Source organism: Bubalus bubalis, chromosome 2, assembly GCF_019923935.1.
Source record: "Bubalus bubalis isolate 160015118507 breed Murrah chromosome 2, NDDB_SH_1, whole genome shotgun sequence".
NCBI lineage: Eukaryota > Metazoa > Chordata > Mammalia > Artiodactyla > Bovidae > Bubalus > Bubalus bubalis.
Genome location: NC_059158.1, coordinates 17,653,415 through 17,725,503, shown reverse-complemented (window position 1 = coordinate 17,725,503; position 72,089 = coordinate 17,653,415). Strand labels below are relative to the sequence as shown.

The 72,089-nt window shown below is 39.2% G+C and overlaps 2 protein-coding genes, 1 non-coding gene and 1 pseudogene across 4 annotated transcripts; 2 read left to right on the top strand and 2 right to left on the bottom strand.

Moving 5' to 3' along the window:
- Nucleotides 1-10,604: 10,604 nt before the first annotated feature.
- LOC102415969 (placental prolactin-related protein 3-like) lies at nt 10,605-20,144 on the bottom strand. The gene is made up of 5 exons (XM_006071106.4): nt 20,022-20,144; nt 15,798-15,979; nt 13,514-13,618; nt 11,580-11,759; nt 10,605-10,945 (listed from the first exon to the last, which is right to left on the bottom strand). Exons 1-5 carry the CDS (start codon nt 20,074-20,076, stop codon nt 10,757-10,759), a joined length of 711 nt encoding a protein of 236 aa, XP_006071168.3. The 5' UTR covers nt 20,077-20,144; the 3' UTR covers nt 10,605-10,756.
- On the top strand, nt 18,250-18,358 carry LOC112583021. The gene has a single exon (XR_003107387.1). It is a non-coding gene; the product is annotated as a U6 spliceosomal RNA (small nuclear RNA).
- A 12,699-nt stretch (nt 20,145-32,843) lies between the features above and the next one.
- LOC102389179 (placental prolactin-related protein 3-like) lies at nt 32,844-69,063 on the bottom strand. 2 transcript variants are annotated; one of them, XM_044927828.2, is made up of 5 exons: nt 68,925-69,063; nt 62,164-62,345; nt 59,226-59,333; nt 57,304-57,483; nt 32,844-33,131 (listed from the first exon to the last, which is right to left on the bottom strand). In XM_044927828.2, the coding sequence occupies exons 1-5, from the start codon at nt 69,022-69,024 to the stop codon at nt 33,000-33,002; spliced, it is 702 nt and encodes a 233-aa protein (XP_044783763.1). In that variant the 5' UTR covers nt 69,025-69,063; the 3' UTR covers nt 32,844-32,999. The 2 variants fall into 2 exon arrangements, with proteins under 2 accessions (XP_044783763.1, XP_025122060.3); XM_025266275.3 differs by lacking the exon at nt 32,844-33,131 and adding an exon at nt 56,346-56,679.
- LOC112583068 lies at nt 64,326-64,421 on the top strand (annotated as a pseudogene).
- Nucleotides 69,064-72,089: the final 3,026 nt, after the last annotated feature.

The following is a 72,089-nucleotide window of genomic DNA, read 5'->3' as shown; positions in this document are numbered from 1 at the left end:
TCTTTAATTTTTTTAAAGAGGTTATGTCAAACTGATCTTAATTTTTAAAATATAGGTGGGATGATTTGGGAGAATGGCATTGAAACATGTATAATATCATATATGAAATGAATCGCCAGTCCACGTTTGATGCACGATACTGGATGCTTGGGGCTGGTGCACTGGGAAGACCCAGAGGGATGGTACGGGGAGGGAGGAGGGAGGAGGGTTCAGGATGGGGAACACGTGTGTACCTGTGGCAGATTTATGTTGATATATGGCAAAACCAATACAATATTGTAAAGTTAAAAATAAAATAAAATAAAATAAATTAAAAAAATGAAAAAATTTCTCTGGTCAAACTATCTTGGATTGATGATTTCTTTTACAAAAGTTTTATGTCACAGTTTCAATCTCATTAAAGTTTATGGGAGTATTCAGATGATGTATTTATCTTTGCTTCAAGTATATTGAGATTATGTTGTTTGGTATATACATATTTAGTATTATTATGTATCCTGCTGAATTGACTCTTTTTTCCTTATATAATGTCTTTGTATTCCTTTGTCCTTAGATATTTTCTTTGCTCTAAAGTCTACTTTATCTAATATTAACACCTGTTTTTATCCTTTTATTTTCCAAATATCCATGTGATTTTTGAGTTTCTTGGTCTTTCCTGGTGGCTCAGACAATAAGGAATCCACTTGCCTTGTGAAGATCTGGATTCAATCCCTGGGTTGGGAAGATCCCCTGGAGAAGGACATGGGAATCCGTATTCTTACCTGGAGAATTCCATGGACAGAGGAACCTGGTGAGCTACATTCCATGGGGTCACAAAGAGCCAGGCACAGCTTAGCAACTAAACCACCACCTGGTGTTCCTTCACATGTATTCCTTGGGAGGAACAGCCCTACTCAGGATGCCTTCTGATGCTAGGTTGGAGGTCAGGAATGCTGGGCCTGGGTTGTCCTCTCTTAGGTGCTGCTGTGTTGCTCTTCCATTCTTCCGGCCCTAAACTAGTTCACCTTCTTCTTGACAAATATACAAGGTCTCCTTTAGTGGTCTCTTCTTATTTCCAGAAAAAACAGAGGAGTGGGCACAAAGAGATCAAGGTCATCTTCTCTGAACCAGAAGCCTAAGATGTGTTTTATAACTTAGGAAAGAGATTTTATGGAGGGAAGTTGAGGAGGAAAGTGGAAAGGCATCCACAACAGACTGGAGATGAAAGTCATGGAGTCCCCTTTTTTAGAAGTCATCAGAAGCTGAGAAAGTATTTTTTCTAGGTTATATATATATTCAGCTCTGAGGGAGTACACTTTCTGTTTCAGCAAACTGTAAGTCTTCTATATTTTTTCATTAATTTTCTTTACAAATGCATATATATATATATATATATATATATATATATATATATCTCCATACAACATTTTATTTATTCTTCTAGGCCATTTCAGTTCAGTTCTGATCAGTCACTTAGTCTAGTCTGACTCTTTGTGACCCCATGAACTGCAGCACGCCAGGCCTCCCTGTCCATCACCAACTCTCGGAGTTCACCCAAACCCATGTCCATTGAGTTGGTGACGCCATTCAACCATCTCATCCTCTGTCATCCCCTTCTCCTCCTGCCCTCAATCTTTCCCAGCATCAGGGTCTTTTCAAATGAGTCAGCTCTTCGCATCAGGTGGCCAAAGTATTGAAGTTTCAGCTTCAACATCAGTGCTTCCAATGAGCACCCAGGACTGATCTCCTTTAGGATGGACTGGTTGGATCTCCTTGCAGTCCAAGGGACTCAAGAGTCTTTTCCAAAACCACAGTTCAAGAGCATCAATTCTTCAGTGCTCAGCTTTCTTTGTAGTCCAACTCTCACATCCATACATGACCACTGGAAAAAGCATAGTCTTGACTAGACCGACCTTTTTGACAAAGTAATGTCTCTGCTTTTTACTAGGTTGGTCATAACTTTCTTTTCAAGGAGTAAGCGTCTTTTAATTTCATGGCTGCAATCACCATCTGCAGTGATTTTGGAGCCCAGAAAAATAAAGTCAGCCACTGTTTCCACTGTTTCCCCATCTATTTGCCATGAAGTGATAGGACTGGCTGCCATGATCTTACTTTTCTGGATGTTGAGCTTAAGCCAACTTTTTTCACCAGGCCATTTTTTTCAAGGTCATTGCTCTGCTTTTATTACGATTTGAGATTTAAACCCTGAAATAAGGAAATCTATTGTAGAGTTTGGATTATTTACCAGTAGATGAATTGATGGAATAACAAAACAATTAAAGATGATTCCTTAATTGAGCTCACAATATTTTATGTGTGCATATGAAGAGAGTTATTGACATATAATTTTATTCTTGTCCCCTTGTGGTATTCTGAGAACTTTGATTGAAGGTATATATAAAAGAAATTACTTTATTATGATAGTTAAACTACTGGTATAATTATGTGTGTACATTCAGAATCCATTAGTCCAATGGCCATAAAGATGAGTGTCCTCATCCCCCGGGGAAGAAAATGTTAGCATTTCCATTTATTTTTATCTCACTGTCATTTAATTTATATTTTGTGTATATTTTTAAATGTCATAATATATTAGAATAGCAGCACATATATAAATATTTTTACATATTATAATTAGGTCACTGACAGTGTGTTGAAAAATGGAAAATAATTTGGGGATTAGTTCTTCAGGAAACAGAAAATTATCGAAATTCGCTGCATAAAATGTTACTTAATTTGGGGGAGTTTACCAACAATTTTTTATGAAACCAGTTCAACTGAACAGAGGCAGAAGGTTTAGAACATCCATGTTTACATGAGTTTGCATAGAGCCTCAGAGACGGAAATATTTTTGCAATTGGGTAGAAGACCAAGAGACCTGCCTGGACAGGGGAAAACGTGAATCTTGAATGCAAGAGAGCATGTTTGCTCCCCTCAGTGTGGTCTAAGTTGTATTTCTTTAAATCACCTCCCTTTCTTCACCTTTATTCCCTAAACCCCATCCTCTGCTTTACTATTTCTTTTCCCAGGGTACAGATCACCTGTTAAGATACCATATAATGTACTTGGATTCATGTTTAGTGCAGATTATCTGTTTTCCACCAGCTGTAATATCAGTTCCATGAGGACAAGTGTCTGCCTGCTTTTTTTTATTGATGTAAACTAAGCACCTATATGGAGAAGGCAATGGCATTCCACTCCAGTACTTTTGCCTGGAAAATCCCATGGACGGAGGAGCCTGGTAGGCTGCAGTCCATGAGGTCGCTAGAGTCAGACACGACTGAGCGACTTCACTTTCACTTTTCACTTTCTTTTTTATTTATTTTTTTTTATTTTTTTTAATTTTATTTTATTTTTAAACTTTACATAATTGTATTAGTTTTGCCAAATATCAAAATGAATCCACCACAGGTATACATTGGAGAAGGAAATGGCAACCGACTCCAGTGTTCTTGCCTGGAGAATACCAGGGATGGGGAAGTCTGGTGGGCTGCTGCCTATGGGGTCGCACAGAATTGGACATGACTGAAGCAACTTAGCAACAGCAGCAGCAAGCATCTATAAGAGTTTCTGAGTCAAGGAGAAATTAAGTCATTGATCAATTTGTTAAATGACCAATAGCAGAGTACTGGGCAGGCCTATAGATTTCAAAATTTTGTGGTTTCCATTAGCTATTATAAATAAGCTGTTCTGCAGTTAATGTTATAGGTTAAGACACATTTCTGTTTCTTTTATCAACATAAACACAAACTATATTTGAAGATAAGGTTTTAGATCCAACATGATAACTAAAATGCAGGTTTTAAAAAAAAATATATACTAGTTTTGTTTTCTTTATCCAAATTAATTTATTTCTTTTCAAAAATGTTTCCTTACCTAGGTGTGTCTATATACATGTTTATACATATAAATAAAATTCCATCTCATCAAAGCTCTGGTTTTTGAGTAGTCAGTATGGATGTGAGAGCTGGACCATAAGGAAACTGAGCACCGAGGAACTGATATTTTTGAACTGTGGTGTTGGAGAAGACTCTTGAGAGTCCCTTGGACTGCAAGGAGGTCAATCCGGTCAATGCTAAAGGATATCAGCCCTAAATATCCATTGAAAGGACTGATACTGAAGCTGAAGCTCCACAATGCTTTTTCCACCTGATGCAAAAAACTGATTCATTGGAAAAGACCCTGATGCTAGGAAAGATTGATGGCAGGAGAAGGAGATGGCAGAGGATGAGATGGTTGGATGGCATCACCAAGTCAATGGACATGAGTTTGAGCAAGCTCCAGGAGATGGTGGAGGACAAGGGGAGCCTGATGTTCTGCAGTCCATGGGGTCTCAAAGAGTTGGATATGACTGAGTGACTGAACTTAACTGAAGGTATACATTTGTGTTATGTATATAACATAATGATTATATGATCATTATACATAGGTCACATTGACAAATAATGTTATTTTAGTTTCAGGTATCAAGCTGGTTTTAGAAATGGCAGAGGAACCAGAAATCAAATTGCCAACATCTGCTGGATCATGGAAAAAGCAAGAGAGTTCCAGAAAAACATCTATTTCTGCTTTATTGACTATGCCAAAGCCTTTGACTGTGTGGATCACAATAAACTGTGGAAAATTCTGAAAGAGATGGGAATACCAGACCACCTCACCTGCCTCTTGAGAAATTTGTATGCAGGTCAAGAAGCAACAGTTAGAACTGGACATGGAACAACAGACTGGTTCCAAATAGGAAAAGGAGTACGTCAAGGCTGTATATTGTCACACTGCTTATTTAACTTATATGCAGAGTACATCATGAGAAATGCTGGACTGGAAGAGCACAAGCTGGAATCAAGATTGCCAGGAGAAATATCAATAACCTCAGATATGCAGATGACACCACCCTTATGGAAGAAAGTGAAGAGGAACTCAAAAGCCTCTTGATGAAAGTGAAAGTGGAGAGTGAAAAAGTTGGCTTAAAGCTCAACATTCAGAAAACTAAGATCATGGCATCCGGTCCCATCACTTCATGGGAAATAGAAAGGGAAACAGTGGAAACAGTGTCAGACTTTTTTTTTTTGGGGGGGGGGGTCCAAACTCACTGCAGATGGTGCTTGCAGCCATGAAATTAAAAGACGCTTACTCCTTGGAAGGAAAGTTATGACCAACCTAGATAGCATATTCAAAAGCAGAGACATTACTTTGCCAACAAAGGTTCGTCTAGTCAAGGCTATGGTTTTTCCTGTGGTCATGTATGGATGTGAGAGTTGGACTGTGAAGAAGGCTGAGCGCCAAAGAATTGATGCTTTTGAACTGTGGTGTTGGAGAAGACTCTTGAGAGTCCCTTGGACTGCAAGGAGGTCCAACCAGTCGATTCTGAAGGAGATCAGCCCTGGGATTTCTTTGGAAGGAATGATACTAAAGCTGAAACTCCAGTACTTTGGCCACCTCTTGCGAAGAGTTGACTCACTGGAAAAGACTGATGCTGGGAGGGATTGGGGGCAAGAGGAGAATGGGACGACAGAGGATGAGATGTCTGGATGGCATTACTGACTCGATGGACGTGAGTCTCAGTGAACTCCGGGATTTGGTGATGGACAGGGAGGCCTGGCATGCTGCGATTCATGGGGTTGCGAAGAGTCAGACACAACTGAGCGACTGATCTGATCTGATCTGATCATTATACATAGATAATATTGACATATAATGTTATTTTCGGTTCAGGTATAGAACATAATTATTTGATATATATATTGCAAAAGGATCACCTCAGTAAGTCTGGTGAACATCCACTAGAAATAGTTACAATTTTCTTCTTGCAATGAGAACTTTTAAGAGCTCTTAACAGTGTTCAAATAGCCAATAAGCATATTCCCTTTTTGACTTAGTGCAGTTAAATGTGAAATTGGCTAGAGTCTTAGAATCAAAGAATTATGTTGAAACTATTGAGTTGAATCAAACTTCTCAATGCCAACTCATATAGAGCTTTCTTGAAAAATCCATCCCTGATTAGGCCCACCTGGCTCACATCACACATGCTATGGTGTGCAGGCATATATTTGTGTTTAAGGCTTATGCTATTCTTTCCACTTGTCCATGCATTTCTTTCTCAACATCTTTCAGTGCTTCATCCATCTCCTGTCTTCACTATCCAAACAGGTTGTAATTATGGCAGAAGACATCTAAGTAGCTAGACTCTCAATTGCTGCCCACTGGGCATTTTGGAAAGAGGCTGGGAAGGAGTCCTTCCAGTTTTAGAGTTTTACTTTCAGGGGATTAGAAAACTTTTCAGTTTGAAGTGTCCATCAATACAAATATATCTCAGGAGTGAACACTGTTTGATTATTTGATTAGTGATTAGCTGACCATCTGCTGAGAGTAAGGTAATGAAGGGTTAGTAAACAAGGGAGGATTCAGGCAAAAGGATGAGAACCTCTTGGAGAAAGTGGGCATATGATTAAGGAGACCATTATCTCTATTTGGTTTAGGTTTTAGGTTCTGTTTAGGCTGGCTCTGTAAAGGTGTGGGTTGTTTCCATTTGATTTCCATTCATCCTCTATGCTTTACAATGTATGTCTTGTTAAAGTGTTGAAAGTGACTAGTGACTTACTGCTTGTTATCACTGGGTGGTCCTGCTTTGGTTCTGGTATTCCAGAGTGTCTAGCAAAGCTTCGTAGTGTGTTTATTTCTATCATTTGCTCAGAACCTTAACATTTTTTTTTTTTTTTTTGGTGATTTCTGGTACTAAGATAATGAAATACAGGAAAATAGAGCTCAGATGATTTTGGATAAAACCTTAATTTATCTCCTCCCTTCTCTCTGACTTTTCAGTCATTTATTGACTCAACTAGTCCCATATTGCTGGATGCCTTTTTTGGCTCTTACGTCTGCCTCATTCCTTGCATGTGGTCAAGGTCTATTTCATTTCCTGTATCTCTCACATCCATTGTGTCTTTTCACTTGGCAGAGCCCTCTTTGATTTTTAGTGTCATAATATTCCCAGCTCTTTCTGGTCTCTTTCTTTTTCTCTACCAGCCCCAACAGCCACAACTCCTCAATCCACATTAAAGTTTCTCTTTTCTAATTCTGAACATTTTGCTCTCTTGGACTGAATGTTCTTGGTTTCCTGTTGCTTTGTAGAATAAAGACAAACTCTCCAAATTGGCATATATGATTCTCCCTAATGCATAAAAATGCATAAAAGTATTTCTCCATTTAACCCTACAATAATATATACAGTATATCATGGGAGCATGATCATGAGAGATACAACATGTATGGTAAAAAATGATCATTTCTTGTGTTTTTGTCAGACTTGATTATTCACTGATACCTTTTAAGGCTGTATGTATTAATATATCAGTTGCCTTGATCTAGGATGTCAGAGATCCTTACTTCATAGGATGATCCTAAATGAATTGACAGATATACTGTTTTCCTATTTTTCCACTCAATATCCCATCAACCTTTCAAAACTCCATCATAAAACCATCCCATTTGCGTCACTCCTATGACACACTCAGATGGCTCCTAGCTTTATTCAATCTACTGTAGCACCATGTTGGCATCACATCTTATTCTTCACTCTACCATGCAATAAAGCAATTTGTGTGTTTATATCACCCTTTCCATCTCCACAAGTTGTGGGCCTGCTTCTGGAAAATAGAGACTTTTTTAAACCTCAGTTAAGTCTCACTGTATCCATGACATGTGACTTACTAATCTATAAGTTCAGTGAACTTCAGTTCTTCCTTTGTTTGTTTCCATTTGGTAACCACTGCTACTATTCTTGATATAGCAGGGCCATTTCTTCAAATGTAATCTTATATGGAAATCTGTAAAACAGGGAAAAATTGATGCTTTCTGGATGGCAAGGGACTGATTGTTAATCCTGTCCAAATATCCCCTCTTTGGCTATTCCTGACTGACTCTATAGAATATCTATGGCTCTGTTCAATATTGTCTGAAATCTACATTATTCACTTTATATGTCACATTCAGCAAGTAGAGCACTCTCAATGTCACCACCTCTGTGCTTGATGTAAAGTCCTAAATTTATGCTTGAAATAAATTTTATAACAGACAAATACATGAAGATGTGTGTGGTCTATTGGTGAGTATATGTTTCCTCAAATTGCATTGTCCCCTTTATTGCCAATTTTTCCCTCTAATAAATACCATGCTCTCTGGTGGAAAGGTCTAGACATTGAAGGAAAGAAAGTTAAGCAAGTAACAAAATAGAATTAGGTGTTTTGGGCAGTAAATGACTTAGAAAGTGCTTACAGGGTTTTTTCATGGTCTTTTACTTTTGAAAAAAGAAAGCAAAAGTACAAGAAAGCTGACACTTTACATTCATGAAGGAGCCAAAGGAGGGATTGATAGTTCGCTTTGGGAGAGGGTATTCTGTCATATTCTAATGGTTTGGGTCATCCGAGGTAGAGGCAGGGGCAGGACTCAGGCAAGAATAACCCTGCCTATGAGGGAAGAGGTTGGTTTTGCTGGACAGTGTTCCTGTATGTGGGTGAAAGGTGTCTTTGCCTAAAAGAAGATGATTTGGCTGGATTCTGCCCTGAAGAGTTGCCAAGCTTTGTTCCTCTCTAGAAGTATGACCTTTAGTAACAACAAACGGATACTTATAATATAAAGGACAATTTCAGAAAAAAGAGAAGAGAAGGGAAAACGGAAATAAAAGAGATTATGAGATATTTGCTCTTAGGATATTAAAAAAGCATATACATTTGGGTCCTTAAAAATAAAGTGTTCTCACAGCACTTCATCCTTCACTACCCAAGTCCTTGACTCACTTTCCCTTTGCTGCTTTTCCTTCCTTCTGTCTTTCTCTTCCTTCTCTCTTATTCATCCCCCTTTCCCTTCTACCTTTTGATTTCCCATTTTCTTTATCAGGAATTACTGCTAAAGCCCTAAAGATGCTGTAAAACCAGCCCAGGTACATCACTGAATTCTTAGGAGAGCCAGTCAGAGATTGGCCCTCATCCCAAGTTGTTTGGAGGCTGTTGAACAAGCTGAGCATCCCTAATCCAGTCACATTGCTCCAGTCTCAGTAGAGACTCAGTCTATTTGGAGGATTTTATATTTCGGGAACTACTAGGGTATGTTTGTAAGGTGAAATAATTAATGACTGGGATGGTTACTCTAAAAGGAAGAGAGAATGGTATCTCACTTCTCAGATAAATGTGTTTTTAAATCCAGCTTTCCGATCTACTCTGTGTCTATGTGACCATTTGGACAATCGTCCAGAGGCCTCAGGCGGTGAACAGATGTACACCAGTATTTCTGCCTTTCAATTGTTCAGAGTGTTTACGATACATGGGGTTTCCTGTGGGTCAGCTAGTAGGCAGCTCACTGTGGTTGCTTAATTTTCTCCAGATGATGCTTGCAGATTCAGGGAAACAGAGAGGCTGTAGTGACTACTGCAGGTGGGGAGTTGTGGTTCCAGAACATTTCCCCTTATTAAAAAGGAAACTATGACGTTGGGGATCCCCAACTTGTGAATGTCCTGGAAAATCACAAGGATATTCCACAAGGGAAACACTTGTCAGTCAGGGGGAATTTCAGATCAGTCTGTCTTGATCAAGAAAATGCTACAACAGCACCATGTAAGTCAGTGATGTCAGAACTTTCCCATCTCGTTACCATTTCCCCTGATGCAACCTGGCCCAAGGAATGAAGATCCAGAGAGGGAGAGAGAAGGGACCTTGCAGAAATGGACATATCTGCATTTCCTGGTAGGTTCCCTGGGCCTCAGCAGGGGAGAGGGAAACACTGAATAGGCTGAATATGAGATGGAGCTGACACTTGACTGACCTGGACTTGTGAAACCCAGAGTGATAGAATGATTGGCATGGCTGCAAGGTGATGCAGGAAATGAGGATGCAGTGGAGTGTGGGTGACGACAGCCACTGGAGGAGGAAGAGCCAGTTCACCTTTGTATCTGCTACGGTCTCAGCCTTGCATCCCCCAGAAATTTCATATGATGAAATCCTGATTCCCATGGTTATGGCATCCATAGGTGGGGCCTTTGTGAGCTGATGGAGTTGTAAGGATGAAGCCTCTTCAATGAGATGAGTGCTTTTATATATATAAGAGACACACAGAGTTCCCAAGCCCTTCTCCTGTGTGAGGATATAGTAAAAAGTGTGTGACCAGAATGGACCCTGCATGACCATGCTGTGGAAACCCATTTCCATTGTTTTTAAGCCTGTGATATTTTGTTATAGCAACCCAGAAGGGCTAAGGCAGCATCCTAACAATCTTTAGACAGTTCAGTAAACCTCATGCTATTTACACAAAAGTGCAAAGCACTTATCTTGTCTGGTGTAACACTGTGATAGTTGGCTGAAAGTCGTGGCTGGCTTTCATAAAGAATCCTGAGAATTCTGTCTTCTTGGTAGCATGACCAGAACCACGAACAATTGTCTAATACTTTGATTCTAATAACTTGACCTAGAATAATTGGCTGTGATTCTTACATAATCTCTTAATGGTCTTCGTTGTAATGCCAGCTTTTGTTATTTGTGACTAATTTTAATAGGAGCTTCATTCTCTCAATTGTAGGTGTGGATTTTCTTTTGATTTTCTATTAAATGAAGATAAGAAATGTTAACAAATTGCCTTCTTAGATTTTGACATCTCTACAGAGTCTGTGTTTATTTTTTTTAGAGGAGACCCATTTCACAGAGCATGCATTAAAAAACTATAAATTTTAAAGAAGCTTGCTATGGGATAGAACATTACCACCACCTCAGAGCTGGATAGGATGGATTTGGATTTAGCACGTGTTGTTGATTCGGCACAACATGATCTTGGTGTACATGTCAACTTTATGTGAATCCCTCTGCAGGCACTTGAACAGGTTATAAAATGCAGAATGACGAATATCTTCATCGCTGGACACCAGGGATGGAAGTTCTGACCAGAATATTTTAGCCTCGGTCAGCCGCCTTACTGGAAAAATAATCTGAATACCCAAAAGATAGTGACTTCTTATGTGTTTTATTAGTATTTGCTCTTTTTTTTTTTTTGCTTATAATTATCAGAATAAGATTTGGGGAAGATATACGAATATAAAACTCTCTAGATATGGATTTTGGAGCCAGCCTATGAGAAAACTATTAGGAATCTAAAAAGTAGAAACATAACTCAAGTTTAGTTTTAACTTTCTCTTTGCTTCCTTCCCACTCTCATCCTTTGATTTGATGAGAACAGAGAAAGAAGACAAGTGGAATTTCAATAGCAGATGTCCTGGGTTACTTTGAAGAAAATGCTGATCTTGGAAATTCTGTACTCTAGTTCTCTTACTTTTGAAAATATTTCAACCACCAGTTCCCAGGAAGAGGCAAGATTTCGGTGGAATTGTGTGCAATGCAGGGAAGGCTGCACATGTCAAAAACTGCAGTGAAATTCTGATTCCTTTACAGTAGAATCTATCACTATAAATGACTAGGCTCCTGCTTTATATAGTAGCAGTCTAGAATATAGAAGTCATAAATTTTTTTCTTACAAAATGAGATATTTCAAAACATCTTACACATTACAGAAGTCACCTCTTTCATTCTTGAACAAAGCAAGAAAGCCCTCTGCAGGATGCTCACCTGGCTGAATTGCCTCTCTATGAATTCTTGAAGTTCTTGTACTTTTTTCAAATTTTGTCTGGCACCTGATAGGATAGTATCTGAGACTTCTTTCATATTCCGCAGCTCTGTAACTAGATGATTCAGAGGTCTATTCCAGGAGTACAGTAACATGATTATCCACTTACTCAGGTCTTCATTCTAAGCAACCAGAAGATACAGTCTCATTAAAATAATGATAATGCAGTGGTTTTGGTAACATGTGATCTTTGCTCAGAGCAGCTGACCTAAAAAAACTTTTGGTTATTCCTATGTGCATGCAGAGAGATTTGAAGGTAGTAAAATTTGCAAAATTATAAAATGTAAGCTATTAGTTCACACTTTGCTGAATTATTAAACATCTAGGTTATGCTAGGAACTAATTCTTCTGATGCGTTCTAATTTATAACATGAAGAATTTTCTTTTTCCTCTGAAATTCTACCACCACTCAGTGAGTTCTTTTGTGTTTGTATATTTGCCTGAGAGAATCTAAGCATTTACACAAGTCAGTATGTGCTGCAGGGCCTGACCCAGGAAAGAGGGATTCCACCTGTGCCCACATCAGTGTCACCCAGTGATTCGTTCGTATTAATGAATCAGATGAGTTCTTCGTATTGATTTTTGATCGGTAATTGTTTTATGATATTACAACAAAGAGACAAGGAAGAAAACATGACATTCCTAAACAGGCTTCTCTCCTCGGCTGATCTCAATACCAGCCCCCTGCTGATATCAGAAAAGTCTGTTTTGTTGACATGTGTCCTGGCAGAAAATGGCACAGCGTTGTCTTTAGTAACAGCATCAGTGGGATCCACGATGGAGGGTTTTTCCCCCTACTTCACTACTATTACCAGAATTCAGCATGAAAATCCCGGGATCTGAAAATCTCTAGTTAATGTGCTTGATTTCTTTACAGCCATGAACTGTTTTACTGGTAAAGAACAGAGAACTGAATAGGGTTAAATATAGTAATGCACATAAAGTGCTGAATAAAATGTAAGGCCATGTAGTAACTCTCAATAAACTTTAAACAACAAGCTTATTGAAAAACCCCTCCTCTTCTTACTCTTTGACCTTTTCCTTTACTTGATCACCCTCATTATTAATGAGCTTAACAGGGGAAAATAATGCTGGTATCTTTAAGAAAGTTGTAGAGAGAGAAGATAGTATTTTAAGGGGGATGCATGTGAAAATATTTTAAATAATGTTAGGATGAAGGATAATGCAGGAAATCAGAAAGGAGAGATTATAACTGAAAATTTGGAGCTGCCATAAATGACGGAGGCTTGATATGTAAACTGTGCTGTCCTCAGAACAGAGGCAATTGTTGTGGCCATGAGAAGCAAAGCAATGTTTATAGGCCATTGTGGGGGAGACTTACAAATTAAGAATAAAAGGTGACAGAGGAGTCATTGAGAATGACGAATGAAGGAGGTGTCAGAGAAGTAGAAGCAGAATCAGGAGAGTCTTGAAAGGCAGACGCGGTGGCCTGGGTGGTACAGTATAGGACTCCCACGTAGGACTCACTAGTAACAGGGAGTACTCAAAACTGGGGTGTGTTTCTTATATATTCATGAATTTTGCAATCTTATATTTTACACATGGAAGTTCCCATTCATTTCCTGTTTTCATACAGAATAATAGCTGCAATCCTGTGTCTAATGCATTGGTTGAACTAAAGTTGTCTGCATGGACATTTTAGAGATCTGTTATTTATGTTGCTACTACAGATATTTAGTCATCCCTTGATTTCACTCATGCTTCATCAACTGCATAATATAATTTCTTTTCGATGTCTTACCGTTCCTCCACTTTTTTCTGCATATACAGTTAACATAACCTCTAATAATCTGAAGTCTGGTAACATACTTACTGTCTCATTTGACCCGGTGAAAAACCCAGGTGAAAGACTCACGTTTATCATTAGGGCTTGTTCTCTTTCTTCAGGAGTAGGGAGGGAATCGGTATGGCAGCTCTTGGCATTGATATCGTACTGTTTGCCCTGGGCATATTTTTCATCCTGAAAGTGATCAGACAATTAGTTATGGTTGTTGGGCATTCAGTAGATGAACCCATTACAGGAACATTAGCATGTTTGACAATCGTGTAATTTTTATAACGTGGAGCATTACAAAATTTGAAAGTCATTCTTTTCCTATTTACTATACATTATCTCTATAAAAATGATTTTACATCTAACTTTTCTAAATCCAACCTTTTCCCCTTGTCTATTTTATTATTCTCTTTTCTTTTTTTTTTATTATTTGACCCAAATATAGCACTTTTGTACCAATACTTGGTGCTTCCCAGGTGATGGTAGTGGTAAAGAACATTCCTGCCAATGCAGGAGATAAAACAAGACTCAGGTTTGATCCCTAGGTGAGGAGCATCCCTTGCAAGAGGGTACAGCAGCCTACTCCAGTATTCTTGCCTGGCCAATCCTATGGACAGAGGAGCCTGTTAGGCTACAGTCAGTAGGGTTGCAAAGAGTTGGACACAACTGAAGTGACTTAGAATGCATGCATGCACCTCTATTTAACCATTTAATCTCTTGTTTACTGTGGGGTAGAGCCAATATAATCCCTTACAAAGAGTTATACACTTATGACTTTGACTTATCTCTGAATCCACACACCAAAAAGCTTAGTGTTCTTCCCAGGTGCAGAATACAATGTTGTTTATGGTGAGAAAATGGTACGGCAGAAAAACATGGCATAAAGTTATAGGAAATACTAAGCATGGACTGAGAATAATAAGAGTAGAAAAATCTAGCTAACACATTGATAGAGAAAAACTAATCTTTAGCGAAAGTTATGAACATTTCAACTGATTACTTGGAAGAGTTGGGAAAAAAATGGACAGTAAAAAATGGAGGATGAAGCAAAACTAGTGAGTAAAAAGAACTACGTGAATTTAATAGAAATCTTCAGCACCGCTTTTTATTAGCTGTCTGCTCTACTGTGTGCTTCTTTATTGACCTAAAAGAATTAAGACACAACTTTGATATACCTTCATCAAAAAGAGAATAATTGTTTACAATTGTAAACACTCCTTCTATTGTAATTCTAAAACTATTCACTGCAAAACTTAAAACAATAATTTGTAGCATTAAAAAAAACTACCATTATTTGTTTTTGTGACCGGATTTCAGCTTTGTTTAACATGTTCCATCCACCCAGTTCACTGCAGAGTAGTTCTCATTTGTTGGCTATTTACTCTGAGCCTGGAGAAGAAAGCCCAGAGAGACACTGAAGAACCAGAAAACCAACATGCTTCTTTTTCCCCAGTCCCACCTAAAAGTGCTTTATGTCAGATAGTATTGTGGACTGAATGTGTGTTCTTCAAATTCATATGTTAGAGCCCTAACTGCCAAAGTACTGTGTTTTGAAAAGGGTTCCAACTTTTTGGGATCCCATAGACTGTAGCCCACCGGACTCCTCTGTCCATGGGATTGCTCAGGCAAGAATACTTGAGTGGCTTGCCATTCCCTTCTCCAGGGAATCTTCCAGACCCAGGGATAGAACCCAGGTCTCTCACATTGAGGGCAGATTCTTTACCATCTGAGCCACCAGAGAAGCCCATTAACGTTAACTGAGCTCTTAGGGTGGAACACTGATCCGATAGGTTTAGTGTCTTCATGAAGCAAAACATCAGAGAATTTTCTCTGTGTCTCTGTGTCTTTTCCTCTCTCTTCCCCAACCCCATTCTGTGTGAGCATGCATGGAGAATCCAGCCTGGGAGGAAAGAGTTCTTACCAGAACCTCACCTTGCTGGCACCCTGATCTGGGACTTCTAGCCCCAAGAACTGTGAGGAAAGAAATTTCTGTTGTTTATTCCACTGAGTCTATTGTATTCTTTTATGGCATTCTTGGCTGACAAATACAAAATCTATTATTTTAGAAATTTACAAAAGAAAATGAATGAAAGGAAATTGAAAAAGTTATTGCACTTCTTAGGAATCTTTGAGATCTCACAAAAATGATCCTTTCTTCGATTTCCACATCTTATGAGCTGACGGCTTCTTTGACCTAGAGACTGTGTTATATGAAGTTTGGCTGATGCAGCCTTCTTGTTGAAAGGACAGTATAGCTCAGTCACTTACGCCAGGTTCCATCTCAGAGCCTGGCGGGCTACAGTCCATGGGGTTGCAAAACTCAGACACGACTTAGCAACTAAACCACCACCACCACAGTACTTACAAACTCAGTGAACATTATGCTGGAATGGATAGCGATGTCATGGGACAACATGGTGGCATTGAGAAACAGGTTTCTAAGGGATTCCAGGGGGATGTCAAACACGTCAGGACAGCAGAACGAGCATGTTCTGCTTTGGCACAGGAGCAGATTTGACATGACCAGCAGCAGCAGCAGGCAGGACCCTAATTAAATAAAAACATGAGCCGTTCTGAGATGATCTTAGTCACCTGAGGTCATCAAATCCATCCTGCGGTGGGAAGCCTTCTCTTTCCCTGTTGCTCTGAGCAGGAGTGGTGCTGTAGTAGCCGGGATGAGGAGGAAGGAGCACCTTCAGTGTAAATTCACATGGATGATGATATTTGCACAGATAGATAGTTGGAGAAGTAGGTTACTCCCTATAATTTTGTATTGCTCCCAGAAGTACTTTTGTGCTCTGTAAACATTTGGAACTTCATTCTGAGCCAGAGTGTTTAGGCCATTCTTTTAAGACAGTTTAATGTTGGGACTCTGCAACTCTGAGCAGTGAGGCCATCTAGAAGTTCATAATTTTTAGACTCTACATTGACTACTGCTTGCATTTTAGACACTGAAATGACAAGAAAAGTCCAGTTGATCTGTGTGGTTTACCATCATGCTGGGGTAAGAGTAAACACATGACTGACTGATCGCTGCTATTGACTAAAAAGAGGATACTAAGAGAAAAAGGATACTGTACTTTGGATCTCCTCACTCACCTTAAAACCCCATGCATGTCTTTGATACTTTCCCAAAAGCTTTAAAACATCTTAAAATTTGTATTTCACAGGAACCCTGTGAAATAGCCTTAATCTTCACTATGATCATCAAGTTCTGTTAATGAAGATGTGATGACTTGGAGAGGGCAAGTAATTTTCCCCAGGTCCCATTATTAGCAGATGCAGGTGACTGGGCACCAGTACACTCATTTGTCCACCTCCTGATGTCACATCACACATGCCTGTGGCCCTCGGTCTGCATGTGTGTAACCAGGACCACATCAGGAGCTGTGATGACTCTGCTTAAAGAGAAAAATACTTTGTCTTTGACTGCAAAACAGCAGTGACCCTGGAACATTGGTTTTATCCACTTGTTCTGCTCTGTCTATAAAACACTCACTGTTACAGTCTTTGACAATTATCAGTGTGGGGGCCTGGTTCTGCTGGCTAGCCTTTCTTCTAGGTACCCTGACAGCTCTTCTACTTTTATTCATCTTTAATCTTCTTGTTACGCTTGTTTCTTCAAGAAAACAGCAAAGAAATCTCCAAATTTAATACAAGAATATTATCTGGTCAGCACCCAAGATAACACCATTGGCTCTGCGAATAAGGCCTGCCCTTTCCTGACTTTGACTTTTTAGGGACAAAATTTATCTGTCTGGTCAGGAGTACATCCTGACAACCCATGCGGCTTAGTTTTTGAACTCTCCAAACATCTCCTCTTTGATAGGAGAATTAGACCTTCATGCTTCCACGATGTATTGTAATATTTGAGAAATTGTTCCTGGCCCTACCTTTGGCCAACAGAAGCATAAAATCATAGGCTCTTGCAAGCATGATTTTAATATTACTTTTCCTGTGCGTCCTTTGTAAGTAGAATTTAAGACTGAAGATAGCAAGAATTGAATTTGGGCAAGAGAACTGATAAAGTAGAGATTTTATCCTCCTGAATGAGATGGGAAAATGATTCTTTTTCCAATTTACCAGAAGAGTGGTAATTTAATTAAGGATAAGTTATCAGCATTTACTAGGTTTTCTCTGCTCTTTGTTAGTTTAAAGGGGGAAGATATATAAGAATAAAATGCTCATTTAAAGTTAGGTGATGAAAATAAAAGAAGTGGTTCTCAAAAGGAAGACATGTAAGTTGGAGAAATTTGGGACTATATCTCTCATCAACTAAAGAGACTTATTGTGACAGGCAAAGAGAATAATAGCTTGTATAACATAGACAATATTGTGTGCATATATTTCTGTGTAAATATACATGTGTTATGACTAAATATATGCCTAATTCCTTCATGAAACTTTGGACCTTATAAAATTCTATTTTATAAGAGGCAGTAAATATAGCTGCTGCTGCTAAGTCGCTTCAGTTGTGTCCAATTCTGTGTGACCCATAGATGGCAGCTCACCAGGCTCCCCCGTCCCTGGGATTCTCCAGGCGAGAACAGTGGAGTGGGTTGCCATTTCCTTCTCCAATGCATGAAAGTGAAAAGTGAAAGTGAAGTCATTCAGTTGTGTCTGACTCTTCGTGACCCCATGGACTGCAGCCTACTAGGCTCCTCCGTCTGTGGGATTTTCCAAGCAAGAGTACTGGAGTGGGGTGCCATTGCCTTCTCCGAGTAAATACAGCAGAATATTGTAATTCTTAATGCAATGGATCATTTATTGGTAGATGACTAACTATATGATTTTTTTTCTGTTAAAATGTTATTCGTGTGCTTGCTTTGGTAGCACATATATTAAATAATTGGAATAATACTGAGAAGATCAGCATGGCCCCGGCCCAAGGATGATGCACAAATTTGTGAAGCCTTCCATATTTTTCCGTAACAACTTTGAGGGTTGGGATTGGAAGGAAGGTGGCAAGGGGGTTAAAGAAAGAGGGGACATAGGTATACCTATGGCAGATTCATGTTGATGTTTGGCAGAAAGCAGTACAGTATTGTAAAGCAATTCCCCTTCAATTAAACATCAAGAAATTCAATTATTAAAACTGTTATTGGGGATCATATAACAGGTTCACATATCCATTGTATGACTAAAGAGGGTCTGATTGGAAACTGATGGTGTCAATTATCAATTGTTAGTGATTCATTAACTTTATAGTTGAATGAGAAAAGTAAACTCACAAACACTACTGTCTGTGATTCAGTGCCATAGCAAGCTATAATCCTTGTCTGCCTTCGCTTTTAGGTGGTATAGTGCCCAAACTTTGAAACTGAGGCTGTTCCCAGAAGCACACAGTCATGAGTCCTGCCCAGGGTTTTGGTTCCAGATGCTGGAGGCTTCTGTTCGCTGGTCACTAAGGCCGAAATTTTCTCTGCTGAGCATTCTCTGGTTCTATCATGTATACAAGTCTTTATATTTTGGTTTTCTAATTTGATTCTCTTATTCTTTTGATCAGACTACCAAGTCCCTTTACAATTTATTTTTCAGACCCTTTTGTGCTTTGATTTTTCAGAAGCTCATTCATGTATTTGCTTCCATGTCTACCTCTCTGAGTAGTTTTCAGCATCTACATAAACCCTACCCTATTCTCTTATGTTGGGATGTTGTGGTTTAGCATCAGCATAATTTTATGAACTTCATTTTCCTTCTGGTGCAGTTTCTGGTATACAGCTTAAGCTGGTTGGCTCACATCTGGCTTGTTCGTGTTGTCTCCAAATATTAGAGAACTCTGCTTTCTTTCTAGGCAATACTGCCCCTTGTTTTGATACCATTGCTAATTTTCTATGATTTCACTTCCTGCCTCATAAGCTTTGTCTTTCTCAATCTACTGTAACTTGAATACTATGTGCCTCTATGTTGGATTTTAAAGGTTACATATTTTAATGTATAAAAAATTAATAAGTCCTGAGGATCTAACTTTGAGCTTCATGATCTAATCATGAGATTGAAAAAGCTCTGGGAGTTGGCTATGAACAGGGAGGCCTGTGCTGCCTCAAACCGTGGGTCACAAAGAGTTGGACACCACTGAATGACTGACTGAACTGAAGACAGTGGAACTTACCTGTGTTCTTCTCAAAAAGCAAAAGATAAACATGTGTGATGATGGCAATGTTACTTAATAGAAAGGGAAACTCATTTCTAACACATGTACAAATGGGGGTGGACAACATGATGGAGGGGTAGGTGGAAGTGGGGTACACTTCTCTCCACCAATGCATCAAGAACATCTAAAGATGCAACAGTTCTCTCAGAAGAACAGGTGAATACTGGCAGGACTCTCTGACTACTGAGAAGGAATATCCGGATCCATACAGAACTCAGTAGGACAAGGCAGGGGAGGGAGAAGGAGCAGAACTAGTCAGACCAGCCTGCACCTGGGGGAGAGGGAGCTGAAGCACAGGGAAAAGATCCCTACATCCATGGCCATCCACTGGGAAGGGGGAGGCATTTGAAGCTGTTGGGGAGTGAACTCACTAATCTGTGACAGTCTGAACGGAGTGAGAACCACATAGACAAGCCATGCTGCAGCCTTTCATACCTTGGACAGGGTTGTAAGTCCACTGGTGTCCACGGAAGCTGGGAGCTGGAGCCATGGGGCTTGCAGAATGATCCCAGGGTGAGGACTCCTGTTGACCGTGGGAAGTCAGCCTGATGGGTTGGGATGGAGGAAATCTGCTGCATGGAATGCTTCTTAAGGAAAGCCATTAGGCCATAAAGGTAGGGTTCTACTGCCTGTGGAGTAGTGCTATCTCTTTCTCCATGCTGGTACCTGTAGGTTGAGCAATAGAGAAAGACTTCAGTGAGGGTGGTCCTTGAGTGCCTGATGCACTAAGCAATGGAGAATTTTGAATGTCTATATACCTGACCCTACCTTATTCTCTAGCTAAATTTTGAATTTTAGCATCGTAATGTTTTTATGAACTTACATTTCTTCTGGTAGAGCTTCTGGTTTACAAATTAAGCTAACTCCTCACATCTGGTTTGTTCTTGGTGTTTCAAGAAACTTTGAGAACCTTCGTTCCCCTCAAGGCAATACTGCCTTTCACTTTGCTACCATTGCTGACTTCCCATACTTTCACTTCTTGCCTAATATGTCTTTCTCCATTCACTATAACTTTAGTAGTATGTGTCCCTGTGTTGGTATTAATATTTATAATAAATTATTAACCTGATGCAGTTGAGAATCAAAGGACTACAATTAACAACAGTAGTAATAAATCACCCCCAAATTATAATCCATTAATGCCCCCTTTTAAAACTGATTCTCTATCTATATATGATTGAGATCTCTTAACTCATTTTCCTTACTAGGTGGCTCAAATTTGAAATGAAATATAGAAAACAATGGAGTGGTAAACTCTGGAAATTGCCTTCCTTTTGATATGTCGCATTAGTAAGTATGCAAATATTAGGTTTTTTTTTTCCCCAATGGGGCTGTTCTTAGTACATATTATAGCTCACTGTGGGGTGATTGCTATTGACTGAAGAATGTACACATTGAACTGTAATTGTCAAACAAGTGAGTGGAGATGAAGAAATTAATGCCAGGAAGGAACAAGCTTTTGTTGTTCTAAAAGGAAAACCTTTCAGTGTCTCTCATCTACAGTCTAATTTTCAGATTTATTGAAACTCTTATTTTTCTTACACTCCATTAAAAATTTGGATTATTTGGGGTTTTTTTGCCCTTGAGTTGTATGTCTCATGTATTTTTGGATATTAAGCCCTTATCAAATATATGATTTGGAAATATCTTCTGTCAATCTGTAAGTTGCCATTTGATTTTGTTGATGTTCCTTTGTTTGGAGTTTGATGTCATCCCACTTGTATGTTTTTGCAGTAGTTGCTTTTGATTTTGGTGTGAAACCCAAAAACTCGTTGCAAAGACCAATGGCAAGAAGATTACCTCAATGTATTCTTCTAGGGGTTTAATCGCTTAAAGTCTTATGTTCAACTTTTAATCCCTTTTTAGTAGATTTTTGTGTATGGTAAAAGACAGGGGCACAGTTTCATTTTTTCATAGGACTATCCAGTTTTTCTAGTGCCATTTTTGAAGAGCTTGTCCTTTGCCCACTGGAAAAAAACTCTTTTTTCATAACCTAACTGACAATATATGGGTGTGCATTTCTTTCTGGCTTTGCTGTTCTGCTCTGTTGAACTATGTGTCTATTTTCGTGCCAGAAGCAAGTCATTCTGTTTTGATTACTATAGCTTTCTAATACAATTTGAAATCAGCAACCTAGTCTCAAACTTTGTTCTTTTTTCGCAAGATCACTTCTATCTTTGGTGTTTTGTGATTTAATACAACAGAATAGACCAAAAAAGATGGGAAAAGTACACAGAAGAACTATACAAAAAAAATCTTAATGACCCAGATAATCACAATTGTGTAGTTTCTCACTCAGAGCCAGACATTCTAGAATCTGAATTCAAGTGGGTCTTAAGAAGCACTGCTGCCCATAAAGCTATTGGAGGTGATAGAATTCCAGCAAAGCTATTTAAAATCCTGAAACATGAAGCTACTAAAGTGCTCCACTCAATGTCAGAAAATTTGGAAAAGCCAGAAGGGGCCAGAAGATAGGAATAGGTCAATCCTTGTCCCATTTCCCAAGAAGGGCAGTATTAAAGAATGTTCAAGCCACTGAACAGGTGCACTCATCTCCAGCGCTAGTAAGGTTATGCCCAAAATCCTCCAGGCTAGGCTTCAGCATTATGTGAACCTAGAACTTCCAGATGTTCAAGCTGGGTTTAGAAAAGGCAGAGGAACCAGAGATCAAATTGGCAACATATGCTGGAACATAGAGAAATCAAGGGAATTCCAGAAAAGCATTTGCTTCATTGACCTTACCAAACTGTGTGGATCACAACAAAGTGGAAAATTGTTAAGGAGATGGGCATACCAAACCAACCTTACCCCTCTTCTGAGAAACCTGTATGCAGTTCAAAAAGCAACAGTTATAAGCAGACAAGGAACAGTAAAATGGTTAAAAATTGGTGAAGGAGTCCATCAAGGCAGAATATTGTCACCCTGCTGATTTAACATATATGCAGAGCATGTCATGCAAAATGTTGGACTGGATGAGTCCTAAAGCCTAGAATAAAGATTCCTGGTAGAAATACCAAAAACCTCAGACATGTGAATAATACCACTCTAATGGCAGAAAGCAAAGAGGAACTAAATAGCCTCTTGATGAGGGTGAAAGAGAAGAGTGAAAAAGCTGGCTTAAAACTCAACATCAAAAAAGCTAAGATCATGGCATCTGGTCCCATCACTTACATGGCAAATAGGAGGGGGAAAGGTGGAAGCAGCGACAGATTTCCTCTTCCTGGGCTCTAAAGTCACTGTGGATGGTGAGTGCAGCCACGAAATTAGAAGACGATTGCTTCTTGACAGGAAAGCTGTGATAAACCTACACAGTGTGTTAAAAACAAAAACATCACTTTGCCAACAGAGGTCTGTATAGTCAAGGCTAGGCTCTTTCCAGTAGTCATGTACACATGTAAGAGCTGGGCAGACAATAAAGAAAACAGAACGCTGAAGAACTGATGTTTTCCAACTGTGGTTCTGTGGAAGACTCTTGAGAGTCCCTTGGGCACCAAGGAGTTGAAAACCAGTCAACCTTAAAGGAAATCAACCCCATATAACTCTTGGGAAGGACTGATGCTGAACCTGAATCTCCAATACTTTGGCCACCTAATGTGAATAGCTGACTCATTGGAAAAGACCCTGATGCTTGGAAAGATTGAAGACAGAAGAAAAAGAGGGTGAAAGAGGATGAGATGGTTGGCAGGCATCACCAATTCAATGGGCACGAACTTGGGCAAATTCTAGGACATGTAAGGAAGAGGGAAGTCTGGTGTGTTGCAGGCTGTGAAGTCACAAAGAGTCAGACATGACCTGGCAACTGAACAACAACAACAGTTTTATACAAGTTGTAGAATTTTTTTCTTTCTGTTTTGTTGGAATTTTGAAAGAGACTGCAGAGAATATGTAGATAGCTGTGGGTAGTATGGATGTATTAACAATATTAATTCTTCCAGTCAATACATATGGAATATGTTTCCCTTGTGTCTTTTAAATATTTCTTTCATGAGTGTCTTGAATGTTTTCATACATAAATCTTTCAACACCCAGCTTAAATTTATTTCTAAGTATTTTTTTTTTGGATGCAATTGTAAATGGGATTATTTATATTTCTGTAATTTGCTTTGGTGTATGGATAGGTAACTGAGTTTTATATATTCAAATACAGCATACAAAATGCATGCTATGTTTTACAGAATAGACAATTTTCCGCCCCAAATAAGACATACAGAATGCCCGGGAAGTATATGACAAGATGCTCAACATCGCTATCAGGGAAGTGCAAATCAAAAATACAATATACACCACCTCATTCCTGTTTAAATGGCTTTTACCAAGAAGTAAGAAATAAGTGTGCTTGAGGATGTGTAGGAAATGGAGGTCTAATGGATTATTTGTAGGAATCTATATTGGTGCAACTCCCATGGAATACCTTCAGGAAGTTTCTCAAGAAATTTCACAAAGAACTGTTATGCGCCCATTAATCCCACTTCTGGATATATATTCATTTCTGACTATATATTCAAAGGAACTGAAATAATCATCTCAAAGAGAAATCTGTACTCTCATGTTCATTGCATCAATATTCACAGGAGCCTAGAAACCTATTATAGGAACAATCTAAGTATCTGTCAGGAGGTGAAGAGATTAAAACAATGCGATGTAATATATATATATATATATATATATATATATATATATATGTGTGTGTGTGTGTGTGTGTGTGTGTGTGAATTTTATTTATCCATTAAAAAAGAAAGACATTCTTCCATTTGTGGCAGCATGGATGAATTTGGAAGGCTATATGCTAAGTAAAATAAGTTAGAGAAAGACAGATACTGTATGATCTCAATTGTAAGGAATCTAAAAAAAAAAAAAAAAAAAAAGAAAAAACTGGAACTCAGAAACAGAGTAGGAAAGTGATTGCCAAAGCTTGGATGGTGGGGGAAATAGGGATGGGTTTGTAAAAGGTTATACATTAGGGGTGGCGACGAGAGGAGTTACCCGGAGCTGTGGCTGCATGGGCGCAGGTGGGCCTAGAGGAGCTATCCTACATTGAAGGTCAGGAAGGGTGGTGGTGAGGAGATTTCCCTCCTCCAAGGTAAGGAGCAATGGTTGCCCTTTGCTGGAGCAGCCATGAAGAGATATCCCACGCCCAAGGTAAGAGAAACCCAAGTAAGATGGTAGGTGTTGCAAGAGGGCATCAGAGGGCAACACACTGAAATCATACTCACAGAAAACTAATCAATCTAATCACACTAGGACCACAGCCTTGTCTAACTCAATGAAACTAAGCCATGCCCGTGGGGCAACCCAAGAGGGGTGGGTCATGATGGAGATATTTGACAGAATGTGGTCCACTGGAGAAGGGAATGGCAAACCACTTCAGTATTCTTGCCTTGAGAATCCCACGAACACTATGAAAAGGCCAAATGATAGGATACTGAAAGAGAAACTCCCCAGGTCAGTAGGTGCCCAATATGCTACTGGAGATCAGTGGAGAAATAACTCCAGAAAGAATGAAGGGATGGAGCCAAAGCAAAAACAATACCCAGCTGTGGATGTGACTGGGGATAGAAGCAAGGTCCAATGCTGTAAAGAGCAATATTGCATAGGAACCTGGAATGTTAGGTCCATGAATCAAGGCAAATTGGAAGTGGTCAAACAAGAGATAGCAAGAGTGAATGTCGACATTCTAGGAATCAGCGAACTAAAATGGACTGGAATGGATGAATTTAACTCAGACAACCATTATATCTACTATTGCAGGCAGGAATCCCTCAGAAGAAATGGAGTGGCCATCATGGTCAACAAAAGAGTCTGAAATGCAGTACTTGAATGCAATCTCAAAAATGACAGAATGATCTCTGTTCATTTCCAAGGCAAACCATTCAATATCACAGTAATCCAAGTCTATGCCCCAACCAGTAATGCTGAAGAAGCTGAAGTTGAACGGTTCTATGAAGACCTACAAGACCTTTTAGAACTAACACCCAAAAAAGATGTCCTTTTCATTATAGGGGACTGGAATGCAAAAGTAGGAAGCCAAGAAACACCTGGAGTAACAGGCAAATTTGGGTTTGGAATATGGAATGAAGCAGGGCAAAGACTAATAGAGTTTTGCCAAGAAAATGCACTGGTCATAACAAACAACCTTTTCCAACAACACAAGAGAAGACTCTATACATGGACATCACCAGATGGTCAACATCAAAATCAGATTGATTATATTCTTTGCAGCCAAAGATGGAGAAGCTCTATACAGTCAGCAAAAACAAGACCAGGAGCTGACTGTGGCTCAGACCATGAACTCCTTGTTGCCAAATTCAGACTTAAACTGAAGAAAGTAGGGGAAACCACTAGACCATTCAGGTATGACCTAAATCAAATCCCTTATGATTATACAGTGGAAGTGAGAAATAGATTTAAGGGCCTAGATCTGATAGATAGAGTGCCTGATGAACTATGGAATGAGGTTTGTGACACTGTACAGGATACAGGGATCAAGACCATTCCCATAGAAAAGAAATGCAAAAAAGCAAAATGGCTGTCTGGGGAGGCCTTACAAATAGCTGTGAAAAGAAGAGAAGTGAAAAGCAAAGGAGAAAAGGAAAGATATAAGCATCTGAATGCAGAGTTCCAAAGAATAGCAAGGAGAGATAAGAAAGCCTTCTTCAGAAATCAATGCAAAGAAATAGAGGAAAACAACAGAATGGGAAAGACCAGGGATCACTTCAAGAAAATTAGAGATACCAAAGGAACATTTCATGCAAAGATGGGCTCGATAAAGGACAGAAATGGTATGGACCTAACAGAAGCAAAAGATATTAAGAAGAGGTGGCAAGAATACACAGAATAACTGTACAAAAAAGATCTTCATGACCAAGATAATCACGATGGTGTGATCACTGATCTAGAGCCAGACATCCTGGAATGTGAAGTCAAGTAGGCCTTAGAAAGCATCATTACGAACAAAGCTAGTGGAGGTGATGGAATTCCAGTTGAGCTAGTTCAAATCCTGAAAGATGATGCCATGAAAGTGCTGCACTCAATATGCCAGCAAATCTGGAAAACTCAGCAGTGGCCACAGGACTGGAAAAGGTCAGTTTTCATTCCAATCCCAAAGAAAGGCAATACCAAAGAATGCTCAAACTACCGCACAATTGCACTCATCTCGCACACTAGTAAAGTAATGCTCAAAATTCTCCAAGCCAGGCTTCAGCAGTATGTGAACCGTGAACTTCCTGATGTTCAAACTGGTTTTAGAAAAGGCAGAGGAACCAGAGATCAAATTGCCAACATCCGCTGGATCATAGAAAAAGCAAGAGAGTTCCAGGAAAACATCTATTTCTGCTTTATTGACCATGCCAAAGCCTTTGACTGTGTGGATCACAATAAACTGTAGAAAATTCTGAAAGAGATGGGAATATCAGACCACCTGACCTGCCTCTTGAGAAGTCTATATGCAGGTTAGGAAGCAACAGTTAGAACTGGACATGGAACAACAGACTGGTTCCAAATAGGAAAAGGAGTTTGTCAAGTCTGTATATTGTCACCCTGTTTATTTAACTTATATGCAGGGCAATGGTACCCCACTCCAGTACTTTTGCCTGGAGAATCCCATGGACGGAGGAGCCTGGTTGGCTGCAGTCCATGGGGTCGCTAGAGTTGGACACGACTGAGCGACTTCCCTTTCAGTTTTCACTTTCATGCATTGGAGAAGGAAATGGCAACCCACTCCAGTGTTCTCGCCTGGAGAATCCCAGGAATGGGGGAGCCTGGTGGGCTGCCGTCTATGGGGTCGCACAGAGTCGGACACGACTGAAGTGACTTAGCAGCAACAGCAGCAGCGGAGTACATCATGAGAAATGCTGGACTGGAAGAAACACAAGCTGCAATCAAGATTGCCGGGAGAAATATCAATAACCTCAGATACGCAGATGACACCACCATTATGGCAGAAAGTGAAGAGGAACTCAAAAGCCTCTTGATGAAAGTGAAAGTGGAGAGTGAAAAAGTTGGCTTAAAACTCAACATTCAGAAAACTAAGATCATGGTATCCGGTCCCACCACTTCATGGGAAATAGATGGGGACACAGTGGAAACAGTGTCAGACTTTATTTTTCTGGGCTCCAAAATCACTGCAGATGGTGACTGCAGCCATGAAATGAAAAGACGCTTACTCCTTGGAAGGAAAGTTATGACCAACCTAGATAGCATATTCAAAAGCAGAGACATTACTTTGCCAACAAAGGTCTGTCTAGTGAAGGCTATGGTTTTTCCTGTGGTCATGTATGGATGTGAGAGTTGGACTGTGAAGAAGGCTGAGCACCGAAGAATTGATGCTTTTGAACTGTGGTGTTGGAGAAGACTCTTGAGAGTCCCTTGGACTGCAAGGAGATCCAACCAGTCCATTCTGAAGGAGATCAGCCCTGGGATTTCTTTGGAAGGAATGATACTAAAGCTGAAACTCCAGTACTTTGGCCACCTCTTGCAAAGAGTTGACTCACTGGAAAAGACTCTGGTGCTGGGAAGGATTGGGGGCAGGAGGAGAAGGGGACGACAGAGGATGAGATGGCTGGATGGCATCACTGACTCGATGGATGTGAGTCTCAGTGAACTCCTGGAGTTGGTAATGGACAGGGAGGCCTGGCGTGCTGCAATTCATGGGGTCACAAAGAGTCGGACACGACTGAGCGACTGATCTGCTCTGCTCTGATCTGATATATTTTAACAGATTTAAATTATAAGGTCTGAGGATCTAATGTATAGCATGATGATAATAACTGTTAAAATTGTGTTGTATAATTGATGCTGTCTAAGAGAGTGAAACTTACCTGTATTCTCTTCAAAAAATAAAAGGTAAACATATCAGATATTACCTATGTTAAGTTCAGTTCAGTTGCTCAGTGACGTCCGACTCTTTGCGACCCAGTGAATTGCAGCATGCCACGCCTCCCTGTCCATCACCAACTCCCGGAGTTCACCCAGACTCAAGTCCATGGAGTCAGTGATGCCATCTGGCCATCTCATCCTCTGTCTTCCCCTTCTCCTCCTGCCCCCAATCCCTCCCAGCATGAGAGTCTTTTCCAATGAGTCAACTCTTCGCATGAGGTGGCTAAAGTACTGGAGTTTCAGCTTTAGTATCATTCCTTCCAAAGAAATCCCATCCCAGGGCTGATCTCCTTCAGAATGGACTGGTTGGATCTCCTTGCAGTCCAAGGGACTCTCAAGAGTCTTCTCCAACACCACAGTTCAAAAGCATCAATTTTTCGGGGCTCAGCTTTCATAAGTTACTTAATAGAAAGGAAAAATCTTTTCTAATATATATGTAAATGAAGATCAGCACTATGTCAGAGGGGTAGGTGGAAATAGCAAGTATACTGGACTGGGTTGCCATTTCCTCCTCCAGAGGAGCTTCCTGACCCAGGGATTGAACCATTCCCTGTGTTGCCTCCATTGCAGGCAGATTTTTTACCTGCTGAGACATCAGGGAAGTTCTAACAAAATTACTGTATGTCCTAGAAATTCAACTATTGGGCATATACCCTGAGAAAACCATAATTCAAAGACACATGTACCCCAAAATTCATTGCAACAGTGTCTAAAATAGCCAGGACATGGAAGCAATCTGTACATGCATTGAGAGAGGAATGGATAAAGAAGGCGTGGTACATCTCTACAAGGGAATTTTAATTAACCTTTAAAAGAAGTGAATTTGGGTCACTTGAGCTGGTGTGGATGAACCTACAGTCTGTTATGTAGAGTGAAGTAAGTCAAAAAGGGAAAACCAAATATTGTATATTAATGTGTATATATGGAATCTAGAAAAATGGCATTGGCTAACCTATTTTCAGGGCAGAAAGAAAAACATAGACAGAGAACATGTTTATGGACACAACAGGGGAAGGAGAGGGCAAGTTGAATTGAGAGAGTAGCGTTGACACATAGTACATTACCACATGTAAAATATTAATAGATAGCTAGTGGGAAGTGGCTGTGTGACACAGGAAGCTTACCCAGTGCTCTGTGACAACCTGGAGAAGTGGGATGGGGTGCAGGTGGGGGACTCAAGAGGGAGGGAATATATGTACTTATGGCTGATTCACGCCATTGTACAGCAGAAACCAACACATTGTAAAGCAATTATACTCCAATTAAAATAAATTTAAAAAATAATATATACATATATCAAATTATCCTGTCTTTGGAAGGAAAGTTATGACCAACCTAGATAGCATATTGAAAAGTGGAGACATTACTTTGCCAACAAAGTTCCATCTAGTCAAGGCTATGTTTTTTTCCCAGTGGTCATATATGGATGTGAAAGTTGGACTGTGAAGAAAGCTGAGCACCGAAGAAATGATGCTTTTGAACTGTGGTGTTGGAAAAGACTCTTTAGAGTCCCTTGGACTGAAAGGAGATCCAACCAGTCCATTTTAAAGGAGATCAGTCCTGGGTGTTCATTGAAGGACTGATGCTAAAGCTGAAACTCCAATACCTGGCCACTTCATGCGAAGAGTTGACTCATTGGAAAAGACCCTGATGCTGGGAGAGACTGGGGGCAGGAGGAGAAGGGGACGACAGAGGATAAGATGACTGGATGGCATCACTGACTCAATGGACATGAGTTTGAGTGAACTCCAAAAGTTGGTGATGGACAGGGAGGCCTGGCATGCTGCGATTCATGGGGTCACAGAGTCGGACACGACTGAGTGACTGAACTGAACTGAACTGAACTGATACTTTAAATATCTGACAATTTTCTTTGCCAATTCTGTCTGAAAAAATACTCTGCTTATTAGTCACTATTCATGACATTTCATTTATATATGTTGGTGTCTACATAGGAAAAAGAAAACAAAAAGAACTGCAGTATCTACTAAGAAAGGCAAAATGGAGACTTTTTCAATGTTTAAATATCACTTAAGCAAAAGCATTAATAATTAAGTAGTTATCAGTGGATGAATTGCCCCTCAGCCTCTGGCATCACCTTTAACCGGACCCTGCTTCTCCTCTTTCTAGTGCTTTGGTAGGTTATTTATCTTTGAGGGCAAATTTAACAAGTCAGCTTCCATACAAATGTTATAACTAGGTGCTTAGTCCCCAGAGGTGGCAAGAACCTTATCAGTTGAAACTGCTTGTGTGAAATAAAAGCCTGCCCCTTATCATTCGTGTTTCTAAGGAGATCCAAAAAGCTGAGGGTAGCACTGAGAGAGAGGTTTTGTTTTCCAAGCTGGACTCCTCTTGTCAGGACTAGATTGGTGGTGTATGAAAGTTTTCAGGCTGCTTGAGCAGCAGTGGCTGTCTTATGCTTGCATACATAAGCCCATCTCACACACACACACACACACTCCCCACATAATAAAAGACTGGCATGAAAGGAAACTCAGTTTCCCATTTTCCAGTGATTGAAGATAAAAAATTTAGACTGATCTTGTTGCCCTAATTCTTTTCTTTTCAAAGTAAAATGTGAATGAAAACAGTGAAAATCCCACACTAAACCTTCAAATCAGAAAAGAATTCTAATGTTCCTCCTTCATTTTCTTAAAATAAAAATATTCAAAAAAATATAAATACATAGACATCATATTCATACAGATATACATAAAGAGTAGCTGAAGGATCTTCTAACCAGGATGTCATTAACTTTGGTGTGGAAGGTCTCTGACAGTGTTATGATAACCAGTCAGTGAAAGGTTTGACATTTTTCATGGGGCTGAATATGGTTTTTCTTCTGGACACTTCAGATCATAAAGCCTTTGTGGGGCTACACGCAAAAACTGAGAAACTTGCTCTTGTTTTGCTATCACCACCTCTGATTTTTGAACCTCTGGGGGTGTCTTATAGACAGAAGTCTCATCTGAAATGGCTGCTGTTAAAATGTCCATGCATTGCATTTGGAAAGATACTTTTATTATTTGTTACCATAATAGCTGGAATTTTCAACTACTTTTCCATTCTGTAGGAAATTTTACATTTTTAAATGTGAGTGTTTGTATTAAAGTTATAGGGACTTTGAATAAGAGTTTTAAAAAATTAATGCTTTGATCAAATTTTGGAACTGGAAAATAGGATTGGGGTGACTGGATTTATCTCAGTCCTTTTGCTTGGTTCCAGAGTGGGAACCACATCAGATGATGACCATTCTGCTCCTTATACAATTCCTGGGAAGTCAGGCCACAGTCTCCTTTAATGATCCACCCCAGGACTCAACAACCCAGATTGCTGAAATTTCCCATTATATATACCTTGAAGCTTGAAGTCATTCCATGTTTTCTTTTCCATTTTCCATGGAATTTGAAACCTCTCTAGTCTAATAATTCCTAATACACTTTGATGTGATTATTAAATGATCTTGAACCTAATTTTCTAAAGGTAAGCCATCTTAAGCATTTAGCATTTCTCATGTCTTCCTTTGCACTCTATCTTTTGTATACTTTGGCATATGAATAAATATTCACGATTGACATTGTTTCAAAGCTTCATAATTTACAAAGCAATTTTTATATCCATGTTGGTCTTAGTCTCATTGTGATAAACAAGGAGACAAGGGTTTCACGCACTTAAGGAAGAAAGAAATCTGGGAAGCAAGGAAGGAAGTTAAGGTGATGTGTAATGAAGGGTTGAGTAGATCAGGAAATGTAAGAACATGAAAGAACATGTAAGAACATGAAATACTGGGATGTGTACATATTTCAGTGGCCAAACTATGTAAGATCAATGGGTCTGCCAAGAACAGTTGCCCTTTTCTGATTCACTAATTTTTGTAGCAAAATCAAAGCCTCATATTTTTTGCAGACTCTTGCCTGATTGAATCCCATCCTGACAAAGTTGGCACACAGATGCTCCGCACACAGGTGTCTACACAGACCTTGACAAGTGAAATGAGCCAATTTGCATTGTGCCTACCAATGGCTCTTTGGTCTGCCTCTCTTTCCCTTCAATTTTCTGTACTCCTCCTGCATGTTCTACCGGGTAGGATGTGGGAAATGCGTAGTTCAAACACACACATTAAAAGCTGTAGGGATAAAGTTGACTACATTACAAATTACAGTCACACCGCTGGTTCAGCAGTAAAGACCCCACCTGCCAATGCAGGGGGCCCGGGTTCGAGTTCCCGAGTGGTGAAGATCCCCTGGACAAGGAAATGGCAACCCACTCCAGTATTCATGCCAGGGAAATCCCATGGGCAGAGGAGTCTGGTTGGTTGTGGTCCACAGGATTGCAAAAGAATCAGACACAAATTAGTGACTAAATAACAAAATCAGGGAAGTCTTTCCCCATCATTCTCTCTTTCTGGCCAATGCTGAATATGATTTAAAAACTGGAGATTTGGAGTTGTAATTGAAAATCAGAAATATATATTTCTTTTCCAATTGAAGGAAGAATCTGTGAACTCAGTCCATGAATGTTTAAAATCTTAGAACTTCATTAAGTTGTGATGACTACAGTGAGACAGTCAAGGTTGAGAAATAGAAGCTCAGCCTTCTCTCCCCAGCAAGACAGCTGCCAGACGACGCTGTGCTCTGAGCTTGTTCTCTTGGCCTCTGTTCTGCTTGTCTCCTGCATGCAGAGCAAGAAAACTTAAAAAGCTATTAGGGTTTGAGGGGGTCAGATACCCAATGGCAAAAATTTACCCCAACGCCACAAAGAAAGCAACCCTTTTTCTTTTAAATTGGAAATTTTAAGGAAAGATTTATGGACCTACAGGTTTATAAAACCATCTGGCGCTTCGTAGTTTGTAGGCTGGTTGCTTTGAGAGTTCAAAGTTTGGGCTGACCACACCACTACTTCTACCACTCCCTCCTTCTTCTTGAATAGTTCAATTTAGTTTCTACATTGATACCTAAGAAGCTAGTCTTTTAAACTTATTGGACAACTTGTAAAAATCAGTAGGATTTAGAAGAATGTACCTGTTACTTTTTAAGCACATTTTTACTGTTTGACCCTTGTTGCATTAAGGATTCCAGTTGATGACCTCTGAGTTTCCACTTAATTTAGCTTCCTTATGGAAGCACTGTATAACTTGGGTTTTGTTCTAGCACTTGGTGACCTTTGACCCCTCTCAGTAAAGTGTTTATGCTGAGGAGGGCTTGAAAAGATCTTTCAGATGGGATATTTCCAATCTCTTCCAAGCTAAAGTATTCTTCCTCTCAGCAAAGTAAAGCTTTATATAGAAATGGTTTCCATTCTCTATAGAGTGTTCTGGTGGAGCAACTCAGAGGGATGGTATGGGGAGGGAGGAGGGAGGAGGGTTCAGGATGGGGAACACATGTATACCTGTGGCGGATTCATTTTGATATTTGGCAAAACTAATACAATTATGTAAAGTTTAAAAAAATAAAATTAAAAAAATAATAAATAAAAAAAAAGAAAAAACAAAGGCTTGATATTTGAAAAGTGCACATTCACATTGCAAAGCAAAAAAAAAAAAAAGTTATGCGTCAAGAATATCACTTCAGAGTGACTGAAGCATGTTCTCAATTTCAAAAGAAAATGGAGAAAATGAGAATAGTGTGTATAAGTTTTCTCTGCCTAATTCTATTTGTAACTGGGCTGAAATCTCTACTATCCCTTTACTGCTAGCTTTGGGTCCCCAAGGACTCGGGGTGTAGGGCAATCTGCTTATTAATTGCCTGTACCTGTGATAATCGTGTACACTTAGATTAAGGGTGACAAACTTTTATCCACCTCACACTTTTGGAATGCAAATTAGTTACACTTTATTAAAGGAATAGCATTTTAAGGAAGAATATAAAATGAGGAACAGAGATAATGTGGATTATCGCTTTACATACCTTTAGCCCCAGAAAATTAGTCGTATTCATAGTATTCTTTACTATTGTTGTTATAGTATTTGTTGAGTACCCATTTTAGCATATATGCCATTCTCCTAGGTACAGTATAATTTTATCTTTAGATTACACAATATTTTAGGGATAGGGCTGTTTATTTTTTTCTTTGCATGTTCAACATACTTTATGGGGTGATTGCTATTGACTGAAGAATGTATACCTTGAACTGTAATTGTCAAACAAGTGAGTGGAGATGAAGACAGTAATGCCAGGAAGGCACAGGCTTTTGGTGTTCTAGAAGGAAAACCTTGCTGCGTATCTCATCTACAGTCTAATCTTCAGATTTATTGAAACTCTTACTTTTATTATGCTCCATTAAATTTTTGGATTATTTGGTTTTCTTGCCCTTGAGTTGTATGTCTCATGTAGTTTTGGATATTAAGCCTTTTTCAAATATATGATTTGGAAATATTTTCTGTCAATCTGTAAGTTGTCATTTGATTTTGCTGATGTTCCTTTGTTTGTAGTTTGATGTGGTCCCACTAGTTTGTTTTTGCAGTTGTTGCCTTTGCTTTTGGTGTGAAACCCAAAAAACAATTGCAAAGACCAATGGCAAGAAGATTATCTCAATGTCTTCTTCTAGGAGTTTAATTGTTTAAAGTCTTATGTTCAAATATTTAATCCATTTTTAGTTGATTTTTGTGTATAGTAAAAGACAGGGGCACAGTTTTGTTTTTTCATAACTATCAAGTTTTCCCAGTGCCATTTTGTAAAGCTTGTCCTTTCCCCACTGGATATTCTTGGCTTCTTTTTCATAAGCTAACTGACAATATACGGGTGTGCGTTTCTTTCCAGCTTTGCCGTTCTGCTCTGTCGATCTATGTGTCTATTTTTGCGCCAGAAGCAAATCATTCTGTTTTGATTACTATTGCTTTCTAATACAATTTGAAATCAGCAACCCTAGTCTCGAACTTTGTTCTTCTTTCTCAAGATCATTTTTATCGTTGGTGTTTTGTGATTTAATACAGCAGAATAGACCAAGAAGAGATGCAAAAAACACACAGAAGAACTATACAAAAAAATATCTTAATGACCCAGATAATCACAATGGTGTAGTTTCTCACTCAGAGCCAGAAATTCTGGAATGTGAACTCCAGTGGGTCTTAAAAAGCACTGCTGCCAACAAAGCTAGTGGAGGTGATAGAATTCCAACAAAGCTATTTAAAACCTGAAAGATGATGGTATTAAAGTGTTCCACTCAATATGTCAGAAAATTTGGAAAAGCCAGCAGTGACCAGAGGACTGGAAAAGGTCAATCCTCATCCCAGTTCCCAAGAAGGACAGTGTTAAAGAATGTTCAAGCCACTGAACAATTTCAATCATCTCCAGTGCTAATAAGGTTATGCTCAAAATCCTCCAGGCTAGGCTTCAGCATTATGTGAACCTAGAACTTCCAGATGTTCAAGCTGGGTTTAGAAAAGGCATAGGAACCAGAGATCAAATTGGCAACATTTGCTGGAACATAGAGAAAGCAAGTGAATTCCAGAAAAACATCTGCTTCATTGACCTCACCAGACTGTGTGGACCAAAACAAAGTGGAAAATTCTTAAGGAGATGGGAATACCAGATGAACCTTACTTGTCTTCCGAGAAACCTGTATGCAGTTCAAACAGCAACAGTTAGAAGCAGAAAAGGAACAATAAACTGGTTAAAAATTGGTGAAGGAGTCCGTCAAGGCTGAACATTGTCACCCTGCTGATTTAACTTATATGCAGAGCATGTCATGTGAAATGTTGGACTGGATGAATCCTAAAGGCTAGAATCAAGATTTCTGGGAGAAATATCAACAACCTAAGATATGTGAATGATACTGCAATAATGGCAGGAAGCGAAGGGGAACTAAAGAGCCTCCGATGAGTTTGAAAGAGGAGAGGGAAAAAGCTGGCTTAAAACTCAATACCAGAAATGCTAAAATCATGGCATCTGGTCCCATCACTTACATGGCAAATAGAAGGGGAAAAGGTGGAAGCAGTGACAGACTTCTGCTTCCTGGGTTCTAAGCAGTCCTAAGGGGAACATTCATAGCAATTACAGGCATATCTCAAGAAACAAGAAAAGTCAAATAAATAATCTAACTGTACACCTAAAGCAACTAGAAAATGAAGAAATGAAGAACCCCAGGGTCAGTAGAAGGAAAGAAATCTTAAAAATTAGGGCAGAAATAAATGCAAAAGAAACAAAAGAGACCATAGCAAAAATCAACAAAGCCAAAAGCTGGTTCTTTGAAAGGATAAATAAAATTGACAAACCATTAGCCAGACTCATCAAGAAACAAAGGGAGAAAAATCAAATCAATAAAATTAGAAATGAAAATGGAGAGATCACAACAGACAACACAGAAATACAAAGGATCATAAGAGACTACTAACAGCAATTATATGCCAATAAAATGGACAACGGGGAAGAAATGGACAAATTCTTAGAAAAGTACAGCTTTCCAAAACTGGACCAGGAAGAAATAGAAAATCTTAACAGACCCATCACAAGCATGGAAATTGAAACTGTAATCAGAAATCTTCCAGCAAACAAAAGCCCAGGTCCAGATGGCTTCACAGCTGAATTCTACCAAAAATTTAGAGAAGAGCTAACACCTATCCTGCTCAAACTCTTCCAGAAATTGCAGAGGACGGTAAACTTCCAAACTCATTCTATGAGGCCACCATCACCCTAATACCAAAACCTGACAAAGATCCCACAAAAAAAGAAAACTTCAGGCCAATATCACTGATGAACATAGATGCAAAAATCCTTAACAAAATTCTAGCAATCAGAATCCAACAACACATTAAAAAGATCATACACCATGACCAAGTGGGCTTTATCCCAGGGATGCAAGGATTCTTCACTATCCGCAAATCAATCAATGTAATACACCACATTAACCAATTGAAAAATAAAAACCATATGATTATCTCAATAGATGCAGAGAAAGCCTTTGACAAAATTCAACATCCATTTATGATAAAAACTCCCCAGAAAGCAGAAATAGAAGGAACATACCTCAACATAATAAAAGCTATATATGACAAACCCACAGCAAACATTATCCTCAATGGTGAAAAATTGAAAGCATTTCCTCTAAAGTCAGGAACAAGACAAAGGTGCCCACTTTCACCATTTCTATTCAACATAGTTTTGGAAGTTTTGGCCACAGCAATCAGAACAGAAAAAGAAATAAAAGGAATCCAAATTGGAAAAGAAGAAGTAAAACTCTCACTGTTTGCAGATGACATGATCCTCTACATAGAAAACCCTAAAGACTCCACCAGAAAATTACTAGAACTAATCAATGATTATAGTAAAGTTGTAGGATATAAAATCAACACATAGAAATCCCCTGCACTCCTATACACTAATAATGAGAAAACAGAAAGAGAAATTAAGGAAACAATTCCATTCACCATTGCAACGGAAAGAATAAAATACTTAGGAATATATCTACCTAAAGAAACTAAAGCCCTATATATAGAAAACTATAAAACACTGGTGAAAGAAATCAAAGAGGACACTAATAGATGGAGCAATATACCATGTTCATGGATTGGAAGAATCAATATAGTGAAAATGAGTATACTACCCAAAGCAATTTATAGATTCAATGCAATCCCTATCAAGCTACCAACGGTATTCTTCACAGAGCTAGAACAAATAATTTCACAATTTGTGTGGAAATACAAAAAACCTCGAATAGCCAAAGCTATCTTGAGAAAGAAGAATGGAACTGGAGGAATCAAGCTGCCTGACTTCAGAGTCTGCTACAAAGCCACAGTCATCAAGACAGTATGGTACTGGCACAAAGACAGAAATATTGATCAATGGAACAAAATAGAAAGCCCAGAGATAAATCCATGCACATATGGACACCTTATCTTTGACAAAGGAGGCAAGAATATACAATGGATTAAAGACTCTCTCTTTAACAAGTGGTGCTGGGAAAACTGGTCAACCACTTGTAAAAGAATGAAACTAGAACACCTTCTAACACCATACACAAAAATAAACTCAAAATGGATTAAAGATCTAAACTTAAGACCAGAAACTATAAAAACTCCTAGAGGAGAACATAGGCAAAACACTCTCTGACATACATCACAGCAGGATCCTCTATGATCCACCTCCCAGAATATTGGAAATAAAAGCAAAAATAAACAAATGGGACCTATTTAACTTAAAAGCTTCTGCACAACAAAGGAAACTATAAGCAAGGTGAAAAGACAGCCTTCAGAATGGGAGAAAATAATAGCAAATGAAGCAACTGACAAACAACTAATCTCAAAAATATACAAGCAACTCCTACAGCTCAATCCCAGAAAAATAAATGACCCAATCAAAAAATGGGCCAAAGAACTAAATAGGCATTTCTCCAAAGAAGACATACAGATGGCTAACAAACACATGAAAAGATGCTCAACATCACTCATTATCAGAGAAATGCAAATCAAAACCACTATGAGGTATCATTTCATTCCAGTCAGAATGGCTGCGACCCAAGAGTCTACAAGCAAATATTGCTGGAGAGGGTTTGGAGTAAAGGGAACCCTCTTACACTGTTGGTGGGAATGCAAACTAGTACAGCCACTATGGAGAACAGTGTGGAGATTCCTTAAAAAACTGGAAATAGACCTGCCTTATGATCCAGCAATCCCACTGCTGGGCATACACACTGAGGAAACCAGAATTGAAAGAGACACGTGTACCCCAATGTTCATCGCAGCACTGTTTATAATAGCCAGGACATGGAAGCAACCTAGATGTCCATCAGCAGATGAATGGATAAGAAAGCAGTGGTACATATACACAATGGAGTATTACTCAGCCATTAAAAAGAATACATTTGAATCAGTTCTAATGAGGTGGATGAAACTGGAGCCTACTATACAGAGTGAAGTAAGCCAGAAAGAAAAACACCAATACAGTATACTAACGCATACATATGGAATTTAGAAATATGGTAACAATAACCCTGTATAAGAGACAGCAAAAGAGACACTTATGTATAGAACAGTCTTTTGGACTCTGTGGGAGAGGGAGAGGGTGGGATGATTTGGGAGAATGGCATTGAAACATGTATAATATCATATATGAAACGAGTCGCCAGTTCAGGTTCGATGCACGATACTGGATGCTTGGGGCTGGTGCAATGGGATGACCCAGAGGTATGGTATGGGGAGGGAGGAGGGAGGAGGGTTCAGGATGGGGAACACATGTATACCTGTGGCGGATTCATTTCGATATATGGCAAAACCAATACAATATTATAAAGTTAAAAAATAAAATTAAATTAAAAATATAAATAAAATAAAATCACTGTGGATGGTGACTGCAGCCATGAAATTAGAAGACGATTGCTTCTTGGCAGGAAAGCTATGACAAACCTAGACAGTGTGTTAAAAGCAAAAACATCACTTTGCCAACAGAGGTCTGTATAGTCAAGGCTAGGCTCTTTCCAGTAGTCATGTACACATGTAAGAGCTGGGCAGACAATAAAGAAAACAGAACGCTGAAGAACTGATGTTTTCCAACTGTGGTTCTGTGGAAGACTCTTGAGAGTCCCTTGGGCACCAAGGAGTTGAAAACCAGTCAACCTTAAAGGAAATCAACCCCATATAACTCTTGGGAAGGACTGATGCTGAACCTGAATCTCCAATACTTTGGCCACCTACTGTGAATAGCTGACTCATTGGAAAAGACCCTGATGCTTGGAAAGATTGAAGACAGAAGAAAAAGAGGGTGAAAGAGGATGAGATGGTTGGCAGGCATCACCAATTCAATGGGCACGAACTTGGGCAAATTCTAGGACATGTAAGGAAGAGGGAAGTCTGGTACGTTGCAGGCTGTGAAGTCACAAAGAGTCAGACATGACCCGGCAACTGAACAACAACAACAGTTTTATACAAGTTGTAGAATTTTTTTCTCTCTGTTTTGTGAAAAATGCCTTAGAATTTGAAAGAGACTGCAGTGAATATGTAGATAGCTGTGGATAGTATGAATGTATTAACAATATTAATTCTTCCAGTCAATAAATATGAAATATGTTTCCCTTGTGTCTTTTAAATATTTCTTTCATGACTGTCTTGAATGTTTTCCTACATAGATCTTTCAACACCTTGCTTAACATTATTTCTAAATATTCTATTTTATTGATGCAATTGTAATGGGATTATTTGTATTTCTGTAATGTATTTTGGTGTATGGATAGGTAACTGAGTTTTATATATTCAAATACAGCATACAAAATGCTGATATTTTTTACAGAAAAGAAAAATTTTCCCCCAAATAAAACAGTTTTTTATCTGTATCTTTCAAAACTCTGCAATCCCCTTGGTATATACCAGGAGAAATCTCTAATTCCTTAGTCCTTGGCTTCATATCAGCACCAGAGCATTCAGTATGGATGAGGATTTGGGTTGCCTTAGACAAGTCAGTCTCCTCGTTGGGTGCCATGGTCTAATGCTTGTGTTCTCCCAAAATTCATATGTTGAAAACCTAATCCCTAAAGTGACAATTTTAGATGGTGGGACCATTTGAAAATAATTAGGTCATGAGTTTGTGACCCACATGAGGGCAGAGCCCATATGAATGGGATTAGGGCTCTTGTGAAAGAGGCCTGAAATACTTGCTCATCCCTTCTATTTAGGGATATGTCCAGGAAGAGGCCCTCACTCAGGCAACCATGCTGGCATCCTGATCTTGGACTTCTAGCCTCCAGAACTGTGATAAATAACGTGGCTTATAAACCACTCAACCTCTGGCATTTTGTAATTGCAGCCTGCATGCACTAAAACTCTGGACATGATTAAGTGGGAAAAAAAAAATTGTCAATCTTGTTTTCCCTTCCTAGGTCATGAGTGTGGAACAGGTAGCAAAGATATTAAATTCCAGTGGCACGTGGTAACATACTCCATAGAATTGTGCATTTCTTTCAAATTGTAGTTCTTTGACATGCTCACATGGGAAGATATTTTCTTAGATGTAAATAAGATTTAAACAAATAGATTTTGGATTTTATGGGATCAGTTGAGGGTGTTAAGAGCAAAGATAGGGGTTTCCCAAACTAAAAGCAATTCAGCCTGAAGACGGCACCATTACTGGTACCCCAATCTCCAGCATGTCAGCCCAAAGAGGAAGCAACTGAACCCTAAGGCGTGTCACTGGGCTCTCATCAGAATCCTAACATAACTGCTCTTTGACTTAGTAAACTTATCTTGATTTCTCTAAGCCTTGGTTTTCTCAACTAAACAAGGAAATTAGAGTAGAGAATCCATTTCCAAGACTATGCAAATCTCTGTATAAAATATGATCCCAAAGTGAGGTTTTACTCTTTTTCCTGAAAAGAAAATTATCTATTGGTTGTGCGGCTTCCATGTTTGGATCTCTTCGACTTCGCATTATCTGCTCTATCTCACAGTGTATTTCTCTAGCTTAGCTTTAAGAAAAATTCCTTGATAGAAATAATTACTTGGTTATAATGGAATACTACTTTTATCTTTTGTCTTTCATTGAAAAGCAGGAGTTGTAGTTAAGCACAAGTGTGAGAGAAACTGTTTCTAAATGTCAGTATGCCACCTTGAGGAATTTTCCTATGCGTAGTTGCTCAGTTGAGTCTAACGCTTTATGACTCCATGATCTGACAACCCCATGGACTGCAACCCACCAGGCTACTCTGTCCATGGGGATTCTCTAGGCAAGAATACTAGAGTGGTTTGACATGCCCTGTTCAAGTGATCTTCCTAACCAGAGATGGAATTCAGGTCTCCCGTACTGCAGAGGGACTTTTTACTGTCTGAGCCAACAGCTCCCAATAAAATGAGTCTTGACGTATACAGAAGATGCAGGATTTGTCTACTTTTGTTTCCTGCAACAGTGGCTTTTTTCCAGTTAACCTATCAGTCCATTTCTATTCACCTGAAAGCTATCTAGAATGGAAGTTCTTTCTGAAAGGAAAAAGAAAATAATACAAAAGGAAGTTTTATCTGGAATAGCAGTTAAAATTTTGTCCAGTTGCCAGTTTATTGAAAATACAAGAGCCTGAGTATTTGCTTTTAATGGTAATATTTACCTCATAAGGAACAAATAAGCTGGTCTGTGAAAAATACCAGTTTCTGCCATGGTTGATAAAAGGTAAGTGGTGAATAGTAAGTTCAGGGTAGTTGGTGCAACCTTTGTAAACCCAAGGGAACTGAATTAAAGCAGTGGGAATTGGTGTTGTTCAGATAATTAACTATAAGACACAATGTGGTCAGTGAGATAAAAATGGTGAGAATGAAATTAGGAAGCCATAAGGAGGAAGATGGTACTTTCATCTGGGAAACGTAGGTAACAATTCATCAAGGAGGTGAATTTCTTTTGTACCTTCGAAGAGAGAGTAGGTGTTTGTGTACAATGTAGGAATATTTGATTTGTAGATTCTCCTTAAAGTATTTTTTTGTCATGATCATAGAGTACAGCTAAGAAACTGAACTCCTCTAGTGAAGCTGAGAATCCTATGGTAAGAAATAGACTCAAGTGGCGGGTTCAGAGCACTGTCTCTAGTTCTGTCCTATTCAGCCTTTTAGTCAGTGATTCGAGTATCACATTATCTTAGGACATGAAACTGTGAGGGCTAGTGCATGTGGAATAAAAGACTGAACATCCAGTGCTTTCCATCTAATAGGGTAGCAATTAAAAGCAATTGCATCCACATTTCTGTGAAAGTAAAAGCGGCTCAGTCGTGTCCGACTCTTTGTGAGCCCATGGACTATACAGTCCATGGAATTCTCCAGGCCAGAATACTGGAGTGGGTAGCATTTCCCTTCTCCAGGGAATCTTCCCAACCCAGGGATCAAACCCAGGCCTCCCACATTGCAGGTGGATTTTTTACCAGCTGAGTCACAAGGGAAGCCCCCACAGTTCTAGTTCTATAATTATGTCCAAATAATCAGGTTATGAGGGTTTGGGTGGGGAGAAAAGACCTCAATGGTTTTAGTTCACTGTATGCTGTGAGAGCAACATCAATAATTCATTGGAATTTTACTCTGCATGAATAAAAATGTTTCATTAAACAAACACAACGAAAGCCTGCTGGATGCAAAGAATGGACAGCAGTGAAGAACACACATGTGGACTTTGTGAATTAGACTTAAATTTTAATAGAAAAACAGAAAGAGGTAAATTTCAGTTGGGAGAATGGCATTGAAACATGTAAAATATCATGTATGAAACAAAACAAAACAAAACAAAACAAAACACAAAGTTAAATGTTGCACCACAATTGGGACACGTGTCGAGAGGGAAAAGCACAGAATGCCCTATGTCCACATAACAAGGAGACCTGACCCGTTTTAGAGTCACAAAAGGCTGTTTTGTGGAAGTGGTTTTTGCTGAGATCTGAAAGATGTTGAGGAGGTAATCAGGTAAGAGAGAGAGAGGGTCTTCCAGGGAGAAGAAATGGCCTTTATAAAGAGTTAGCCATATATGAGAATATAGAGTGAGAAGAACAGACATGCCAGGATTGAACCTTCAAGGAATTTAATTTACTTGGTAAAACTTATGCTAACTGGACAATGAATACAAGGTGGAACATGATCAGTTCTATGAAAGACATAAGAATCAGGTTTTGAAGGGCATAGGAGATATTTCCATTTGACGGGTAATTTGGTAAAGATTCACTTAAACCTAGGAAGCCTGATTTCTTTTGCTACTTTGCTTCGAGTTTTATAAGTTTAGATAAGTGACATAATCATTCTTGGATTTACTTATATATCCTTAATATGGGAAGATTTTCTAGATAATTTCCAAGGTTTCTTCTCTTTCTGAATATCCAGTGAATCCCACTGGTTATTATCTGGAATCAAAAACAAAAACAAAAACAAAAACCTTTTACTTACCAAGTGTAATGTCTGAAATACCTACAAAATTACATAAAAAGCATTGAAATTCTTGCTATTTTTCTTTTTTAAGTTTTTTTAAAAATATATTTTCCAGTCAAAATGGCAAGATATTTAAGGAATACATGACAATTTAAATAGGTATACATTATTAATGGATCCCCTCATTGATTTAATTAACATATCTATTAATATCACCTCACAGATTTACCTTTCTAGATCTTTTTGGTGAGGACTTTAAGTTTTCCTCTCTTAACATGTGTACTAAGTGACTTCAGACATGTCCAACACTTTGTGACCTCATGGACTATATAGCCTGCCTGTCTCCTCTGTCCGTGGGGATTCTCCAGGGAAGAATGTTAAGGTAGGTTACCATGGCCTCCTCCAGGGGATCTCCTGACCCAGGGATTAAACTCTTTTTTCTATATGTAATATCCTTGTATTCCTTTGTCTTTGGAAATTTTCTTTGCTCTAAAGTCTACTTTATCTAATATTAACATATGCTTTTATCCTTTTATTTTCCAAATATCCATGCCATTATTGAGTTTCTTGGGCTTTCCTGGTGGCTCAGACAGTAAGGAATCCACTTGCCTTGTGAAGACCTGGATTCAATCCCTGGGTTGGGAAGATCCCCTGGAGGAAGACATGCGAATCCGTATTCTTGCCTGGAGAATTCCATGGACAGAGAAATCTGGTGGCCTCTATTCCATGGGGTCACAAAGAGTCAGGCACAGCTTAGCAACTAAACCATCACCTGGTGTTCCTTCACATGTATTCCTTGGGAAGAACAGCCCTACTCAGGCTGCCTTCTGATGCTAGGTTGGAGGTCAGGAATGCTGGGCCTGGCTTGTCTTCTCTTAGGTGCTGCTGTGTTGCTCTTCCATTCTTCAGGCCCTAATCTAGTTCACCTTCTTCTGGCCAAATATACAAGGTCTCCTTTAGTGGTCTCTTCTTATTTCCAGAACAGACAGAGGAGTGGGCACAAAGAGATCAATGTCATCTTGTCTGAACCAGAAGCCCAAGGTGTGTTTTATAACCTAGGGGAGAGGTTTCATGGAGGGAAGTTGAGGAGGAAAGTGGAAAGGAGTCCACAGTAGGTTGGAGTAGAAAGTCGTGGAGTCCCTTTCTTTAGAAGTCATCAGAAGCTGAGAAAGTATTTTTTCTAGGTGAGTGTATATTTAGCTCTGAGTGAGTACACTTTCTGTTTCAGCAAACTGTAAGTCTTCTGTATTTTTTTCATTAATTTTCTTTACAAATGCATATATATGATGATATCCATAAGACATTTTATTCATTCTAGGCCATTGCTCCACTTTTATTATGACTTGAGATTTAAACCCTGAAAATGAGATATCTATTGTAGAGTTTGGATTATTTACCAGTAGATGAATTGATGGAATAACAAAAGAACTAAAGATGATTACTTAATTGAGCTCACAAATTTTACATATGCATATGAAGAGAGTTATTCACATATAATTGTATTCTTGGCCCCTTGTGTTATTCTGAGAACTTTGAATGAAGCTATATGTAAAAGAAGTTACTTTTTTATGATTGTTAAATAACTGGTATAATTACGTGTGTACATTCAGAATCCATTAGTCCAGTGGCCATAAAAATGAGTGTCCTCATCCCCTGGGGAAGAAAATGTTACCATTTCCATTTCTATTTTTATCTCAGTGTCATTTAGTTTATATTTTGTGTATATTTTTAAATGTCATAATATATAGAATAGCAATGCATATATAATATTTTTACATAATATAATTAGGTCACTGACAGTGTGATGAAAATGGAAAATGTGGAGATTAGTTCTTCAGGAATCAGAAAATTATCAAAATTTGCTGCATAAAATGTTACTTAATTTGGGGGAGTTTACCAACAATTTTTTATGAAACCAGTTCAACTGAAGAGAGGCAGAATGTTCACAACATCAGTGTTTGCATGAGTTTGCATAGAGCCTCAGAGATGGAAACAATTTTGAAGTTGGGTAGAAGACCAAGAGACCTTGACTGGGTTGAATCTTGAATGCAAGAGAGCATGTTTGCTCCCCTCAGTGTGGTCTAAGTTGTTTTTCTTTAAATCACCTCCCCTTTTCACTTTTATTCCCTAAACCCCATCCTCTGCTTTACTAGTTCTTTTCCAATAGTACAGATCACCTGTTAACATACCATATAATATACTTGGATTCATGTTTATTGCAGATTATCTGTCTTCCCCCAGCTAGAATATCAGTTCCATAAGGATAAGTGTCTGCCTGCTTTGTTTATTGATGTAAACTAAGCACCTATGAGGGCTTCCCTGGTGGCTCAGAGGTTAAAGCGTCTGCCTGCAATGCAGGAGACCTGGGTTCGATCCCTGGGTCGGGAAGATCCCCTGGAGAAGGAAATGGCAACCCACTCCAGTATTCTTGCCCGGAGATTCCCATAGACAGAGGAGCCTGGTGGGCTACAGTCCACAGGGTCGCAAAGAGTTAGAAAAGACTGAGCGACTTTACTTTCAGTTTCACTTCAAGCACCTATAAGAGTTTCTGAGTCAAGGAAGAATTAAGTCAATGATCATTTGGTTAAATGACCAATAGCAGAGTACTGCACAGGACTATAGGTTTCAAAATTTTGTGATTTTTGATTAGCTATTGTAAATAAACTGTTCTACGGTTAATGTTACAAGATAAAGACACATTGATGTTTCTTTTATCAGCATAAACATAAACTATATTTGAAGAAAAGTCTTTAGACTAAACATGATAGCCAAAATGCACATTTGAAAAAACAATTATACTAGTTTATTTGTTTTCTTTATCTGAAATATAATTATATTCCTTTTCAAAACCTTTTCCTTACATAGGTGTGTATACATATATGTTCATATATATAAATAAAATTCCATCTAGTCAAAGCTATGGTTTTCCCAGTAGTCAGTATGGATGTGAGAGCTGGACCATAAGGAAACTGAGAACTGAGAAATTGATGCTTTTGAACTGCAGTGTTGGAGAAGACTCTTGAGAGTCCCCTGGACTGCTAGGAGATCAAACCAGTCAATACTAAAGGAAACCAGCCCTGAATATTCATTGAAAGGACTGATACTGAAGCGGAAGATCCAATACTTTGGCCACCTGATACAAAGAATTAACTCATTGGAAAAGACCCTGGTGCTAGGAAAGATTGATGGCAGGAGGAGAAGGAGATGGCAGAGGATGAGATGGTTGGATGGCATCACTGAGTCGATGGGCATGAGTTTGAGCAAGCTCCAGGTTGTGGTGGAGGAAATGGGAGCCTAATGTGCTGCAGTCCGTGGGGTATCAAAGAGTTGTATATGACTGAGTGACTGAAGTTAATTGAAGGTATGATATGTGTTATGTATTTAACATAATGATTATATGATCAGTATACATAAGTCACATTGACAAATATGCTATTTTAGTTTCAGGCATCATTATACATAGATCATATTGACTTATAATGTTATTTTGGTTTCAGGTGTACAACATAATTATTTGACATATATTGCAAAATGATCACCACAATAAGTCTGGTGAACATCCCTCATTAGAAATAGTTACAATTTTCTCCTTGTGATGAAAACTTTTATGATCTCTTGGCAGTGTTAAAATAAGCAAAAGTATATTCCCTTTTTGAATTAGTGCAGTTAAATGAGACAAGTGGCTCTAGTTTAGAATCAAAAAATCATGTTGAAACAGTTGAGTTGAATCAAACGTCTCAGTGCCAACTCATATAGAGCTTTCTTGAAAAATCCATCCCTGATTAGGCCCACCTGGCTCCCATCACACATGGTATGGTGTGCAGGCATAGATCAGTGTTTAAGGCTTATGGTGTCTTTTCCACTTGTCCATGCATTTCTTTCTAACCATCATTCAGTGCTTCATCTGTCTCCTGTTTTCACTATCCAAACAGGTTATAATTACAGCAGAAGGTGTCTAAGTAGCTAGACTCACAATTGTTGCCCACTGGGCATTTTGGAAAGAGGCTGGGAAGGAGTCCTTCCAGTATCAGCGTTTTACTTTCAGGGGATTAGGAAGCTTTTCAGTTTGTAGAGTCCATCAATACAAATATATCTCAGGAGTGAACACTGTTCAATTATTTACTTGATTAGTGATTAGCTGACCGTCTGCTAAGAGTAAGGCAACGAAGTGTTAGTAAACTAGGGAGAATTCAGGCAAAAGGAATGAGAAACTCTGGGTGAAAGTGGACACATGATTAAGGAGATCATTACCTCTATTTGGTTTAGGTTTTAGGTTTTGTTAAACTGGCTCTGTAAAAGTATGGGTTGTTTCCATTTGATTTCCATTTATCCTCTATGCTTTACAATGTATGTCTTATTTAAGTGCTGAGTGTGACTAGTGACTTACTGCTTGTTATCACTGGATAGTCCTGCCTTGGTTCTGGTATTCCATAGGGTCTAGCAGAGTCTCCATAGAGTATTTATTTCTATCATTTGCTGCAGAACCTTAACATTTTTTGGTAATTTCTGGTACTAAGATATGAAATACAGGAAAATAGAGCTCAGGCGCTTTTGGATAAAACCTTAATTTATCTTCTCCCTTCTCTCTGACTTTTCAGTCATTTATTGACTCAACTAGTCCCATATTGCTGGATGCCTTTTTTGGCTCTTATGTCTGCTTCATTCCTTGCTTGTGGTCAAGGTCTATTTCATTTCCTGTATCTCTCACATGCTTTGTGTCTTTTCATTTGGCAGAGCCCTCTTTGATTTTTAGTGTCATAATATTCCCATGTCTTTCTCGTCTCTTTCTTTTTCTCTACCAGCCACAACTCCTCAATCCACATTACAGTTTCTCTTTTCTAATTCTGGACATACTGCTCTCTTGGACTGAATTTTCTTGATTTCCTGTTGCATTGTAGAATAAAGACAAACTCTCCATTTTGCAATATGTGATATTGCAAAAAATGCAATATCTAATGCATAAAAAATGCATACAAGTATTTCTCCATTCTAACCCTACAATAATATATGCAGTATATCATGGGAGCATAATCATGAGAGTTACAACATGAATGGTAAAAAATGAACATTTCTTGTGTTTTTGTCAGACTTGATTATTCACTGATACCTTATAATGCTATGTGTATTAATATCTCAGTTGCTTTGATCTAGGATGTCGGAGATCCTTACTTCATAAGATGATCCTAAATGAATTGAAAGATATACTGTTTTCCTATTTTTGCACATCAATATCCCATCAGCTTTTCAAAACTCCATCATAAAGCCATCCCATTAGCGTCACTCCTATGACACACTTAGATGGTTCTAGCTTTACTTTAATATACTGTAGCACCGTGTTGATGTCACATTTATTCTTCTTCGATCTATCATGTAATATAGCAGTTTGTGTGTTTATATCAACCTCCCCTTCTCCACAACTTGAGGGCCTGCTTCTGGAAAATAGAGATTTTTTAAAACCTCAGTTTAAGTATCCATGTATCCATGACATGTGATTTACTAATCTATAAAGGTCAGTGAACTTCGAAGATTTTTCATTTGTTGGTTTCCATTTGGTAAGCACTGCTACTATTCTTGATATAGCAGGGCCATTTCTTCAAATGTAATCTTACTTGGAAATCTGTAAAAGAGGGGGAAATCAACGCTTTCTGCATAGCAAGGGAGTGACTCAAATCCTGTCCAAATATCCCTGCTTTGGCTATTCCTGACTGACTCTATTATATATCTATGGCTCTGTTCAATATTGTCTGAAATCTACAGTATTCACTTTATATGTCACAGTCAAGCAAGGAGAGTGCTCTCAATGGCACCACCTCTGTTCTTGATGTAAAGTCCTAAATTTATGTTTGAAATACATTTTATAAGAGACAAATACATGAAGATGTGTGTGGTCTATTGGTGAGTGTATGTTTCCTCCAATTACATTGTTCCCCTTATTGCCAAATTTTCCCTCTAATTAATACCATTTTCTCTACTGGAAATATCTAGACACTGAAGGAAAGAAAGTTAAGCAAGTAACAAAATAGAATTAGATGTTTTTGGAAGTAAATGACTTACAAATTGCTTACAGGGTGTTTGATGGTCTTTTAACTTTTGAAAGCAGAAAGTGAAAAAACAAGAAAAGTGATACTTTACATGCATGAAGGAGCCAAAGGAGGGATTGATAGATTGCTTTGGGGGCGAGTATTCTGCCATGTTCTGAAAGGTTTGGGTCATCCCAGGTAGAGGCAGGGGCAGGACTCAGACAAGAATAACCCTGGCTATGAGGGAAGAGGTTGGTTTTTCTGGACAGTGTTCCTGTATGTGGTTGAAAGGTGTCTTTGCCTAAAAGAAGATGATTTGACTGGATTGTGCCCTGAGGATTGCCAAGCTTTGTTCATCTCTAGAACTATGGCCTTTAGTAACAACAAAAGAAAAGGCCTAACATAAAGGACAGTTCATTTCAGTCAGTTCAGTTCAGTTCAGTTCAGTTGCTCAGTCGTGTCCGACTCTTTGTGACCCCATGAATCGCAGCATGCCATGCCTCCTGGTCCATTGCCAACTCCTGGAGTTCACTCAGACTCATGTCCATTGAGTCAGTGATGCCATCCAGCCATCTCATCTTCTGTCATCCCCTTCTCCTCCTGCCCCCAATTCCTCCCAGCATCAGAGTCTTTTCCAATGAGTCAACTCTTCGCAAGAGGTGGCCAAAGTATTGGAGTTTCAGCTTTAGCATCATTCCTTCCAAAGAAATCCCAGGGCTGATCTCCTTTAGAATGGACTGGTTGGATCTCCTTGCAGTCCAAGGGGCTCTCAAGAGCTTTCTCCAACACCACAGTTCAAAAGCATCAATTCTTCCACACTCAGCCTTCTTCACAATCCAACTCTCACATCCATACATGACCACTGGAAAAACCATAGCCTTGACTAGATTGACCTTTGTTGGCAAAGTAATGTCTCTGTTTTTGAATATGCTATCTAGGTTGGTCATAAATTTTCTTCCAAGGAGTAAATGTCTTTTAATTTCATGGCTGCAATCACCATCTGCAGTGATTTTGGAGCCCCCCAAAATAAAGTCTGACACTGTTTCCCCTGTTTCCCCATCTATTTCCCATGAAGTGATGGGACAAGATGCCATGATCTTCATTTTCTGAATGTTGGGTTTTAAGCCAACTTTTTCGCTCTCCTCTTTCACCTTCATCAAGAGGTTTTTTAGTTCCTCTTCACTTTCTGCCATAAGGGTGGTGTCATCTGCATATCTGAGGTTATTGATATTTCTCCTGGCAATCTTGATTCCAGCTTGTGCTTCTTCCAGCCCAGCATTTCTCATGATGTACTCTGCATATAAGTTAAATAAGCAGAGTGACAATATACAGCCTTGACGTACTCCTTTTCCTATTTGTAACCAGTCTGTTGTTCCATGTCCAGTTCTAACTGTTGCTTCCTGACCTGTATACAGATTTCCCAAGAGGCAGGTGAGGTGGACTGGTATTCCCATCTCTTTCAGGATTTTCCACAGTTTATTGTGATCCACACAGTCAAGGGCTTTGGCATAGTCAATAAAGCAGAAATAGATGTTTTTCTGGAACTCTCTTGCTTTTTCCCTGATCCAGTGGATGTTGGCAATTTGGTCTCTGGTTCCTCTGCCTTTTCTAAAAACAACTTGAACATCTGGAAGTTCCTGGTTCATGTATTGCTGAAGTCTGGCTTGGAGAATTTTGAGCATTACTTTACTAGTATGTGAGATGAGTGCAATTCTGTGGTAGTTTGAGCATTATTTGGCATTGCCTTTCTTTGGGATTGGAATGAAAACTGACCTTTTCCAGTCCTGTGGCCACTGCTGAGTTTTCCAAATTTGCTGGCATATTGAGTGCAGCACTTTCACAGCATCATCTTTCAGGATTTGAAATAGCTCAACTGGAATTCCATCACCTCCACTAGCTTTGTTTGTAGTGATGCTTTCTAAGGCCCACTTGACTTCACATTCCAGGATATCTGGCCCTAGGTGAGTGATCACACCATCATGATTATCTGGGTCATGAAGATCTTTTTTATACAGTTCTTCTGTGTATTCTTGCCACCTCTTCTTAATATCTTCTGCTTCTGTTACGTCTATACCATTTCTGTCCTTTATCAAGTCCATGTTTGCATGAAATGTTCCCTTGGTATTTCTAATTTTCTTGAAGAGACCTCTAGTCTTTCCAATTCTGTTGTTTTCCTTGATTTCTTTGAATTGATCACTGAGGAAGGCTTTCTTATCTCTTCTTGCTATTCTTTGGAACTCTGCATTCAGATGCTTATGTCTTTCCTTTTCTCCTTTGCTTTCACTTCTCTTCTCACAGCTATTTGTAAAGCCTCCCCAGACAGCCATTTTGCTTTTTTGCATTTCTTTTCCATGGGGATGGTCTTGATCCCTGTCTCCTGTACAATGTCACAAACTCAGTCCATAGTTCATCAGGCCCTCTATCTATCAGATCTAGTCCCTAAAATCTATTTCTCACTTCCACTGTATAATCATAAGGGATTAGATTAGGTCCTACCTGAATGGCCTAGTGGTTTTCCCTACTTTCTTCAATTTCAGTCTGAATTTGGCAATAAGGAGTTCATGATCTGAGCCACAGTCAGCTCCTGGTATTGTTTTTGCTGACTGTATAGAGCTTCTCCATCTTTGGCTGCAAAGGATATAATCAATCTGATTTCAGTGTTGACCATCTGGTGATGTCCATGTGTAGAGTCTTCTCTTGTGGCTGCGGTGAGGAGCAGTGGGTGTGCGGGTGCAGGAGGGCCTAGAGGATCTATTCCATGTTCAAGGTCAGAAGGGGCAACAGTGAGGAGATACCCCTCATCCAAGGTAAGGAGCAGTGACTGCACTTTGCTGGAGCAGCCTTGAAGAGATACCCCACGCCCAAGGTAAGAGAAACCCAAGTAAGATGGTAGGTGTTGCAAGAGGGCATCAGAGGGCAGACACACTGAAACCATACTCACAGAAAACTAGTCAATCTAGTCACACTAGGACCACAGCCTTGTCTAACTCAATGAAACTAAGCCATGCCCGTGGGGCCCCCCAAGACAGGCAGGTCATGGTGGAGAGGTCACACAGAATGTGGTCCACTGGAGAAGGGAATGGCAAACCACTTCAGTATTCTTGCCTTGAGAACCCTATGAACAGTATGAAAAGGCAAAATGATAGGATACTGAAAGAGGAACTCCCCAGGTCAGTAGGGGCCCAATATGCTACTGGAGATCAGTGGAGAAATAACTCCAGAAAGAATGAAGGGATGGAGCCAAAGCAAAAACAATACCCAGTTGTGGATGTGACTGGTGATAGAAGCAAGGTCCGATGCTGTAAAGAGCAATATTGCATAGGAACCTGGAATGTTAGGTCCATGAATCAAGGCAAATTGGAAGTGGTCAAACAAGAAATGGCAAGAGTGAATGTCGACATTCTAGGAATCAGCGAACTGAAATGGACTGGAATGGGTGAATTTAACTCAGATGACCATTATATCTACTACTGCGGGCAGGAATCCCTCAGGAGAAATGGAGTGGCCATCATGGTCAACAAAAGAGTCCGAAATGCAGTACTTGGATGCAGTCTCAGAAACGACAGGCAAACCATTCAATATCACAGTAATCCAAGTCTATGCCCCAACCAGTAATGCTGAAGAAGCTGAAGTTAACAGTTCTATGAAGACCTACAAGACCTTTTAGAACTAACACCCAAAAAAGATGTCCTTTTCATTATAGGGGACTGGAATGCAAAAGTAGGAACTCAAGAAACACCTGGAGTAACAGGCAAATTTGGCCTTGGAATACAGAATGAAGCAGAGCAAAGACTAATCGAGTTTTGCCAAGAAAATGCCATGGTCATAGCAAACACCCTCTTCCAACAACACAAGAAGAGACTACACATGGACATCACCAGATGGTCAACACCAAAATCAGATTGATTATATAAAGGACAATTTCAGAAAAAAGAGGAGAGGAGAGAAAATGGAAATAAAAGGGAATATGAGATATTTGCTCTTAGGATATTAAAAAAAGCATATATATTTGGGTCCTTAAAAATAAAGTGTTCTAACAGCATTTCATCCTTCACTACCCAAGTACTAGACTCACTTTCCCTTTGCTGCTTTTCCTTCCTTCTGTCTTTCTCTTTTTTTCATGCCCCTTTCCCTTCTACCTTTTGATTTCCCATTTTCTTTACCAGGAATTACTGCTAAAGCCCGAAAGATGCTGCAACACCAGCCCAGCAACATCACTGGCTTCCTAGGAGAGCCAGTCAAGAGATCAGCCTTCATTCCAGGTTGTTTGGAGGCTGTTGAACAAGCTGAGCATCCCTAATCCAGTCACATTGCTCCAGTCTCAGTAGAGACTCAGTCTATTTGGAGAATTTTTATAATTTAGGGACCTACTAAGGCCTGTTTTTGGAGAAGGAAATGGCAACCCACTTCAGTACTCTTGCCTGGAGAATCCCAGGGACTGGGGAGCCTGGTAGGCTGCCATCTATGGGGTTGCACAGAGTCGGACATGACTGAAGCGACTTAGCAGCAGCAGCAGCAGGGCATGTTTGTAAGGCCAAATAATTAATGACAAGGATAGTTACTCTAAAAGGAAGAGAGAATGGTATCTCAGTTATCAGATAAATGTGTTTTTGAATCCAGCTTTCTGATCTACTCAGTGTCTATGTGACCAGTTGGACAATCGTCCAGAGGCCTCAGGCGGGGGACAGATGCACACCAGTATTTCTGCCATTCAGATGTTCGGAGTGTTTATGATACATGGGGTTCCTGTGGGTCAGTTAGTAGGCAGCTGACTGTGGGCTGCTTAATTTTCTCCAGATGGTGCTTGCAGAGTGAGGGAAACAGAGAGGCTGTGGTGACTACTGCAGGTGGGGAGCTGTGGTTCCAGAACATTTCCCCTGATTAAAAAGGAAACTATGAAGTTGGGGATCCCCAACTTGTGAATGTCCTGGAAAATCACAAGGATACCTCACAAGGGAAACACTTGTCAGTCAGGGGGAATTTCAGATCAGTCTGTCTGAACCAAGAGAAGGCTTCAACAGCACCTTGTAAGTCAGTGATGTCAGAACTTTTCCATCTAATTACCATCTACATTGTTTGAATATGGCCCAAGGAATGAAGATCCAGAGAGGGAGAGAGAAGGGACCTTGCAGAAATGGACACATCTGCATTTCCTGGTAGGTCCCCTGGGCCTCAGTAGGGGAGAGGGAAACATTGAATAGGCTGAATATGAGATGGAGCTGACACTTGACTGACCTGGACTTGTGAAACCCAGAGTGATAGAATGTATGGAATGGCTGCAAGGTGATGCAGGAAATGAGGATCAGTGGAGTGTGGGTGACGACAGCCACTGGAGGAGGAAGAGCCAGTTCACCTTTGTATCTGCTACGGTCTCAGCCTTTGTGTCCCCCAGAAATTTCATATGATGAAATCCTGATTCCCATGGTTATGGTAATCCTAGGTTGGGCCTTTGTGAGGTGATGGAGTTGTAAGGATGGAGCCTCTTCAATGAGATGAGTGCTTTTATGTATGAAACACACAGAGCTCCCAAGCCCTCCCCCATGTGAGGATACAGTAAGAAGTGTGTGACCAGAATGGACCCTGCACGACCCCGCTGTGGAAATCCATTTCCACTGTTTTTAAGCTCTGATATTTTGTTATAGCAACCCAGAAGAACTAATACAGCATCCTAACAATCTTTAGACAGTTCAGTAAAGCTCATGCTATTTATACAAAGGTGCAAAGCACTTATATTTTCTCGTGTAACACTGTGATAGTTGGCTAACAGTTCGTGGCTGGCTTTCATAAAGAATCCTGAGAATTCAGTCTTCTTGGTAGCATGACCAGAACCATGAACAATTGTCTAATTCTTTGATTCTAATAACATGACCTAGCATAACTGGCTGTGATTCTTATGTAATCCCTTAATGATCTTCTTTGTAATGCCAGCTTCTGTTATTTGTGCCTAATTTTAATAGAAGCTTCATTCTCTCAATTGTAGGGGTAGATTTTCTTTTGATTTTCTATTAAATGAAAATAAGAAATGTTGACAAATTACCCTCATAGAGTTTGACATCTCTACAGAGTCTGTGTTTATTTTTTTAAGAAGAGACCCATTTCACAAAACATGCATTAAAATGCTGTAAATTTCAAATAAGCTTGCTTGGGAAAGATAATTATGATCATCTCAGACCTGGATGGTATGGATGTGGAGTTAGTGCTAGTTGTTGATCATTCAGCGTGCCAGGATCTTGGTGTAAATGTCAATTTCAAGTGTATCCCTGTGCAGGCAGTGGAACAGGCTATAAAATGCAGAATGACGCACATCTTCATTGCTGGACAACAGGGATGGGAGTCCTGACCAGTAAATATTATTCTCCAACATCTTCCACATTACTGGAATAATAATCTGAATACCCAAAAGATAATGAGTTCTTATGTGCTTTATGAGGATTTGCTTTGTTCCTTCTAATTATCAAATTAAGATTTGGGGAAGACATATGAATATAAAACTCTCTAGATATGGATTTTGGAGCCAGCCTATGAGAAAACTACTAGGAATCTAAAAAATAGAAACATAACTCAAGTTTAGTTTTAACTTTCTCTTTTCTTCCTTCTTACTCTCATCCTTTGATTTGATGAGAACAGAGAAAGAAGACAAGTGGAACTTCAATAGCATATCTCCTGGATTACTTTGAAGAAAATGCTGATCTTGGAAATTCTGCTCTCTAGTTCTCATACTCTCGAAAATATTTCAACCACTCGTGCCCAGGAAGAGGCAAGCTTTTGATGGAATTGTGTGCAATGCAGGGCAGACTGCACATATCAAAAATTGAAGTGAAATTCTGATTCCTTTACAGTAGAATCTATCACTATGAATGACTAGGCTCCTGCTTTATATAGTAGCAGTCTAGAATATACTAGTCATGAACTTTTTCTTACAAAATGAGATATTTCAAAACACCTTATGCATTACAGAGGTGACCTCTTTCATTCATGAACAAAGCAAGAAAGCCCTCTGCAGGATGCTTACCTGGCAGAATTGCCTCTCTATGAATGCTTGAAGTTCTTCTACTTTTTTCACGTTCTTTTTGGCATTTGATAGGATAGTATCTGAGACTTCGATCATACACCGCAGGTCAGTGACTAGATGATTCAGAGGTCTATGCCAGGAGTACAGTAACATGAGTATCCACTTACTAAGGTCTTCATTCTAAGCAACCAGAAGAAACAGTCGCATTAAAATAATAATTCAGTGGTTTTGGTAACATGTGATCTTTGCTCAGAGCAGTTGACCTAAAAAACTTTTGGTTATTCCTATGTGTATGCAGAGATTTTAGAGGGTAGTGAAAGTTGGAAAAGTATAAAATGTAAGCTATTAGTTCACACTTTGCTGAATTATTAAAAATCTAGGTTATGCTAGAAACTAATTCTTCTGATGCGTTCTAATTTATAACATGAAGATTTTCTTTTGTCCCCTGAAATTCTACCACCACTCAGTGAGTTCTTTTATGTTGTGTATTTTCGCGAGAGAAATCTAAGTATTTATGGTAAGTCAGTATGTGCTGCAGTGCCTGACCCAGGAAAGAGGGATTCCACCTGTGCCCACATCATTGACACCCAGTGATTCATTCGTATTAATGAATCAGATGGGTCCTCCATATTGATTTTTGATCAGTAATTGTTTTACAATATTACAACAAAGAGACAAGGAAGAAGACATGACATTCCTAAACAGGCTTCTCTCCTCAGCTGATCCCAACACCAGCCCCCTGCTGATATCAGAAGAGTCTGTTTTGTTGACATGTGTCTGGGCAGAAAATGGCATAGCGTTGTCTTTAGTAACAGCATCAGTGGGATTCACAGTGGAGGGTTTTTCCCCCTACTTCACTACTATTACCAGAATTCAGCATGAAAATCCTGGGGGCTGAAAATCTCTAGTTAATATGCTTGATTTCTTTACAGCCATGAACTGTTTTACTGGTAAAGAACAGAGAACTGAATAGGATTAAATATAGTAATGCACCTAAAGTGCTCAATAAAATGTATGGCCATGTGGTAACTCTCAATAAACTTTAATTTTAAGATTATTGAAAAATCTCTCTTTTTTCTCTTTGACTTTTTCCTTTACTTGACCATCCCCTTTATTAATAAGCTTAACAGAGGAAAAGAATGCTGGTATCATTAAGAAAGTTGTAGAGAGAGAAGATAGTATTTTAAGGGGGGATGCATGTGAAAATATTTTAAATAATGTTAGGAAGAAGGATAATGCAGGAAATCAGAAAGGCGAGATCATAACGGTAAAAATTTGGAGCTGCCATATGATTAAGGCTTGATATGTAAACTGTGCTGTCCTCAGAACAGAGGCAATTGTGGCCATGAGTAGCAAGGCAATATTTTATAGGCCATTGTGGGGGAGACTTACAAATTAAGAATAAAAGGTGATGGAGGAGTCATTGAGAATGACAAATGAAGGTGTCAGAGAAGTAGAAGCAGAATCAGGAGAGCCTTGAAAGGCAGATGTGAGAGCTCGGGTGGTGCAGTATAGGATTCCCAAGTAGCACTCACTAGTAACCGGGAGTACTCAAAACTGGGGTGTGTTTCTTACATATTCATGAATTTTGCAATCTTATATTTTACTCATGGAAGTTCCCATTCATTTCCTATTTTTGTACACTAGAATAGCAGCAATCCTGTGTCTAATCCATTGGTTGAACTAACGTTGTCTGCATAGATAATTTATAGATCTGTTATTTATCTTGCTACTACAGATCTTTAGTCATCCCTTGATTTCGCTCATGCTTCATCAACTGCATAATATAATTTCTCTTCAATTGCTTACAGTTCCTCCACCTTTTTCTGCATGTACATTTACCATTACCTCTTATAATCTGAAGCCTGGTAACCTACAACCGTCTCATATGATCTTGTGAAAAACACAGGTGAAAGACTCACATCCATCTTTTCAGCTTTGTCCATGTCTTCGGTAGTATGGAGGGAATTGGTATGGCAGCTCTTGGTGGCAGTGAGATAGAACAGTTTGCCCTGGGCATACTTTTCATCCTGAAAGTGATTAGGCAATTAGTTAGAATTTTGGGGTATTAAATAGATGAACCCACTACGAGAACATTAACATGTTTGACAGTCCTGTAATTTTCTTAACGGGGTGCATCACAAAATTTGAAAGTCATTCTTTTCCTACTTTTTCTATACGTTGTCTCTATAAAATGATTTTACATCTATATTTTCTGAGTTCAACCTTTTCCCTTCTCTATTTTATTATTATTATTTTTTATTTTTTAGTATTTGAACCAAATATAGTACTTTTGTACCAATACTTGATGCTTACCAGGTGAAGGTAGTAGTAAACAACATTCCTGCCAGTGCAAGAGATATAAGGATGTTCATCGCAGCACTGTTTATAATAGCCAGGACATGAAGCAACCTAGATGTCCATCAGCAGATGAATGGATAAGAAAGCTGTGGTACATATACACAATGGAGTATTACTCAGCCATTAAAAAGAATACATGTGAATCAGTTCTAATGAGGTGGATGAAACTGGAGCCTATTATACAGAGTGAAGTAAGCCAGAAAGAAAAACACCAATACAGTATACTAACGCATATATATGGAATTTAGAAAGATGGTAACAATAACCCTGTGTACGAGACAGCAAAAGAGACACTGATGTATAGAACAGTCTTATGGACTCTGTGGGAGAGGGAGAGGGTGGGAAGATTTGGGAGAATGACATTGAAACATGTATAATATCATGTATGAAACGAGTCGCCAGTCCAGGTTCGATGCACGATACTGGATGCTTGGGGCTGGTGCACTGGGACGACCCAGAGGTATGGTATGGGGAGGGAGGAGGGAGGAGGGTTCAGGATGGGGAACACATGTATACCTGTGGTGGATTCATTTCGATATTTGGCAAAACTAATACAATATTGTAAAGTTTAAAAATAAGATAAAATTAAAAAAAAAGAAAGAAAGGCACATAATTGAACGATTCAGAGATCCAGTGCTTGAAATTGCAAAAAAAAAAAAAAAAAAGACTCAGGTTTGATCCCTAGGTGAGGAGCATCCCTTGCAAGAGGGTACAGCAGCCTACCTCAGTATTCTTGCCTGGCAAACCCATTGGACTGAGGAGCCTGTTGGGCTACAGTTAGTAGGGTTGCAAAGAGTTGGACACAACTGAAGTGACTTAGAATGCATGCATGCACCTCTATTTAACCATTTAATCTCTTGTTACTGTGGGTTAGAGCCGATATATTCCCTTATAAGGAGTTATATGGTTATGACTTTGACTTGCCTCTGAATCCGCACACCAAAAAGCTTAGTGTTCATCCCAGGTGCAGAATACAATGTTGTTTATGGTGAGAAAATGGTACGGCAGAAAAACATGGCATAAAGTTGTACGAAATACTAAGCAATGAACTGAGAATAATAAGAGTAGAAAAATGTAGCTAACATATTGATAGAGAAAAACTAATCTTTAGCGAAGCTTATGAACATTTCAAGAGATTACTTGGAAGAGTTGGGGAAAAAATGGACAGTCAAAAATGGAGGATGAAGCAAAACTAGTGAGTAAAAAGAACTACATGAATTTAATAGAAACCTTTAGCACTGCCTTTTATTAGCTGTCTGCTCTAATGTGTGCTCCTTGATTGACCTAAAAGAGTTAACATACAACTTTCAAAGACCTTCCTCAGAAACAGAATAATTGTTTCCAATTGTAAACTCCCCTTCTATTGTAGTTCAAAACCTATACACTGCAAATCTTAAAACAATAATTTCTAGCATTAAAAAAACTGCCAGTATTCGTTTTTGTGACCAACATTCAGGTTTGTTTAACATGTTCCATCCACCAAGTTCACTGCAGAGCAGTTTTCATTTGTCAGCTATTTACTCTGAGCCTGGAGAAGAAAGCCCAGAGAGACACTGAAGCACCAGAAAATCAACATGCTTCCTTTTCCCCAGTCCCACCTAAAAATGCTTTATGTCAGGTAGTATTATGGACTGAATGTGTATTCTTCAAATTCATGTGTTTGAGCCCTAACGGCCAAAGTACTGTATTTTGAAAAGGGTTCCGACTTTTTGGGATCCCATAGACTGTAGCCCACCAGACTCCTCTGTCCATGGGATTGCTCAGGCAAGAATACTGGGGTGGCTTGCCGTTCCCTTCTCCAGGGAATTTTCCAGACCCAGGGATAGAACCCAGGTGTCTCTCTCACATTGAGAGCAGATTCTTTACCATCTGAGCCACCAGAGAAGCCCATTAACGTTAACTGAGCTCTTAGGGTGGAACACTGATCCAATAGGTTTAGTGTCTTCATGAAGTGAAACACCAGAGAATTACCTCTGTGTCTCTTTGTCTTTTGCTCTATCTCTCTTCCCCAGCCCCCATCCTGTCCGAGGATGCACCAAGAAGTCAGCCTGGGAAGAAAGAGTTCTTACCAGAACCTCACCTTGCTGGCACCCTGATCTGGGACTTCTAGCCCCAAGAACTGTGAGGAAAGAAATTTCTGTTGTTTATTCCACTGAGTCTATTGTATTCTTTTATGGCATTCCTGGCTGACAAATACAAAATCATTTAAAAAGAAAATGAATGAAAGGAAATTGAAAAAGTTATTGCACTTCTTAGGAATCTTTGAGATTTCACAAAAAGGATCCTTTATTCATATTCCACATCTTATGAGCTGATGGCTTCTTTGACCTAGACACTGTGTTATTTGAAGTTCGGCTGATGCAGCCTTCTTGTTGAAAGGACAGTATAGCCCAGTCACTTACGCAAAGGTTCCATCTGGGATCCTGGCGGGTTTGAGTCCATGGGGTCACAAGAGTTAGACAGGACTAGCAACTAAACCACAAATACCACAGTACTTACAAACTCATCCAACATTATTCTGGAATGCTTAAGGATGCTTTGGGACAGCAAGGTGGCATTGAGAAACAGTTCTCTAAGTAAATCCAGGGGGATGTCAGACACGTCAGGACAGCAGGACGGGCATGAGTTGCCTTGGCACAGGAGCAGATTTGACATGACCAGCAGCAGCAGCAGGCAGGACCCTGTTTAAATAAAAACATGAGCCATTCTGAGATGATCTAGTCACCTGAGGTTATCAAATCCATCCTGTGGAGGGAAGCCTTCTCTTTCCCTGTTGCTCTGAGCAGGAGTTAGTGCTATAATACCTGGGGTAGGGAAGAAGGAGTGCCTTCTGTGTAAATTTAGATGGATAATGATATTTGCACAGATGGATAGTTGGAGAAGTAGGTTACTCCCTGAATTTTTGTATTGCTCTCAGAAGTACTTCTGTGCTCTGCAAACATTTGGAACTTCATTCTGAGCCAGAGTGTTTAGGCCATTCTTTTAAGACAGTTTAATGTTGGGACTCTGCAAACTCTGGCAGGGAGGCCTTCAAGGAGTTTGTAATTTTTTCACTCTACATTGACTAATGCTTGCATTTTAGACACTGAAATGACAAGAAAAGTCCAGTTGATCTGTGCGGTTTACCATCACACTGGGGTAAGAGTAAACACATGACTGACTGATCGCTACTATTGACTAAAAAGAGAATACTAAGAGAAAAAGGATACTGTACCTTGGATCTGCTCACTCACCTTAGTAACCCATGCATGTCTTAGATACTTTCACAAAAGCTTTAGAACATCTTAAAATTTGTGTTTCACAGTAACTGTATGAGATAGCCTTAATCTCACTCTGATCATCAAGTTATGTTAATGCAGATGCATTGACTTGGAGAGGGCAAGTAATTTTCCCCAGGTCCCATTATTAGCAGATGCAGGTCACTGGGCACCAGTACATCTGTTCACTTCCTGATGTCACATCACACATGTCTGTGGCTCTTGGTCTGCATGTGTGTAACCAGGACCACAGCAGGATCTGTGATGACTCTGCTTAAAGAGAAAAATATTTTGTCTTTGACTGCAAAACAGCAGTGACCCTAGAACATTGGTTTTTATCCACTTGTTCTGCTCTGTCTATAAAACATGCCCTGTTATAGTCTTTGACGATTATCAGTGTGGGGGCTTGGTTCTCCTGGCTAGCCTTTCTTCTAGGCACCTTGACAGCTCTTCTTTTTATGCATCTTTAATCCTCTCATTACATTTGTTTCTTCAAGAAAATAGCAAATAAATCTCCAAATGATAATACAAGAATATTACCTGGTCAGCACCCAAGACAACATCATTGGCTCTGTGAACAAGGCCTGCCCTTTCCTGACTTTGACTTTTTAGGGACAAAATTTATCTGTCTGGTCAGGAGTACATCCTGACAACCCATGGTGCTTAGTTTTTGAACCATCTCTAAACATCTCCTCTTTGACAGTAGAACTAGACCTTCATGCTTCCATGATGTGTTGTAAAATTTCAGATATTATTCATGGCCCCTATCTTTGACCAACAGAAGCATAAAAATCATAGACTCTTGCAAGCGTGATTTTAATATTACTTTTCCTGTTCATCCATCAAAATAAGCAATATTAAAGACTGAAGTGAACAAGAACTGAGTTTGGACAAAAGAACTGTTAAAATAGGGATTATATCCTCCTGAATGAGATCTGAACATGATTCTTTTTCCAATTTGCCAGAAAAATGGTGATATAATTAATGATAAGATATCAACATTTACTAGGTTTTTCTGCTCCTAGTTTAAAGGGGCATGGTACCTAAGTATAAAATGGTTATTTAAAATTAGGTGATAAAAATAAAAGAAGTGGTTCTCAAAAGGAAGACATATAAGTTGGAAAAATTTGGAACTATATCTTTTATCAACTAAAGAGCTTATTGTGACAGGCAAGGAGAATAATAGCTTGTATAACATAGACGAATTTGTGTGCATATATTTCTGTGCATGTATACATGTGTTATGCCTAAATATATGCTTAATTCCTTCATGGAACTTTGGACCTTATAAAATTCGATTTTATAAGAGATGGTAAATATAGCAGAATACCCTAATTCCTAATGTAATTGATCATTTATTTGTAGGTGACTATGTGATTTTTTTTCTGTTAAATTGTTATTCGTGTGTTTGCTTTGGTAGCACATATATTAATAAATTTGAGATTAGCATGGCCCCTGTCCAAGGATGATGCACACATTTCTGAAGCCTTCCATATTTTTCTGTAACAGCTTCAAGGGGTGGGACAGGAAGGAATGTGGGAAGGAGGTTCAAGAGCGGGCGCATAGGTATACCTATGGCTGATTCATGCTGATGTTTGGCTGAAAGCAGTACAGTATTGTAAAGCAATTCCCCTTCAATTAAACATCAAGAAATTCAATTATTAAAACTGTTATTGGGGATCATATAACAGGTTCACATATCCATCGTATGACTAAAGAGTGTCTGACTAGAAAATGATGGTGTCAATTATCATCGGTTAGTGATTCATTAACTTTATAGTTGAATGAGAAATGTAAACTAACAAACACTATTGTCTGTGATTCAGTGTCATAGCAAGCTATAATCCTTGTCTGCCTTCGTTTTTAGGTGGTATAGTGCCCAAACTTTGAAACTGAGGCTGTTCCCGGAAGCGCACAGTTGTGAGTCCTGCCCAGGGTTTTTGTTCCTGATGCTGGAGGCCTCCGTTCGCTGGTCACTAAGGCTGAAATTTTCTCTGCTGAGAATTCTCTGGGTCTATCACATGCACAAGTTTTTATATTATGGTTTTCTAATTTGATTCTCTTATTCTTTTGATCAGACTACCAAGTCCCTTTACGACTTACTTTTCAACCCTTTTGTGCTTTGATCTTTCTGATGCTTATTAGTGTATTTGCTTCCATGTCTACCTTTCTAAGTAGTTTTCAGTATCTACATAAACTCTACCCTATTCTCTTACTGTCTGGATTTTGGCGTTTAGCATCAGCATATTTTTATGAACTTCATTTTCCTTCTGGTGCGGTTTCTGGTACACAGTTTAAGCTGGTTGGATCACATCTTGCTTGTCCGTGTTGTCTCCGAACAATTAGAGAACTGTTTTCTTTCTAGGCAACACTGCCCCTTGTTTTGATACCATTGCTAATTTTCTATTTTTTCACTTCCTGCCCCATAAGCTTTGTCTTTCTCAATCTACTATAACTTGAGTACTATGCACTCTATGTTGGTATTACTATTTTAAATAAATACCCACTAGTATAGCAGAGAATTAAAGGGAATAATATTGCAATAGTATTAGTAATAATACATTCCCCCAAATAAAATCCAGTAATGCTCCCAGTTTTAAATGACTTTCTATGCATGTATTGTTGAGGTCCCCTACTCATTTTTCCTTACTAGGTGTTTCAATTTTGAAATAGAATGTAGAAAACAATGGACTGGAAAATTATGAAAATCACCTTGGATTTTAGATGCCTCAAGGTTAAGTATGTAATTATTAGTTTGTTATAGTTAATAAGGCTATTCTGAGCACATATAGCTCAGTGTCGGGTGACAACCATTGAATGAAGGATGTATCCTGTGAACTGCAGTCACCAAACAGGCGCTGGAGATAAAGAAAGCAATGCCAGGAAGACACAGGATTTTGTTCTGGAGGGAAAAACTTACAGGGTCTGTCATCTACAGTCTACGCTTCAGTTTTTCAAAACACTTACTCTTCCTTTGCTCATTTAATAATTTGGGTTGTTTGATTTCTTTTCATACTGAGTTGTATGAGTCTTTTATATATACTTGGATACGAAGCCCTTACCAAATATGTGATTTACAAATTTTTTTTTTCATTCCATAGGTTGTTATTTCATTTTACTGATGGCTTCTTTTACTATGCAGAAGGTTTTAAGTTTGATGTGGTCTCACTAGTTTATTTTTGCAGTTCTTGCCTTTGCTTTTGATGACTGAGTTATTTGAGCTGCTTGTATTTTGGAAAGCAATCCTTTATCAGTTGCTTTATTTGCTATTATCTTCTCCCATTCTTACCAAAAGACACAGACTGGCTGAATGGATACAAAAACAAGACCCATATATATGCTGTCTACAAGAGACCCACTTCAGTCCTAGACACACATACAGACTGAAAGTGAGTGGATGGAAAAAGATATTCCATACAAATGGAAATCAAAAGAAAGCTAGATTGGCAATACTCGTATCAGAAAAAATAGACCTTAAAATAAAAACTATTATAAGAGATAAAGAAGGACACTACCAAATGATCAAGGGATCAGTCCAAGAAAAAAACATAACAATTTTAACTATGTACCCTACATAAGAGCACCTCAATACATAAGGTAAACACTAACTGACAAAAAAGGAGAAATTGACCGTAACACAATAATAGTAGGCATGTTAACACCACACCTATACCAGTGGACAGATCATCAGAACAGAAAAGTAATAAGGAAACCTAAACCTAGAAGGAAATATTAGAGCAAACAGACCTAATTTATATCTTCAGCACACTCCATCCAAATGCAGAAGAGTACACTTTCTTCTCAAGTGCACATAGAACATTCTCCTCATCTTGGGTCACAAATCAAACCTCAGTAAATTTAAGGAAATTGAAATTATATCAAGAATTTTCTCTGACCACAACACTATGATACTGCTGCTACTGCTGCTAAGTCGCTTCAGTCGTGTCCGAGTCTGTGCGACCCCATAGGCAGCAGCCCACCACACTCCCCCGTCCCTGGGATTCTCCAGGCAGGAACACTGGAGTGGGTTGCCATTTCCTTCTCCAATGCAGGAAAGTGAAAAGTGAAAGTGAAGTCCCTCAGTTTTGTCCGACTCTTAGCAACCCCATGGACTGCAGCCTACCAGGCTCCTACATCCAGGGGATTTTCCAGGCAACGGCACTATGATACAAGATATCAATTATAGGGGAAAAAAAACTTTAAAGAACACAAACACATGGTGATTAAACAACACACTTCTAAATAATGAATTTCTTCAGTTTACTGAAGACATAAGGGAAATCAACACATTCCTAGAAACAAAGAACAATGAAAACATGATGATCAAAAACCTAGAGGATGCAACAAAAGCAGTTCTAAGAGGGAAGTTTATAGTAATACAAATCCTACCTCAAGAAACACATTGAATAGATGACCTAACTTTACATATCTTTAACTCTTTAAAAATTTCTCTTATCAATGTCTTAATGGTTTTGCATAAAACCTTTCAACACCTTGCTTAAGTTTATTTCTAAGTGTTTTATCTTTTTAGGATGCAATAGTAAATGGAATTGTTTTCTTTATTCCACTTTCTGATAGTTTGCTGTTGATACATAAGTAGACAACTGAGTTTCATATATTGGAATATAGTAAACATAATGTATGCTACATCTTTAAAGAACAGACATTTTCCCACAAATAAGACATATAGACGATCAAAACGTATATGACAAGATGCTCAGCATCACTAATAATCAAAGGAAATGCAGATCAAAAGCACAAGAGATATCACCTCTTACCTGTTTGAATGGCTAGTACCAAAAATGTAAGAAATGGCAAATGTTATTGAGGATGAGAAGAAAAAAGAGTGCTTACGCACTGTTGGTAGGGATGTATACCAGTGCAACTCCATTGGAATCATAGTGTGGAGGTTGTTTGAGAAATTTAAAAGAGAACATTTATGTGATCCATTATCCCACTTCTGGATAAATAGTCAAAGGAAATGAAATAATTGTCTCAAAGAGAGATCTGTATTCCCATGTTCATTGCAGCATTATTCACAGTAGCCTTGTTATAGAAACAACAATCTTTCAACAGGTGAATGGTGATGTGATATATACAGGTAAATACTATTTAGCCATTAGAATTAGAAAGAAATCCTTCCATTTGTGGCAACATGGATGAAACTGGAGGGCATTACCCTAAGTAAACTAAGTCAGAGAAAGACAAATACCATAGGATCCCAACTATAAGGACTTTCCAAAAAAAAAAAAAAGGAACTCAGAGTAGAAAAATGATTGCCAAAGACTGGAGGGTAGGAAAATTGGGAGAGATTTTTAAAGGTTATGTATTTTCATGTATAAAAAATTATTAAGATGAAGATATAAGTTTGAGCTTCGGATCTAATCATGAGATTGAACAAGCTCTGGGAGTCGGGATGTACAGGGAAGCCTGGCGTGCTGCAGTCCCTGGGGTCACACAGAGTGGGACACCACTGAATGACTGACTGAACTGAAGAGAGTGGAACTTACCTGTGTTCTCCTCAAAATGCAAAAGTTAAATATGTGTGGTGATGGCAATGTTACTTAATAGAAGGGAAACTCGTTTCTAATCCATGCACAAATGGGGGTGGACAAGATGATGGAGAGGTAGGTGGAAGTGGGGTACACCTCTCTCCACCGATGCATCAAGAACATCTAAAGATGCAGCAGTTCTCACAGAAGACCAGGTGAATACTGGCAGGACTCCCTGACTACTGAGAAGGAATATCTGGATCCATATAGAACTTGGTAGGACAAAGGAAAGAAGGGACAAGGAGGAAGGGGAAAGAAGGAGGAGAGCAAGTGGGACCGGCCTGCACCTGGGGATGAGGGAGCTGAAACACAGGGGAGAGATCCCCACGTCAATGGCCATCCACTGGGATGGGGGAGGCATTTGAAGCTGTTGGGAAGTGAACTCACTAAACTGTAACAGTCAGAACGGAGTGAGAACCACATAGACAAGCCATGCTGCAGCCTTTCATACCTCGGACAGGATTGTAAGTCCACTGGTGCCCATGGAAGCTGGGAGCTGGAGCCCATAGGGATTGCAGAATGATCCCAGGGTGAGGACTCCTGTTGACCATGGGGAGTCAGCCTGATGGGATGGGATGGAAGAAATTTGCTGCATGGAATGCTTCTTAAGGAAAGCCATGAGGCCATAAAGGTAGGGTTCTACTGCCTGTGGAGTAGTGCTATCTCTTTCTCCATGCTGGTAACTGTAGGTTGAGCAAAAGAGAAGGACTTCAGTGAAGGTGGTCCTTGAGTGTCTGATGCACTAAGCAATGGAGAATTTTAAATGTCTATATACCCGACCCTACCTTATTCTCTGGAGAAGGCAATGGCACCCCACTCCAGTACTCTTGCCTGGAAAATCCCAAGGGCGCAGCAGCCTGGTAGGCTGCAGTCCATGACGTCCCTGAGGGTCTGACACCACTAAGCAACTTCACTTTCACTCTTCACTTTCATGCATTGGAGAAGGAAATGGCAACCCACTGCAGTGTTCTTGCCTGGAGAATCCCATGGACAGGATAGCCTGGTGGGCTGCTGCCTATGTGGTCGCACAGAGTCAGACACAACTGAAGCAACTTAGCAGCAGCAGCAGTCCCTATGTTTCATTTAATATTTATAATAAATCATTAATGGATGCAGTAGAGAACCAAAAGGACTATAGTTACAACAGTAGTAATAAATTACCCCCAAATTATAATCCATTAATGCTCCCATTTAAAACTGATTTTCTATCTATATATTATTGAAGTCTCTTAACTCATTTTCCTTACTAGGTAGCTCAGTTTTGAAATGATATATAGAAAACAATGGAGTGGTAAACTCTGGAAATTACCTTCCTTTTGATATGCCTCATTAGTAAGGATGCAAATATTAGGATATTTTTTCCCCATTGGGGCTGTTCTTAGTACATATTATAGCTCACTGTGGGGTGATGGTATTGACTGAAGAATGTACACATTGAACTGTAATTGTCAAACATGTGAGTGGAGATGAAGAAAGTAATGCCAGGAAGGCACAGGCTTTTATTGTTCTAGAAGGAAAACCTTGCTGTGTCTCTCATCTACAGTATAATCTTCAGATTTATTGAAACTCTTACTTTCCTTACACTCCATTAAAAATTTGGATTATTTGGGGTTTTTTGCCCTTGAGTTGTATATCTCATGAATTTTTGGATATTAAGCCCTTATCAAATATATGATTTGGAATATCTTCTGTGAATCTGTAAATTGCCATTGATTTTGTTGATGTTCCTTTCTTTGGAGTCTGATGTGGTTCCACTTGTTTGTTTTAGCAGTTGTTGCCTTTGCTTCTGCTGTGAAACCCAAAACCTCATTGCAAAGACTGATGGCAAGGAGATTACCTCAATGTATTGTTCTAGGGGTTTAATCCCTGAAAGTCTTACGTTCAACATTTAATCCCTTTTTAGCTGATTTTTGTGTATGGTAAAAGAGAGGGGGACAGTTTCATTTTTTTCTAGGACTATCCAGTTTTCCCAGTGCCACTTTGTAAAGCTTGTCCTTTCCCCACTGGATATTCTTGGCTCCTTTTTCATAAGCTAACCGACAATATATGGGTGTGAATTTCTTTCCGGCTTCTCTGTTCTGCTCTGTTGATCTATGTGTTGTTTTTGTGCCAGAAGTAAATCAATCTGTTTTGATTACTATAGCTTTCTAATATATTTGAAATCAGCAACCATGGTCTCAAGCTTTGTTCTTCTTTCTCAAGGTCACTTTGACTCTTTGGTATTTTGTGATTTAATACAGCAGAATAGACCAAGAAGAGAAGGGAAAAGTACACAGAAGAACTACACAAAAAAATATCTTAATGACCCAGATAACCACAATGGTGTAGTTTCTCACTCAGAGCAAGACATTCTAGAATGTGAAGTCAAGTGGGTCTTAAGAAGCACTGCTGCCAATAAAGCTATTGGAGGTGATGAAATTCCAGCAAAGCTATTTAAAATCCTAAAAGATGATGCTAATAAGGGCTCCATTCAATATGTCATAAAATTTGGAAAAGCCAGCAGTGGCGTAAGGACAGGAAGAGGTCAACCTTGTCCCAATCCCCAAGAAGGGCAGTATTAAAGACTGTTCAAGACACTGAACAGTTGCAATCATCTCCAGTGCTAGTAAGGTTATGCTCAAAATCCTCCAGGCTAGGCTTTAGCATTATGTAAACCTAGAATTTCAGATGTTCAGTCTGGGTTTAGAAAAGGGAGACGAACCAGAGATCAAATTGGCAATATTTGCTGGAACACAGAGAAAGCAAGGCAATTCCAGAACAACATCTGCTTCATTGACCTCACCAGACTGTGTGGACAACAACAAAGTGGAAAATTCTTAAGAAGATGGGCATACCAAACCAACCTTACCCGTCTTATAAGAAACCTGTATGCAGTTCAAAAAGCAGCAGTTAGAAGCAGACAAGGAGCAATAAACTGGTTCAAAATCAGTGAAGAAGTCCTTCAAGGCCTTCACCCTGCTGATTTAATGTATATGCAGAGCATGTCTTGTAAATTGCTGGACTGGATGAGTCCTAAAAGCTGGAATCAAGATTTCTGGGAGAAATATCAACAACCTCAGATATGTGAGTGTTACAACTCTAATGGCAGAAAGCGAAGAGGAACTGAAGAGCCTCCGATGAGGGTGAAAGAGGAGAATGAAAAAGTCGGCTTAAAACTCAATATCAAAAAAGCTAAGATCATGTCATCTGGTCCCATCAGTTCAGTTCAGTTCAGATCAGTTCAGTCGCTCTGTTGTGTCCAACACTTTGCAACCTCATGAATTGCAGCACACTGGTCCTCCCTGTCCATCACCAACTCCAGGGGTTCAGTCAAACTAACATCCATCGAGTTGTTGATGCCATCCAGCCATCTCATCTTCTGTCGTCCACTTCTCCTCCTGCCCCCAATCCCTCCCAGCATGAGGGTCTTTTCAATGAGTCAACTCTTCGCATGAGGTGGCCAAAGTATTGGAGTTTCAGCTTTAGCATCAGTCCTTCCAAAGAACACCCAGGACTGATCTCCTTTAGGATGGACTGGTTGGATCTCCTTGCAGTCCAAGGGACTCTCAAGAGTCTTCTCCAACACCACAGCTCAAAAACATCAATTCTTCAGCACTCAGCTTTCTTTATAGTGCAA

Excerpts from the sequence above, each read along its gene's own strand:
- LOC102415969 (XM_006071106.4), bottom strand. The coding sequence starts at position 20,076 with ATGGCTCCAGCTCCCAGCTTCCGTGGACACCAGTGGACTTACAACCCT. Across the intron at positions 15,980-20,021 it reads GACTTACAACCCTGTCCAAG|GGTCCTGCCTGCTGCTGCTG; the intron begins GTATGAAAGGCT and ends TTATTTAATTAG. Across the intron at positions 11,760-13,513 it reads AACAAGCCCTAATGATAAAC|AATGAAGACCTGAGTAAGTG; the intron begins GTGAGTCTTTCA and ends CTGGTTGCTTAG.
- LOC102389179 (XM_025266275.3), bottom strand. The coding sequence starts at position 69,024 with ATGGTCAACAGGAGTCCTCACCCTGGGATCATTCTGCAATCCCTATGG. Across the intron at positions 62,346-68,924 it reads GACTTACAATCCTGTCCGAG|GGTCCTGCCTGCTGCTGCTG; the intron begins GTATGAAAGGCT and ends TTATTTAAACAG. Across the intron at positions 56,680-57,303 it reads TAGAGAGGCAATTCTGCCAG|ATTATTATTCCAGTAATGTG; the intron begins GTAAGCATCCTG and ends TTGGGTATTCAG.